Below are 72089 nucleotides of genomic sequence, written 5' to 3' on the forward strand. Positions count from 1 at the left end.
AAGGGAATTTATTTACAAGCACATTCCCTACAATAAACAGAAGATATTTCTATTCATGTTTTTTTTATTTTTATCTCAGAAAATACTGATTGGGAAACAAAGAAGTTAAGGAAAGAAAGGAATGAAAACAACCACACACCCTTTTGTGTACGTAACAGCGTGTTTCTATGAATTCTGTGTACGCACATTCGAGCAGCGAGACCCTACCTATTCCCTTTGTGAATCTGGAGGTAAGAAAGGGCTGGCGATTTGTAAATTTAAAAATCATTGTGGCTTTTTTGTTTGGTCACTTTTCCACATGAGAGAGGATTTCCGTTGATTACTCAGGAAAATCAAAATTTGCACTTTGATTACAACACTGAACCACCTGAGGTAGGGATGTATTGTTAGTTCAATGGAAGCATATGGTTGATGTTTTAGTTTATTTTACTTTGTGATGTGCTGATTTCTGTACATATATTTATGAATATGTACAGCTGTAGATTAAGTAGATTGAGTATGGAGTGAATTTATAGCCATGACTTGAACTGATGTCCTGGACACGTGGCTCACTATACACATTGTGCAGTCTCTCTTATTGTTATGTGCCTCTTTGCAAATAAATACATGAATAACGTAACTTCAGTATAGTACCAGATCTCTGGTAAAATCCATTATGGACACAATATAAACATTGCATAATTAAGTAGTACAAATACCATTATACTCCAGTGTACAAAAGCAAATTGTAGTGCCCAGCAGAATAAAGGAAGTGTGGGGTAGTGGTCAGAGCTCTGGACTCCAAAGTGAAAGGTCATGGGTTTAGTCCCAGGTAGAGGATGCTGTTGTTGTACCCTTGAGCAATGTATTGTACCTAGATTGCTCCAGTAAAACCCAGCTGCATGAATGGGTAATTGCATGTAAAACTAATGTAATATGTTGTAACAACTGTAAGTTGCCCTGGATAAGGGTGTCTCAAATAAATGTAATCATACAATAAAAATACTTCCTTCCCAGTGGTCCAACAGTTGCTGAGTCCATCTTTCATCAGTGAACAGCATACTGGTGCTAAAACAAAGGTGCCAAAGCAAAGTCCCATGTGTTGCCAGCTCTTTTGAAAAGCTGTAACTGAATAGCTGAATGGTGTTTAGATAAAAGTATAAATGGATATATGTTTGTTCCTGTAGGTTGTCAATACTTCAGATGTACAATGTTGATAAGTCATAGAGCAAATATATGAGATCATTTCTGTGATAAAACATAAGCGGTGGATTGTCATCCGGTGCCAGGTAAGGTGATTATTTCCCAGATGAGACCATGGAATTTACAATTTCAATTATTTAGAAAATGCAATGTAATTATAATTATTTAGGAGCTGGCTTCCACAAAACAGCTGTATTCATAATAAAGCAACTAGTGATATGAATCTTGTGCATTTTCTTAAGAAACATTTTTATGTTATATGTCCTTATGATCTCTATAAGGCTTATTAAAAATGCATTTAATTGATGTTTTTTTTCCCATAATGTCTTCTTGATTAGCATAACTCCATGTTCCATGTGCAAACACATAATTTCATCAAGATATTTATATTTCCTAAAACGTGTTATAAATTATGCCAGATTACATGACATTAATTAATTGTGACGTCCAAAAAATAGTACCATTTGATAGAGCCATGCCTTATTTGTGTTGCTTTAGTTACTACACACACATAATCTGTACTTCAAAAGAAATAGAATCTTATATTTAAAATCATCAACCCATATCGATCCACTGCTGGATGAAGACTCCACCCCTCCTCCACTTGCTTCGATCTATAGCTTCCATTTTCCATGTCACGCCTGCAAAGTTTAGTATTTCATCATCCATCTTTTATGTGGTTTTCTTTTTTTTTCATCCCTTGGTATCCCTTTCATTGATCTGTTCTTCTTGCAAATGTCTCCGACCCATTGCCATTTTAACATTTTCACTCTTTCAGTGATGTCACATATTTTTGTTTGTTCTTGGATCCATTCCTTTCTTTTTCTCTTCTTGTTATTCCAAGCATACATCTTCCCATGCTTCTTGGTGTTGTCTGCAATTTCTGTTACATTTCTGTGTAAAATTTTTGTTTTTACACACACACACATATATATATATATATATATATATATATATATGAATTAATGTAGCATAATATTCTTATGGTCTAGACTAATCACTGATTTATGTTACATAAAATCATTACTATCTGGTAGTAGTAAGTTCATCCAGTGTTTGTGGGAATTCTTTGGGAAATTCTTTGAGAAAAACTTTTGTTTGATTGAAAGGTCTCAGCCTCAAACAGTCCAAAATCCCCTGTGAGATGAGAACAATGTTGTACAGGAGCAATAGAGTTTACTGCTCCTCAGATAAAACCTTAAAGTAAAGCTTTCTTGCACAGAAAGTATGCCTTTAGGTGCTGTTAGAGAAGTGTGGGAGCTGGGGGTGCGGGGATTACTTTTAGAGAGTACAGGTCTGTAAGATTCAGGTTGCATAAATTCTCTCTTCCATGACATATTCTCAGATGAAAAGCTAATTGTCATTGTCAGACTACAGTGTGGAACATAGATGGATTCCCATATGTTACCCCAGACTGGCTGCACTGCAGGTTTGTCAACCCTGATAAATAACAATGCAATTTAAATGTTTTGGCATTTGACTAATTTAATTGCAGATGAGTTATGATTTGTATAGTGACTGCACAGGTACATTATTTTGTCATCTTTATATCTGGTATTTTTGGTTTGTTTTGGCTATCAGATGCAACCCATGTAACAGCTATAAATCAGTACAGTTAAACCTATGTTAACTGTTTACTATAGGACACAGAGAATATAATACATTTTTCCTATATGTTTTCAATAACATTTGAGAAATATATTTCGTTCTAAAACTCCCTCATCACATTGTCTATTGTCCTGCAATAGTTCTTAACAGGAAATACAGATTACAAACAATGTAACTGTTTTGTGTGTTTGTTTGTTTTGTATTTGCAACAGGGATTTTCATTTCTTATATAGATTCTATTTATTTGCACATACCCATTTTAAAATGGGATTTATTTCACCAATTTCACTTGGGAGTCCACAACTCAGTTTTCATAGTCAGGTCGTGATTATCACTCTCCATTGTTTCAGAATGCATCTTATCCAGGTGGACTCTGTCCAGCGTTGGATGGGGGACCTGCGTTACATGACGGAAGTGGAGTGCATGTGCATCCTCCAGTCGAAGCCCATCAGCGTGGATGAGGACATCCACAGTGAGCTGATCATCAACCCAGAGCACGTGGTGCGGGACAACCTGCAGACTCTCCTGAAGAGAGCCTCCATTGTCAGCACAGAGCTGGGCAAGATGTTCCAGAAGCTGGAGAAGAGCAGGTGGCAGAGGGTCCACAGCACGGCTGTCAGGGCCAACTGTCACGTCCGCTCGCTGGTCAATGAGTACAACACCTTCGCCAGGAACTCACCTGCAGAAATACAGAAGGTAACTTTGGATTTTCCTTGGAAGGCACTTGTCAACACTGAAACGCTCTTTCTGTTTTTTAAACTATGATCGTACTTTGGGTGTCTATCCGATTGTCAATTCAAACGTGAGGGAAATGGGTCCTTTTGCAACAATTAAGAATATAGCATATTCTTTACAGAAGACACATGTACTTTATATTTGAGGTATATTTATTTATATTTGTCAGACTGATCTGGTTCCTACAACACTTTGTAGATTGCAGAGAGAAACCTCATAATTATTACACATTTCATTTTTGTCTGTTGGTCACACTCTTAGTACTTAAAAATGATGTGGACGTCTTTATAAATTAAGATTTTAACTTGAATATTTATGAAAGTTACTTTTGAGTTTTAATAGATTTCATTTTCACAATATATGCCATTAGGTTCTTCTGGGAAATTGTGAAACTGTCTTGCACCCCTTTCATTTAATCATATTCTACGTAGCAGGTTATCTTCATTTGTATTACATACTATTTTGAAAATTCCCTTTATCATTCAGAGTTTGTATAAATTGCAAGACTGAAGTGATGTTAATATGTATGTGACTGATACATTAGAAAAATGTTGTTCCTGATGTCAAAACCTTACCATTACAAATAATTCGTTGAGGCAAATTATTAGGCGCATTTACCCTACCATTTCTGATCCGGATCAAATGCATTGGTAGCATTTGATCAGGATCAGAAATGGAAGTGTAAATGCTCGGCGATCAGATCAAATCTCAGGGAGATGGTACAGAGCCGGAGCAAATGCATCGGTAGCATTTGATCCTGGCAGTGTAAACGCTGGACCGGTTCAAGTCCCAGCATGCACTGCAGCGGCTTGTGTTTTAGAGGCAGGGGGCAGACAAACAGCCTTCACATCAGTGGAGCAGATAGGAGAACACTTCCCTACTGCCTGTATTATAAATAAAATATTTTTTAAACTAACACTAAATGGCTTGTTATTTTATGATAGCAAAATATATATAATTATATATTTATTTTCAATGCTTTGGTTGTGAAAAAATATGCAAGTGCGTTGGTTTTACTTGTTATAATAATTTGTAACAAGATAAATACAATTTTTGATATAGCCGTGTTATAAAGCACTAATTTAATATATGCATATAATGAAGTTTGGACTTGCGTGCTACTGCACATGTGAAGACACCTGTGGCGGCTGAAAATTGATCCCGTTCAAATGGCCGTGAAACGCAACACCGCTGATCCAGATCAAATGCATCGGAACATTTGATCAGGATCAGCGGTGTTGCGTTTACACTAAACCCATGACTCATAGTTTATCCATCATTCTTTAGTAAGTCATATATTAAATGTCAATAATCCATAGAATAGAAGAAAAAACTAGAAATAACAAGAACAAGAAAACGAGTATTTGTCATATGCTGCTTCTTGAGCAGTGTAATTACATTAATACATTTTGAACCTTTTTCTTTTCAAATTTCATAGTTTATGCTCATTTTCTGCTATTAATTTCATAATAAAGTAAGGTAGGTAATAACTTTGATTCATGGAAGATGCAACAAGATCAGAAATGCTGGCATCAATTCATATCTTGACAACACTTCTTATACATTATATAAATAACACACCTGGTCAGTCATCAACAAAATCGAAACTTATATAACACTTAAAAAGACAAGTTGCAACAGATGTCTCCAGCGTTTCATTTTAGTTTCCTGTACATTGATTATTTGTAGTTACTGGCGAGATGTCCTCTCCTGGTACTCAGCTGACTGTTGTAGTTGAACGGAAGGGAGGCTGCTATGGTTTGAAACATGATTTGTTAGAACAAAATATGATTTCATTTTTTTGACCAAAACAATTTATATTGTATCTTGCTGGTGAACTTTTTTTTTTCCTAGTTAAAGATTTTATTTAACTATTTTCTCAAATTCGCCTGAAGGTTTAAGTGTTTGAGGTATGCATACCAGAAACCATGGCTACATGGGTTACATTAGAAATGTCACTGTAAAAGAACTGTATAAAACATACAACATGCCATAGAACATAAAACATATCAGTGTGAACTAAATATTTAAATGAGTCACACAATTACTTAACCGCATTGAATATGTATGCATTTAAATTACTTGCAGCAGCATGACCTGGTGTTCCAGGGAGTTAGTGTGCTGACATCTATTTGAATGTTTTTAAATATTTTGACTGTTATTATATTTGTAAGTTGTTTTTAAATACGGGGGGGTCAATACTGACCTCAAGCAACCATTAAGATTAAAAATGTAAATGTATTTTCTCTGTGTATGTTTTATTTATAGTTTAGCTACTGGAAAGGACATGTACCCCTTTCAAACTGTATATACAACTCCAGCAGTTCTGTGAATTCTAAATGAAATAGACAATTTCTTATCACATATAATAGTAAACTGTTCAGCAGTTCTTAATAAACTGTACTTAAATTGTATCTGGTTGTTGGTATGCATTTTCTATTGCTAATTTAACTATAACTCTGCATCAATATTACATGTACTATTGAATCTGTTACATTAGTTTTCAATTCCTATAGTGTATGTGTTTCAGAATTGTCTCTTACGAATGAGGGATAGCACTTTACATTAAGAGGACCATTTTTGGGTATATGTAATTGGCTATTATTTTGAAACCTGCAGTATATTTACAGTATTACACACAGTTCCAAAGTAGGTAATGTGTAACTACTTATGTCATCAGCTTATGTAATCACAAATTACTGACATTGTAACACTGCATAACTACAATGTAAATTCACAAGTAATTACTCTGTACTTACACCCAATGATTGCTCTCTCAACTCTTGTAGACTATGACCAAGTGGCATCCATTGATTTAAGTGCTCTTGAATCTGTTGTATTTTTTACAGCCACATGACAAAAAAAAAGTATTAGGTGATGTAATTGATTATGTTTAAAGTCTTTATTTGCTTTTTATACAATATTAGTTTATTTTTTCTTCTCAGTATGAAAAATCCCTCTTGGAGAAATGCATGGAGCTGACCACCATAACCGAGAGGTATGAATTATTATATTTTATTCTTTATTTTCGTCAAACATCCACCAGTCAAATAGCGGTATGGTTTTCTATTATCAGATTCTAGAGAATGACAGACATTGTTCTGGGCATTATTTATGAAAATGAGGTGAAGGAGGGCTGTAACTTAAGGAACTGCTCAGCTGTAATAGCAAATATAACAAAATCAAAGGCAAATGAGAATTAAAGTTCAGTCCACTTTCCATTGACAATGGCAGTGATGCACTTAGCAGGTGTTTTAAGGTGTAACTACACTTGAGTCAAAACTTTATTTTTTAACTTTCCAGCTGGGCTACGTTTCCTTAAAAGAAGGACTTGTGATCTTGCATATTTGTTTGTCTCAGGTGCATACATACTGAAGACGAATATTTTCTAAAGTCTATGAAGGAAGCTGTCCATGAAATACTGACTGAAGTCAGTGAGTCCTTCAGCCAAATGATTGATTTGGCCCTAGCAAATGAAATACAGGTGAGTAAATTTTTTTAAATCACAGAGGAAGAAGATTTCAAAACGTTTTTTCTTATGCTACGCTTTTTCTGTATATCCTATTTAAAGCTCAAGACTGACTTACCAGAAACATTAAACATTAAACATTTGGCCAGTGGGTTTATTTTCCAGTACTTTATTCAAAAGAGGAAATTCCATTAAAAACAATCTGTCACAGTCTCCTGAACTAGAGCAATGTAAAAGTGTAAATGGTCAATGATGTAGTGCATTTAAAAACATTAGATTACGAACAACACTTTTTAAAAACTAAATAAAACAGATGACAAGACAAACACAACACCCAGAAAACAAATCTGGCATTAGAATTACAGCAACAGGATCATAGATGTTTTAGTAACTCAACCAGCATAACACATCATATCAGATGAAAGGTATACCTCCTGAATGTCATAAATATTTACGTGGCGACATGATATTTCTGTCCTCAGATATACAACATATATTTCACTATATATTAATGGTACAGCATGCATGGTCTTTACATGAGGGTGGCAGAGGGTAAAGAAGTTAATGAGATATTTTATATCTTTGGCATTATCATTTAAAAAAATTAAAACCTATCCACATGTCCGATTTTGTTATCTGTTTGTGTTTGATAAGACTGTAATGTTAACCGATATAGAAAATAAGCAGGATCCATACAGTTTGAAACTGTAAGTCATGTTAAAGTATGAAAGAAGTCTGAGTCTTTCCACTGTGTTACAGTCACCGTTAATGAATAACGAAACCACTCAGCTGGAGCTAAAATCAGTATCGTATGTCCTTTTTTACATGGTGGAAAACAATTAAAAGGATTCGCATTAGGTACTGTTCTTGCAGGTAGTGGCTAAGTATGTTATTTCTTTGTGAAACACCAAGCAAATTATTCTGAATTCCACGAAGCTCCAGTAGTTTTTGGGTGAATGCTTGCTCTACTGCAGGGAGACTTTAAACCCACTGCACTGAGACGGTAAAAGGTGTGCTTCATAAGAACTGTTTTAATTAGGTAGAGTAGGGGTAGGATTTTCACAATATCAAAGAATATGTAGTATACTTTTTTGTTGTTGATTGAAAAGAATAATAATTTAACACCAAAAAATTATAAGAGAAGAAAAATTCAGCTAACTGTAGTTGTGCATCTTAATGTGGGGGTGTTGACAGCACTGCATGGAAAAAATTGTATTTTGTATGTTGAAGATTAGTAAGGATATGTATGAATGCTTCCTTTTGAATTTGAAAGCTAATATGTCAGCTAATATGTCAGTCAAAGCTGTGTTTTTCGGACTGAAATCTGAGATATGCTGCATCCATAACTTCAAACTGGGTTTTCTTTCAATGTGTAGCCAAAAGCACAAGTGTAATTTTTGTAAGTCTTTGCAGTATGTCTTTAACATTTTTTTCCTTCTTTAATAATTGTGTATGCAGGTCTTTGAGAGTGAACTAAGATTTTTATAGAAACCAGCAGGTTTATGTTCGAAAAACACATCCCAACTTTTGATTTGTGTAAATTCGCTGAAAAAAGTATTTGTTAGAAATAAGTATTCTATAAGATTGATATTAAGACTTTTCTATTATGTTGTATATTTGTTTTGTTTATTTGAAACATATTTTGCTTCATAATCGTATTGATTTTCTGGAAATGAATGCATGCTTGTCAGTTTCTTTGCACAGTCTCTTTAGGAAATCCTGTGTGTTATGCTCACATGGCAACCTTTCAAGCTGTTCAGTGTTCTTACTTCTTAAGGTTCAGAGCCAACAATAGGATATTGATGCAAGACTATTTATCCCCTGACAGGAAGACCTACAATTTTTTGATCACATCTGTTCCCCTTAACAGGTCTTGGTCAGACAAATAGAATCGTCGGATAACATTTACACCATAGGAACTGCAATCAGCGGCCTACTCACTCTCACGCAAGATGGAGTCCAGTTGTGCAGTATCATAGCAAAGGTGGGTCTCTTCTGAATTCCACTGACTTTTTTATGGGCCCTGCTAATGAATTGTTGTTCATGTTGATAAAGTTATTTTCTAATAGCAAAACAATTAAGCACGGCAGGCAGGAATTACATCACTCCGCTACTCCGACCGAACTTTCAAGAAAGCTTCCATTTCACACAGATAAGGGGGTATAATGCAGTTCAAAAGCAGACTCCCTGTGGCCATTAGCAAACCGCCGCTTTCTCCACACAGTTGATAAGACTCTTCTTTGTTTGTCATTAGAGTCATGCACATTCATCACATAATCAATACCACTCAGTCCCATTAGGGATGCACAAACCAAAGCTATTCTGCCTGGGGGATACATTTATCTAAGGACAATGGCCAGTGATCCTCAGATCATGACAGCTATACCTAGTTGTCTCATAAGTTTTAATTTATTTGTATTTACATGTTTTTAAGGACGCAGGTAGCTTGTTTTCAGCAAAGGATTGAAGGGAATAAGAAACAAATCCCTAATTTCTAAATATACAAGGGACCAAACCAGGCATAGACTGATTTAGTCCTCTGACCTGGGTATACTGGTACAGATCTAGAAACTTCAATAATATCTTAAAACATAGCTTTGAATATCAATCAATTTCAGTTTTGGTAATGTATGAAGAGACTCTTGCTGTTTAACTTGATACATGTCCCTCATAGCTGCCTTTTCGGACTCCCTGTGAAACTTCTTGCCATTTCTGAATACTTTTTGGCGGCTCCCTTAGGTGATTACCTTATCCATATAGTGGTAAATATATCATAATGTTATTGGTAACATTTGCATTTCATTTATTGATTTTCTTGTTTTAGAAATTTACCATGAATCTTAGTGTCACAAGGGGTAATCATGTAGCCTTACCCGACACGTTTTTTGTACACCAGCATTTTTTTTGTAACATTTCGGATTCAGAATCTGTCTATAATATAGGAAATTATGTGGTTTTATGCTTGACTGCAACACGATATGTACATGTTTATACTCTTGTTGACAGCTTTGCTTTTAGCTCTTGATGTGCTGTATAAAAAGCCCCAGATAGTCCTGCAGCCACATAATACAATAAAATGAGGTCAGGTGAAAATAACCTTATCAACTACAAACATCACAACCTGCTTCCATGGGACATAATTGGGTCTCAAGGTTTTAAACCAGATTTATTTAGGGTTTCAATATGTTAATCATGTTCCACGTTTTTGAGTGCAGGAGGAAAAGTGAGAGGATGTAAGCAAAGTGTTGGACTAATCATCAAAAACTAAGCCATTGCACAACAAGAGTTATTGTTTTTTATAACTTATACACAAGAGGTAGCACTTTATTATTTGCATATTAGTATGACCAAGCAATACTACGTGATGCAGAATTGATCACATTGCTTTTTCCAGCAGTAATGAGGCCAGAGAGAGCCATACTGCTGCCGGTAAGTCTTTACTGACCAACTTTCTGTAAGATTAAAGGACTGTATTAAAGAACTGCTGAGGATATTTTGTGCTGTGAGTCATCATTTTATTTTATTATTATTATTATTTTGACACTGTGGAATCAAAAAGTTAAAACAACAATATATATATATATATATATATATATATATATATATAATGCAATACAGATGTCAAGGAGGTATTCAGATGATTAAATACAGCGCTGTATAACACTATAGAAAATCATGTGCATGGTTAAAGAAACGTTTGAATAGTCAGCATGTAATAGTAAGATTATAACTAAGGTGTTTATGATTCTGAATAAGAATAAGGAAAAGGTCAGTTAAATTAATCGCATAACCTAACAAAACAAAGCAAAAAGATGGATTGCAATGGCTCTACAAATAGCTGAAACGTGAATAGAACTGACATTAAATATTATAAATGTACCTTTTGCAGTCCATCAACTGGCAGGATTAAACAGCAAAAAGACTAAAGTTACAGTTGCTCTGAAGTAGAGGAGGAGCACAACAGTTCAACGTATTTATTTACATGAATTTCCTTCAGAACCTGTGTCAGTGACACATAGGTTTTGATTAAGGGATTTTGATAGGTATTGCATTAGACTTGAGTTTAATTCAGAGATACTCAGAGTGAATATTAGAAAATTAATAACATACATATTGCAGCAAGTTGTATTTCATTATTGTCTTGCTCTCTATCTATTTATTTTTTAATCCTATAATTTAAACTTTTATCGTGCAGAATATTTAAGCTGAAAAAGTTGTATTTCTTTCTTTCATGTTGAATGGACATTCATTCTCTGACTGGGAACTCGAAAATGTTCCTTTGAATTCTGAAATCTCTTCTTGGGGGGTTTACCAGTTCTTTTGTAACTTCATTTCCATTTGAAAAGAATAGTAAACTGTCTAAAAATCTTCATGACCTGTCAGTCAATATTGAAGCAGTGCACCAAACCATACTATTTATGTTTGAGATTATTACTTGGCTAAGAAATTCAGCTGCAGGCAAAAAAACTGCTTAAAAAAAAAAAAAAGAAATGTAGGTATGCTTCTCAGCCAGCTCTGTTGAACTGCCGATGACAATCTGATTCATTTTGAGGAAAATTTCATTCAGTCAAGCTAATAAGAGGAGACTTTTCTATAAATAATTTATTCATTGCTGTACAGAGAAAGAAAATGCCAATACACGAAAAAGGATGCTTTTCCCTTGGGAAGTTAAAATTGTCTGTACTGTTCATTTAATCAATGCGTTTCCTGAGTTTGTTAGACATATTCCTCCTATATATAAAATAAAGAAGTGCTTGGATTTCATCATGCAGATCTTAGTTTTTGATATTTTAATATGATAACACTGAGTTGGGTGTTGATAGTTTTGCATGGATTGTATATTGGCATATCACTTTGATTTATAGAAAAGTATATTCACACAAAGCAGCACTTCTGATTGTCTACTAACGATTTAAAAGCTACTGTTAAACATGCATCACATTCCATTCATTCCATAGTAATCATAGGACAGTCTGTAAAAAGTCAGATTCCAAAATATATCTATAAAACAATGTGAAATAAAACGAAAATGTTCAAAATGTGTTGATTTGCAAAGGAAATATCCTAATTTGTACACCTGAACTGAAATCAAATGTTAATTAATTGTTTATAATAATTTAAACTGGAAATAATGGTTCAGAAGAAAAAAAATTGCTTGATGTTTGTTTAGGATTTAATGGTGTGCTTGGCTCTACCTTCAATTTGAAACAGGCCAATTGCATACATAATTAACCTAAACACTGTTAAAAATACTACTGAAAACAATCTCAGCACTGTGTAAATCAATACCCACACCCTATTTCTGATGTTACAGCAACTATATGCCTGACATTAATGTGTTAGACTCCAGTATAGATCTATATTTTGTTGCTGCTTTATCAGGAATCACAACCCTGTTTCCTATAATGACAACCTTTCCCAAAGTCTGACATGGACCCACAGATGGAACCGATAGCTTAATTAATTTACAAGTGAGAGAGAGAAATGATAATTTCATACTGTCGAGGGGCAGTATTCTGTAGAAGTATTTCTTTAATTAGATTTTGTGTGGATATTTTCAAAATGTGAACAGGGACAGTCTAGTTCACAAAGCTGCTGAGCCAGGGTTTGCATTGTTTCCAGGGTCAGGTATTGAGTGGGCAGAGGAGAATTAACTCAAAAACACTACAAAGCAGAGTCTAACCATTAGCCATGGCATTCTTCTAGCCCATAATCCAGCTTTGTGTGGGCTCTGTCAGCTGAATAATGGGCCATATTAAGATAATGATAGTAGTTACCTCATGTTATGGATAATTCTCACAAAATCCATACTGAATTTTACCAGAAAATCCTTTGCTGTAGGGGAGTATCTCTTGATGTAGTTTTTACCTGTTGAACCCGTGACATAAACAGAATCAGATACCTTGATAAAATGAATCCCAATTACATTTTTTTAATACAAAAATAGGTACTAACAGCATGAGGCTGAAATATTGTGAACATTACAGGGAATTATATTTTTCAAAGACAATATAAAGAGAGGTTGTGGATGTGTTATGAAGCCATTTATTTTTAGTAGTCAGTGCATTCTGGAAAAGCTGACATTATAATTGACTTGGTTATAGATGTTTTAATTTACCAAAATATGGGGTTAGACAGTTGAGTAAACACAATGATGAAACTGATATATATATATATATATATATATATATATATATATAGGTATTGAAAAAAAAGACGTATTTTATCACTTTATCCTTTTATGTTACAAGTTAGTGACACACGGAACAAATGTAAACAACACCACTGTTGATTCTGCTTACAAAGGAAATGTTTTGAATGTTGCTTTCCACCTTTTTTCTTTTTAAAACTACAATATGAGATTTCATCCTTTCACTGTATTAACTCTCTATGAATATATTTTACTTTCCTTTTGTGTAAAATGTAATCAGGGATCTGGATGGTTAGTTTCTGTATGTTTCTGACAACACAGGTGTCCAGGGTTGAAACCCACTTCACTTAAATATACTCACCCACCCGTCTACACAGCAGGGTCTTCCCAGTGATGGGAAAATCTTCATACTGATAGTGGTGGGTAAAGATGCTTGGCTTGTCAGGGACAGTCTGCAGGGCCTTCAAGGCATTTTGTTTGACCAGAGTCACACATCAATTTAACGTAATGAAAATATGTGTTCCAATGCTTTGTATGTACACATCTAAAGTTGTATTTTAAAAGTTGGAGAAACCAGATGATGGGGGTATGTGGACAGAAGATTTATAGTTATGTGTAAATATGTATACATTCTCTGTCCTCTGCCTTCGTTGTCTCACTGTAGGAAGGAGCTGTGGTCGCCCTTTTCAAGATTTGCAGGCAGGACTGCTTCAGCTGTCTCTACGCACTTGCCCTACGAACTCTGGCCTCCATCTGCTGTGTGGAAGAAGGGATAAATCAGCTGGAAAAGGTACAGGAATAGCTGCCAAATCAAGCTGGTTACATATAAATGTATACATGATTTATCAAAATTAAACCTCAAAGTGGACTGAGCACTGAAGGAAAACACATTCAAAGATGTAATTTAATTGGAAGAGAGTAAATGCGACAACGTCTTTAATTTTGATAGTGGTCACATGTAGTAATATCGGCCAGCAGGACTGGCCGATATTACTGGGATTGAAGTAGATTTCCTGAGGTCAATTTTGCCTGCAGTGGACATTCAGAAAATTAATTTAGTCTCATTGTGGCATGGTGGCCAGGCTTATTTCCCACTCCAGGTCTTCAGGGTCAGGTGGCTCGAGACATGCGATTGTTAAATATCTTACAGCTGGCTCTTCAAAGAGGAAAATTCAATACTAATATCTTACATCTTCTCAGAGACTTGATACATTAGTGACAATATCTATAGTTTTTGCGAAAAGTGCCCATAAGACCAGCTGGCACCACAGTGGTCTGTGATTTGTATCATTCCAACATCATTGGAAATATCAGCACTTAACTCTTTATTGTTTTGAAGAGTTAATTTAATTTGTATATGTATTTATTTATATTGGTTATTCCTATTACAGTTTTACAATTAGTATATACAGTACTGTGCAAATTAACGTATATTAAAGTACTTATCAATTAACTGAATGCAAAGTGAATGAAAAGAAAAAAAATCTAAATCAAATCCATATTTGGTGTGACCACCCTTTGCCTTCAAAACAGCATCAATTCTTCTAGCTACACTTGCACAAAGTCAGGGATTTTGTAGGCATATAGTCAGGTGTATGATTAAACATCCATCCATCCATCCATTTTCGAAACTGCTTATCCTGATGAGGGTCGCGGGGAAGCCAGAGCCGATCCTGGGAGGTATAGGGCGCAAGGCAGGAATATACCCAGGACGGGATGCCAGTCCATCGCTGGGCAACACACACATGCACACACATACATACACATACCTACAGTGCAATTTAGCATGGCCAATTAACCTAACCCGCATGTCTTTGGACGGTGGGAGGAAACCGGAGTGGTATGATTAAACAATTTTACCAAACAGGTGCTAATGATCATCAATTCAAAATGTTGGTTGAAACACAATCATTAACTGAAACAGAAACAGCTGTGTAGGAGGAATAAAACTGGGTGAGGAACAGCCAAACTCTGCTAACAAGGTGAGGTTGCTGATGACAGTTTACTGTCAAAAGTCATACACCATGGCAAGACTAAGCACAGCAACAAGACACAAGGTAGTTATACTGCATCAGCAAGGTCTCTCCCAGGCAGAAATTTCAAGGCAGACAGGGGTTTCCAGATGTGCTGTCCAATTTCTTTTGAAGAAGCACAAAGAAACGGGCAACGTTGAGGACCATAGACGCAGTGGTCGGCCATGGAAACTTACTGCAGCAGATGAAAGACACATCATGCTGACTTCCCTTCACAATCAGAAGATGCCCAGCAGTGCCATCAGCTCAGAATTGGCAGAAAACAGTGGGACCCTGGTACACCCATCAACTGTCCGGAGAAGTCTGATCAGAAGTGGCTTTCATGGAAGACTTACGGCCAAAAAGCCATACCTCCGACGTGCAACAAGGCCAAGCAACTCAACTATGCATGAAAACGCAGGAACTGGGGTGGAGAAAAATGACAACAAGTGCTCTGGACTGATGAGTCAATATTTTGAAATATTTGGCTGTAGCAGAAGGCAGTTTGTTCGCCGAAGGGCTGGAGAGCGGTACACGAATGAGTGTCTGCAGGCAACAGTGAAGCATGGTGGAGGTTCCTTGCAAGTTTGGGGCTGCATTTCTGCAAATGGAGTTGGGAATTTGGTCAGAATGAATGGTCTCCTCAATGCTGAGAAGTACAGGCAGATACTTATCCATCATGCAATACCATCAGGGAGGCATCTGATTGGCCCCAAATTTATTCTGCAGCATGACAACGACCCCAAACATACAGCGACAGTCATTAAGAACTATCTTCAGCGTAAAGAAGAACAAGGAGTCCTGGAAGTGATGGTATGGCCCCCACAGAGCCCTGATCTCAACATCATCGAGTCTGTCTGGGATTACATGGAGAGAGAGAAGCAACTGAGGCTGCCTAAATCCATAGAATAACTGTGGTTAGTTCTCCAAAAGGTAGGTTTTTGTTAAACCACCTGCCGAGTTCCTTCACAAACTGTGTGCGAGTGTACCTAGAAGAATTGATGCTGTTTTGAAGGCAAAGGGTGGTCACAGCAAATATGGATTTGATGTAGATTTTTCTTCTGTTCACTCACTTGCATGTTGTTAATTGATAAATATAATCTATTAACATGTATATTTTTGAAAGCATGCTTACTTTAAAGCATTTTTTCACACCTGCCTAAAACTTTTGCACAGTATTGTATACCTACACATACAGTTAATTTGCATTGTTCCTGTTGGTATTTTACAAACATTTACAGTTTAATGTAAATAAATGTTTTCTCATTTTGTTCTTTTCTTGAAAGTACTGATTTTATTCTGAGGTAAGAACTTGCAAAAAGAATATTGGGGTATTCTTTGTCAAATCTTATTGTCTGAAAAATTACTCCATAACAGATGCATGCATTTGCTGAAGGCAGCTCCTTTGTTTTCGTGTGCTTTTCTGTATTCTCACGTGTAGCCATAATTGTAATGTTAATTTTGAGAAAGGAATCAAAAGCAAGAATGCTCTGTGGATTTGATTTCTAACAGTGTTCACCATGAAAGAGAATTCCCAAGATACATTATGCACACAAAATATGTTTTATTTAATGTTACAGTGTTCACAGCTCTGTTCTCTATAGCACTTTAGGGATCAACTTTACTGGCGAGAATACATGACATTGCATTATGGATATCTTCAGACAGCTGTATGCTTCACTGCAGTGAAAGTTTTAATGCCAAAGGAGAAATTTAAATGTTTTGCTTTAAAAAGATTTTTTTTGCAACCTTCTAAATATCTAGTAATGATCAATTTATATCAGTAAGTGCTCAGAGAATAATGTATGAAGCTGATTACTTTTTTTAACACAAAACTAAATTATTATTTTTAGAATCATAACATCTACATCTGTCTGCAAATGTTAACTTAGTTCTTCTAATTCCTTATGAAAATATGTAGGTAATGAAGTGCACAATGGTTCAATATAGCCCCTTTCACACTAAAATACCGTCTAGAAGCAGGCAGCATTTGAATGCCAGCAAAATCCTGGGATGTATCCTACCCTTTCACACACAAAACAGAGAAGAGCGGATATGCGTCACAAGATGTAACATGTTTCATGCTTCCTTTGTTTACACGGTGGCACATGAGATGGAACTTTGTTTGCTTTGTATCTTTTTCAAAGTGATAGAGATGCAATGGATTTTGTGTTTCAAGATGCAAACCAAAAATGTGGGCTGTGAAAACGAAAGTTACAATATGAAGCCAGACAGAGGATGCTCCAAAAATGTTATCTGCGCCTACAATCCATGGCAGTTTACAGATACAGTATGATGTTGTAGCCTATTCAAGGACGTGATGCGTTATATACTAGCATTCTTATTCCTGCTCCATTCACACAGCATTTTGACTAGGTCGCAAGGTGGAAAATTCCTGGTGTCGATGTACTCCCTTTCACACAGACCTTTCTGGCAACAGAATCCCCCGAAAAAGGCTGCGAAAGTATCTTTATTTTTTCATAAAAAATGTCTTATGATGGATTAATGAATCAAGTTACTGCATATCAATGTATGTATGTATATGTGTACATATGTATTGAAAGGATATTGAAATATTTGGCATTAAATAGGTCTACTAATGAATAAGCTGAAAACCAGTTATCTGGATTGGGTGGTGTTGGAAGATTCAGGACTGTATAAAATCAAAACTGAAGAACTTGTGGATTGCTTAAAGTAAAAGAAGGAATCCTGTTTTAAACAAAGCTGGCACCAGGTATTGGAGCTAGAAAAAAAGTGTTCATCCAGTATAGGCTGTCTGTGTATATACGTTTACTATCAATGATTTATACATATAGTAGTGACTATATATATTTGTCCAGTGAGAGTAAACATTCCCTGTGAATGGAGCTTTGCAATGAGATATTCAGAGTTCAAGAGGTCCTTATTTTTTTTCATTGTAAACCGGAAAAACTATATTTAGGGAAATATTTTTCAAATATATTATGCATGCAGAGCCCCAGTCATCATGCACATGTTTAACTGTTTTCTAACCTACATTTGAACATTATGTAAATAAAAGTATCAAATGCTGGAATTGCACAGACATTTCCACTTAATTTATTAAGGAGCAGTTTGGACACTCTCTGTGGGGTATTTTAAATATTAAAATGGGATGTAAACATCAGGTTTGGCTATTGAAAAAATAACAGGAGGGGGATGGTTGTATTCTGATGTTCTCCTAATTGTTTTCTCTGTTTTGTGTGTATTTACCATGACAAGGTAGTAAGGGATGTGGAATACATATCACTCACTGACCAAGATTACATGTTGTCTTTGGGACAAATGTTTTACAGAAATCTTTTTTATTTGTTGCAGGCTTGTTATGTAGTATTGTTTCTTGGGACATGTTTTAATAAGACATACTTCTGTGCTTGTATACCAATGACATTCCTTTACTGAATGCAAGAGCTACTGCAAGATCATGTAAAGCAGCTGTAATATACAATTTCGGAAGTCCAGAAAAGGGCTTTGAAGAGCTTTTGTCTTCTACGTTGTGCTTGAAGACACACGATACAGACAACACATAATATAGTGTAAAAGACAGACAGGGAAGGCTGGGTGCCTCTGCTGCTGTGTTCCACACAAGGGAAGAGTTGGCACAATCATTACAGTAAGAATTGGATTTACTGAGCATCCCTGTGCATTTGTTTGGCATGGAAGTCTTTCAGGAACATTACAGCTTTTTTATTTTTTATTTTTAGAATAGAAATAAACAAAGAAATACACACTGCTGTTTCTTTTGAGAACAGTGCACAAAAGCATCTCCGGAGAAATTGTAAGAGAATGCTGCAAGTAGAACATAAGAGATCAATGAGCCTTGATAAAGACACCTGTCTGAGACTGAAGATAATAGGTAGGGTGACAGATGAGGTAATGCATTTAAGAGGACTTTTTTTTTTTTTTTTCCAGTCCATTGAATTAAAATTCCCTGGCAATCACTATTAAAGTCTATTTTGTGTACACAAACAAAAACAGGGGGACTGTGTGTTGGGTATAAACCATGAATGGCCGTACAGTTCCAGGGTTACATCCCAATTCTGAATGGCAATGGAATTCCAGGTGAAGCCTTTATCCGCACCGTAAGTGGCCTGTGTCCCTGGACCAGCATGACAATTAAAAAGAACACTAAAACCAGTTACTGGTATTGTATCCACTGTGGTATGAAGTCATTGTTGCAAGTTTTTTATATTAATTTATATATATAAAAAATATATTTTTCTTAGAAGTGCAATCAAGTGCACAAGCATGCTTCCTCCTTCCACTAGTACACAGCTTCGTTAACGCCATCGCCGTCAGGTCGAATCCTTTTGAGTCTTCAGTACAGCTGATCTATTGACAGCAGTCTGGGGCTGCATGAATTAAATGTTAGCCTGAGCTGCACGCAAGCTGAATACATCTAGCCTGATTAAACTGACAAAACCAGAATAGTTTACAATTGAGTTTTGTCAATAAATTAAAAGAGCAACTGAAAGCATACACACATTCACATATCTATATACACTACCAGTCAAAAGTTTTAGAACACCCCCATTTTTCTGTAAACTGAGAGAGGTTAAAAAAAAGTTTAGGTTACCAAAAACTGAAAAATAATGTATATTTCAAACTTATATACTTTGTTACTACACCATCTTAAGCATTATTTGTCAGTGTTACACGCAGCTCCTGTGCATAGAGGTTACACTGTATTCCTACAATGTGCACATCGTTTGAAAGCTTATTTGCTCTTTGCTACCAGCGCATTTCCTTCTCAAACACATCCGATTTACAGTTTCCATGTCGCCCGCCGTCATTCAGAGCCCAGATCACTCAGTTTCGATCGGATTTATTTGCAAATAGGCTTGTTTTGTTCAGAATAAGCTAACAATGAATCCAGTATATTATTTGATTATTCCATTAAACACAGAGAATAATAATGTAAAATCGTTTTGTATTAGTACACTGTAAACAGAGTTTTCCATCTTGACATTCTGAGCTCTGTACGGGTGTGTGTTGCTTCTACCAAAACGTGGATGGTCTTGTTGTGATCAGTACACTGTGTGGTTCCAGAATATGTCATAATTGTCAATATTTTCAGAGATTTTGTATTCCTACTCAGACCCCTCATTTCAGAATGCGGAGGGGGGGGTCGTAAATGTGGGAGTGGTATAAAAAACACATTTTTCACATCAGAGAATGCTTCATATCTTTAAAAAGCTTAGTCTCAGCTTTCATGGGATACCAAACACTTGACAAGATGACAACCCCTCTGTTACCCGTAAAAGGGCACCAAATCTGTGTGCTTCTCTTTAATTCCATGTGTTCTCTTCACTGTTGTGTTGTTTAAGGGGTTAAATTTTGTTCAACAAAATGATTCCATGAATAATTTAGTTTACGTGCAGCAATTGTGATTTCATTTGATTTAATCACCTCTGCACAGTTTAAAAGGAGAGAGAAGTGACCCAGTCAGGAGTGGCCGTCTGTTGGCTGAGCTAGATGGATGCGCTTCACCTTCAGGACCGTGTGCTTAATCTTTTTGTGTATGTATTTGACCTCATGTCTCTAATCTTGAAAGACCTGGATTACGGTCAAGCTTCACTGTGAGCTGTTTACTTTGTCACTGTAAATAAACTGCACTTCTTACTATTTCACTGCAACTCCAAGTCTCCTGGTCATGCTTATGCCCAGGCAACGGCCAGCCTGCGACAGGCCCAACACCTTACTGAGACACTTTGTTGGTTCCTTTGTCACCCATCTGAATATATAATCTTTATCAGCCTTTGTTGATACACTGCTGAATGAGGGCCTCCACCAAGATCTTTCCACTTGTTTAAATCTCATATTCCCATCTTTTATTTGGTGGTCTTCTCAGGTTTTTGATATATAGGTAATTCTCCCAAAACATGTACCACTGAGGGTGGTATTGCCAAGTAGGCAATAGTTAAAAAAGAAACAAACAAAAAAAACATTAATACAAATATTAACATACATTGTTAGAATGCATACACAATTAAGAAATAAATATGATAGTTTCAGTAGTGAAATCCTTACTATTTTCATGCAATTAATAATTTGATAATTTCACGTTTATCAAAGTTGCTGTTTATTAGATGCCATTTTGTCACATGCTTTGTAGTCATCACAAGCACAAGTATAAATATATATGAACTAAAATGGCTTGGAATTATTGTCTGCCTTACTTATTCATTATAAAGAGAATTTAGACTGATAGTATAACCTTAATTGATAATAAAATAAGTCGTTTAGATATTTTCTTTTGCCCATCCTAGTATTGAATAGAAACTACAGTCGTGATATGTTATAAGATGCATATAACCACACAAATATAGGGTTGGTTTCATACAAATTTGGATGAGAATGTGTGCAGTGTTATGCAATAATTAAAAATAATTTGTTTTTTGACAGTTGCTATATTTAGACAAGTTACTATGTGTAAGGAGCGGAAAGAACAGTTTTGTCTGTGGCATCTCCTTTATGATTTAGGTTACCACAGAGACTTCAGTCAGCAACAAAGATTAGATTTTTGGTAATTTAAGATGGTTTTCAGTGGCCATGAGTCTTTTCATATGGAATCCAATCTAATTACAATTAAAAGGTTTGTGTGCTTATTTTATGTTTGTTGCAGGTTTGCATTCATGTTGAGCAGAATTCCAAGGTCCTGTGTAGAGCTGCACAATTCCACAGATTCCATTGGTAGAGCTGCGCAGAACTGCGGAAGTCTGCGCTACATGAATGCGAACACAGATCTCAAGATCCGTATTTAGTTAACTGTTCACTGTTTCACTGTGACACGTTTTTGTGTAAGTCTACAGCTGGAAAACATCAGAAAGAAATGATAAATAACCCACATGATAAACATGGCTGCAGCACCTTTTTAAAAATGTGACATTCACCCATTCAGACTCTCATGAACACCCAACAGATGCATGCAGACATTGTTGATTATGTTAAAATGAACATATCAGACAAACCAAGAGCACAAGATATTATTTGTGTATACACTTTGTGTACACCTGTTTGGTGTCTTTGTTCCAACCCATAGGGGCCACTAGCACACAATGTAGCTGTCTGATTCTCTTTTTTCAGACAGATGTCTTTAGAAAAGGCATTTAATAATTAAAAAACACAAGCATATAATAGATAATGATATGTTCCATTTTTGACTCGTGTAACACTGGTGGCACATGTTTGGGGAGAATGACCAATATATCAAGAGAGAAAACTAAAAACTTAAGAAAATACTGCAACCTAGTAAATGCCATTAAAACACATACTGGCACATAAAAAGCTATAATGGGAAGAACCATAAGACAGAGACTTCCAGGACTACGGAGCAAAAATACCACATTTAAATAATGCCAGTGGATAAATATATATAGGCTACTGTACAGAAGAAAGTATTTGTACAGCAAAGTTTGGAAAGGTACATATATACATGCATACTATAATGTTGTAAACTCAACTTTTAACCTACCCCCCGCAAAGCTGTAGGTGTCAGTGTGTCTATAAACTATAAGATGTGGTTATATAACAGCTTACAAAAACCCTGTTACACTGTTGTTTTCAGTAGTGGAGTAGCAGTGAATTGTTAATTTATGAATTGTTAAAATGTGTAATATGAACCTTAACTGTGACAAGAAAATGCAATAGGTTTTCATAACAAGTGAAGAGCTATGATTGTGAAATCATTTGAATTATAAATAATTAAGCCATTTATCTTGACCATGATATTTTCTGGTCTTCAAATTACAGATGTATCTTTAAACAAACCATCACTTTGTAACTCAACAAACAGACTGTAGTAGAAAGTGCAGTTTAGACAAACGAGAACACGTTTATTGAAGCTGCAGTGTGGTTTTTTGCAGCAGACAAATCTCTTGGTTATACAATTAAGATGTATAGAAAACATTAGTTGTTTATTCTTTAAATATAGTTTGAAAATGGCTGAGAAAAAGTGGCTTTGTACAAGTATACTTTGACAAAGTGATGCAGAGCTGACAGTTTTTCACTAACGCAAAGCAGAACAGATATTTTGTGCTAATGTTTTCAAACAGAACTCACTTGATAAAGCTACACCATGAAGATGCTGTTTCACTAATTAAAAGTGGTCCACCTCTGTAACAAAAAAGGAAAGTGTTGTGCTGTACAATGGCTCCACCATGTGGAAACAATAAGACATTTGTTTTAGTGCCAATATGTCAGTATGTTAAATATGTTAAATAAACAGTAGTGCATATATATATATATATATATATATATATATATATATATATATATATATATATTTCAAAGGTAAGGGTGTCCTGTTTGTATAGATGTTTATTTGTATCAATATTTTAGTGAACGTCTCGTTTTCATTGCTTTCTTAAAATTTGAACCCTCTACCAGTATATTCAGTCTCTATGAACTGAATGTTTATGGATTATAAACTATATCATGAGTTTTTTTATTAAACATGGGAAGGTATAGCCTGAACTGCAGGCAAGGTGCACTCTGTCTAAATTATCTGGTCTTAGGTGAAGTGTAAACTACATTTTTGCACAGCATCTAATGAGATACATTAGCATTTTAACAATCTGCTTTACTTTACATGTTAAATCATATGATTCAGACCAAATTTTAGCCTTATTTCCCATACTACACACAACAAATATATATATATATATATATAGATATAGATATATATATATAGATATAGATATAGATATATAATTTACTGTGAGGTAGAAATATGTTATCCTTATATTTTTCATTTAATCTCCTTGGCCAACTTTGTTGTATATTTAAAAGATATGGGATGCATTATATACATAGACCTACGTTTTATTTGCAGAAATAAACCATCCCATATGTTTCAAACATCTAAATATATAAATACAAACATGCATATATACACAATTAACTCATAAATAAAAGGCCACTGTTTTCTCGTTTTTTTTTTTTTATTGAATAAAATAGCTTGAATGAACACTCTGGCTAGATGAGTTTGTAAATGGAGAACCACAAAGAGAAGTTCAGGGAAATACGATGTACACCGTGAATGTGATGGAAAATAAAAAATTAAGATTAAAGGAAACCATAAAAGACGTCACGTCATGGTAGGCTAGAAGTATGTCAGCTTACTTGTCAGCTTACTTTTAAAAGTTCCTCAAAGCATTGCCCTCACACACGGTGTCTCAGAGGCCACAATTGACAGAAGTCCACTGCATTCATACGTTTAATTTTTTTAAGTTTCATATGAGCAACACAAAAAAGAAAAGGATAAAGCGTTTAAATGCTAAAATGCCAAAATGTTAACATTTCAGCAGCTATCACTTTTTCTATAACATTTCTAAACATGATTTAAGGTTTCTTGATTCATAGAAAGACATTCTTTAACATGAGTACCCCAGTTTAAAATAAATAAAAAATTGTAAATAATAATAAATACGTGTTACTTAAAAGCTAGATTACAAACACTATAAAGGTAATAAACAATTGGATGTGTCACAGCCATGTCATGGGAATTTTAGTAACTTCTTGGAAAACCATTTAGTCTTTCTTCCCCCGTATAGGAGCTGTATTGGATTAATGGCGACTGAATCCCGCTTGCTTTCTTGAATCTGCAATTAATCAAATGTGGCTTGTCAGTTCCAGTGAATCGGCTCACAGATGCTGATGCCAAGTATATCCCCTGCACTTCTGACATTTTAAATGATGTTCAATCAGAATTATAATAAAAGGTGGGCAAGCTTCCAGAGTTCCTTTCATTGAGTAACTAATTATAAAAATGCTTCTCACAGCAATTTCTCTAGAGCTATTAAACAGCTTTTATTAGATTACATTGCTGTCTTTCTTAAATATATTATGAGACAATTAAATATATTGGTCATAAGCCAAAGCATTGACAGAAAGCCCTTACTGAAAATTTCAGCAACCTGTGACTCGCAGCCATGAGAATAAGGAGGAAGCTATTCTTATTTGATCAATTGCATTGCATTGTATGATAGTTAAAAAAAAAAAAAACATAGTGGGAGCAGTTTTAATCCATGATAAACTTAATTACTGATGTCACATTTTTTGTAATTTTGTAGAAAATAATGAACCCCGATATGCCAAAGCAATAAATTATATAAATGTTTAGTCGATCATTTTAAACAGCACATTAGTAAACAAATACATAATCTGAATGAGATTTTCACTGAAAGATTTACAAAGAAAACTTTCTGTTGTTTTTTCTTTTGCATGAAAGTGATATCTTTTTTGTATTATATTTTGCCTCAAGAACTATAACAGAAATTAATGCAATTGTACATGTATTAAAATACAAGCTTTGAAATGTGCTATAAAATAATACTTTCACACTGCATTTTCAACCGTTTGTGTGCCTCCAAGACTGGCTCAATTTTAACTGGCTTATTTTTTTGTAACTCTGTGAAATGTGCACTAACAGCATAATTGAAGTATTTTGATGTTGTTTTGGGATTATGACAGAAAAACACAATGTTCTGCAGATTGCCTATCAGCCCTGGGATGCACTTTGTGTGGATAAACCTGTAGTCTGATGAAGTTTTCTTGTGGAAACAACTGAAGCCACATGTTTCACTTCTCATTACACTAACTGTCAATTTGGAAACAGTCTTGAGGGGGATGTATCTGGACTAAAATAAGAAAGCTTAATTTAGAAAAACACAGATAACACAGACAATTCTTTTGAGGTTTAATGGGCACATGCTGAAAGGAAAACCATTGTGGTGAACACATATTGGAGTTGTTAAAGATACTGATCTCAGTTTCAGTAACTTATATTACCTTATAATATACAATATCCTGTCAATAATTAATTTAGAATAGTTATAATAATGATGCCAACTAACTAATTATATATGTGTGTGTGTATATATATATATATATACACCGATCAGCCATAACATTATGACCACTGACAGGTGAAGTGAATAACACTGATAATCTCGTTATCATGGCACCTGTCAGTGGGTGGGATATATTAGGCAGCAAGTGAACATTTTGTTATCAAAGTTGATGTGTTAGAAGCAGGAAAAATGGGCAGCGTAAGGATCTGAGCGACTTTGACAAGTGCCAAATTATGTTGGCTAGATGACTGGGTCAGAGCATCTCCAAAACTGCAGCTCTTGTGGGGTGTTCCCGGTCTGCAGTGGTCAGTAGCTCAAATTGATGAAAAAGTTAATGATGGTTCTGATAGAAAGATGTCAGAACACACAGTGCATCACAGTTTGTTGTGTATGGGGCTGCGTAGCCGCAGACCAGTCAGGGTGCCCATGCTGACCCCTGTCCAATGCCGAAAGCATCAGAACTGGACCACGGAGCAATGGAAGAAGGTGGCCTGGTCTGATGAATCACGAGTTCAAGGTGTTGACCTGGCCTCCAAATTCCCCAGATCTCAATCCAATCGAGCATCTGTGGGATGTGCTGGACAAACAAGTACGATCCATGGAGGCCCCACCTCGCAACTTACAGGACTTAAAAGATCTGCTGCTAATGTCTTGGTGCCAGATACCACAGCACACCTTCAGAGGTCTAGTGGAGTCCATGCCTTGACAGGTCAGGGCTGTTTTGGTGGCAAAAGGGGGACCTACACAATATTAGGCAGGTGGTCATAAAAGGATAATAAAAGGATTATTAGGAACACCTGTTCAATTTCTCATTAATGCAATTATCTAACCAACCAATCACATGGCAGTTGCTTCAATGCATTTAGGGGTGTGGTTCTGGTCAAGACAATCTCCTGAACTCCAAACTGAATGTCTGAATGGGAAAGAAAGGTGATTTAAGCAATTTTGAGCGTGGCATGGTTGTTGGTGCCAGACGGGCCGGTCTGAGTATTTCACAATCTGCTCAGTTACTGGGATTTTCACGCACAACCATTTCTAGGGTTTACAAAGAATGGTGTGAAAAGGGAAAAACATCCAGTATGCAGCAGTCCTGTGGGCGAAAATGCCTTGTTGATGCTAGAGGTCAGAGGAGAATGGGCCGACTGATTCAAGCTGATAGAAGAGCAACTTTGACTGAAATAACCACTCGTTACAACCGAGGTATGCAGCAAAGCATTTGTGAAGCCACAACACATACAACCTTGAGGCGGATGGGCTACAACAGCAGAAGACCCCACCGGGTACCACTCATCTCCACTACAAATAGGAAAAAGAGGCTACAATTTGCACAAGCTTACCAAAATTGGACAGTTGAAGACTGGAAAAATGTTGCCTGGTCTGATGAGTCTCGATTTCTGTTGAGACATTCAGATGGTAGAGTCAGAATTTGGCGTAAACAGAATGAGAACATGGATCCATCATGCCTTGTTACCACTGTGCAGGCTGGTGGTGGTGGTGTAATGGTGTGGGGGATGTTTTCTTGGCACACTTTAGGCCCCTTAGTGCCAATTGGGCATCGTTTAAATGCCACGGCCTACCTGAGCATTGTTTCTGACCATGTCCATCCCTTTATGACCACCATGTACCCATCCTCTGATGGCTACTTCCAGCAGGATAATGCACCATGTCACAAAGGTCCAATCATTTCAAATTGGTTTCTTGAACATGACAATGAGTGCACTGTACTAAACTGGCCCCCACAGTCACCAGATCTCAACCCAATAGAGCATCTTTGGGATGTGGTGGAACGGGAGCTTCGTGCCCTGGATGTGCATCCCACAAATCTCCATCAACTGCAAGATGCTATCCTATCAATATGGGCCAACATTTCTAAAGAATGCTTTCAGCACCTTGTTGAATCAATGCCACGTAGAATTAAGGCAGTTCTGAAGGCGAAAGGGGGTCAAACACAGTATTAGTATGGTGTTCCTAATAATCCTTTAGGTGAGTGTATATATATATATATATATATACACACACACAGTACTGTGCACAAGTTTTAGGCAGGTGTGAAAAAATGCTGTAAAGTAAGAATGCTTTCAAAAATAGACACGTTAATAGATTATATTTATCAATTAACTAAATGCAAAGTGAGTGAACAGAAGAAAAATCTACATTAAATTCATATTTGGTGTGACCACCCTTTGCCTTCAAAACAGCATCAGTTCTTCTAGGTACACTTGCACACAGTTTTTGAAGGAACTTGGCAGGTAGGTTGGCCCAAACATCTTGGAGAACTAACCATAGGTCTTCTGTGGATTTAGGCAGCCTCAGTTGCTTCTCTCTCTTCATGTAATCCCAGACAGACTTGATGATGTTGAGATCAGGGCTCTGTGGGGGCCATACCATCACTTCCAGGACTCCTTGTTCTTCTTTACGCTGAAGATAGTTCTAAATGGTCCTCAACGTTGCCCGTTTCTTTGTGCTTCTTCAAAAGAGCTTGGACAGCACATCTGGAAACCCCTGTCTGCCTTGAAATTTCTGCCTGGGAGATGCCTTGCTGATGCAGTATAACTACCTTGTGTCTTGTTGCTGTGCTCAGTCTTGCCATGGTGTTTGACTTTTGACAGTAAACTGTCTTCAGCAACCTCACCTTGTTAGCTGAGTTTGGTTGTTCCTCACCCAGTTTTATTCCTCCTACACAGCTGTTTCTGTTTCAATTAATGATTGTGTTTCAACCAACATATTGAATTGATGATCATTAGCACCTGTTTGGTATAATTGTTTAATCATACACCTGACTATATGCCTACACAATCCCTGACTTTGTGCAAGTGTACCTAGAAGAATTGAAGCTGTTTTGAAGGCAAAGGGTGGTCACACCAAATATTGATTTGATTTAGATTTTTCTTCTGTTCACTCACTTTGCATTTAGTTAATTGATACATATAATCTATTAACATGTTCTATTTTTAAAAAACACTTTAATTATCAGTTTCTCTGGTTTTACTATTTATAGGTATGTGTTTGGGTAAAATGAACATTTTTGTTTTATTGTATAAACTACTGACAACATTTCTACCAAATTCCAAATAAAAATGTGAATGGAATGGAATTGCTGCCATACATGTAGAGATGCTGATTTCAGAAAAATGTGCAGTGGTCTCTTAATTTTTTGCAGAGCTTTAAATATATATGTATGTATATATATATATATATATATATACATATATATATATATACAGTATATATAAAATTGTAAATGTGCTAAATCATGTTGCACTGATGCTCCAAAGAAATTTCAAAAGAAAAGCATATGTTGAAGCGCTTTAGGTTTCACCTGAGAAATCATGTCTTATACCTGTATGTTGCCCAGGTGGATGGTATTCTGTGTCTGGCTGATATCCTCACTGACGAGAGCAGCACTGAAGCAGCACGTGCAGAAGCTGCAGCTGTGGTGGCTCAGATTACATCTCCTCATCACACCTTCACCCAGCATCTCAGCAGCTTCCTGGAGAACATGGAAGACATTGTGACAGCACTCATCAGTGAGTCTTACCCTCCGGACAGAGACGTTGTTGTTGTTCTTTCCTTTTTAATTTCCTTACTGCTACTGAATATTACAAGATTGGATCAGTTAGTTATGGCAGTGTTCTGAATGACTCTTGCCTTCATTGAGATCCAGTGCTGTGTCTCCAGAAAAGGGGAGGGTCATTCATTGTATTTATTTTCTGAATCACACAAAAAGTATGAAGCTTTTCTGTATGTTAATCCTCATCCTTTATACTGTGTTCACGATAGAGATAATATAACGATAGGTTGCAAGTGTAACCCTGGTTATCTGAAAAAGAGAACGCTACCCAAAGGGGGAAGGGCTTGATAGAGCGTGATACCATGTAAACTCAGCGTCTGGATGCATCCGGACGTGTCCGTGTTTTGAGGACGGTTAACTTGCTGGTGCTGTAAGCGTCCGTCCCTCCCACTGAGGACATGATTCACTATCAGAATTGGAGGTGTGTGTTTGACTTGCAGACACAGGGACGAGATCAGATACATTGTGTCGGAAGATATAATCTCAAGTGCCGTGTGCGATCACGAAGAAATTGCAGTTTATTAGCAGCATGGAGTGAAATCCACCTACAGAAACAATGACTGCTTACAGTTAATATCCGAGTGCATTAAACACTTGGATTTCACAGGACCGGTGCAGTGCCGTGACTAGTTAAAATAAACTGAAGGATAATAATTGCATCGTTGCAGCCGCTGCTATATTGTAGCTGGATGATTAATCGTGAAACGTGTGTATTTTGTTTCAACTATAACTTGCCCTGGTTAAGGACGTCTGATAAGTAAATTATAAATAATACGGCAAATAGTATAATTTGCATTTACAAATCTGTAGTAAAAGTAAAACATTAAAGGAGTCACGCTGTGCCGTTTAAAATACATATATACTACCACAAATGATGACGATAATAATAACAATACATATTCGCTATTTAGTATTATTGTTGCACATGGAAACATATTCTTATGGGGACGTGCTTGTCTGAATATAATGTTGTCTATACACGTTCAGCTCTTCCTGATATCTCTTAACAGAAACGTGTATTTATTACGCTATTTAAAATCATGTAAAGCACAAAGAATAAAACAGACACAAAAGTCCTCTCCACGTCAGGCTGTGTCGCTCGTACTGTTGTTCTCTGTCTCTGTTTTTAAAACGAAACACAAACCAAACCCACAGTCGCTGCTCCTCCCATCAGAGGGACGGACTTCACAGCGTCCTGGTTTTGCTAAAAAAGCTCTGGGACACGTCTGAGGTCTAAGCCAGTGGAACCGAGGCAATATTGTCTAACAAAGTTACCTATTTTACAGATATTCACTCCACACATCATACAAGCAGCCACCTTCCTTTTTCCTGGTTGTATAAACTCTAGACTCATGCACAACCTTTGTCAAGTATTCTCTTTTTCAGATAACTGGTTATCTTTCATGTTGAGAATGCTACCTATAGGGCAGTGATTCCCAAACTGTGGGATGCACAAGACCCTCTGTGGGGGGGCGTAGGTAAAGAGCCGAACAGGTAAAAAGTCAAGACGAGATGCACGAAATCCACGAGGATTTAATTTAGTTTAATTACGGGGGCTGCTTGTATAATGTGTGGATTGGCCAATAGGCAGCTTTGTTAGACAATATGCTTGTTGAGGTTCCATGGTATCAGGAACCCCCCCACTTTTGGTAGCAGTCTTGACTTGAAAGATTACTGGTGTGTGAAACTTTTGTCAGACAAAAAAAGTCAAAATAAAGTATGCAGTAGATGTAATACGAATGAACTGATTTCTTTACATGTTTATTTTTTTATCACAGAACTGTGCCAGGATGCCTCCTCTGGAGAAGTGTTTTTACTGGCTTCTGCAGCTCTGGCTAACATCACATTCTTCGACAGCATGGCATGTGACATTCTCCTGCAGCTGAATGCTGTCCGAATTCTTTTTGAGGCCTGTCGTGATCGCAAGAGAGTAGACACACCATACTCAAAAGATCAGGTAAGAAGAGATGCTTGTAGAAGTCCATTACACCATTCTCTATAGTGTACACTCATTTGATGGGATACATTACAGCACACAGATTTGAATATGTGGAGGTACTGAATATATCATTAAGGAACTGAAGGTCCTGCACCGGATGCTTGTATTAAACATTTTTAAAACTGACCTTTAAGAGAACATTATGCTTTGAAAGAATTGTAGGTTTTTATTATGTAACCTAACATGCATGGAAAATGTTAAACTGAAATTGCATTGGATCACAATGCTATCTATTATTAAAAAAAAAAAAATATATATATATATATATATATATATATATATATATATATATATATATAATGAGTAAAATGCACTAATAATATACAGCTTTAGTGCATAAATACAGCTAATATACAAAATTGAAATCCTCTCGTTTGAAACATTTGTCTTTAAATAATATAAGCAAGTAGTAATACAAGATGGCAGTTCTATATTAAATGCAAAAAAAAAAAGCATCAAGTCAGTATAAAACTTTGAAATTGACATGCATTGTACTTAACTTGTATTGCTCTGTTGAGGAGAACCTACTCCACTACTAGCAGTTTGTTTTTAAGCAGGTAGTGAGACTACAAGAGAGCAATTCAATACTGCTTGTGGGTTTTCACACTTGGCACTGCAAGACATTATAGTTGACTTGAAACACACTTTGAGGCTGTGCGTTTTCTTATTTCAGTTTGACCTTTCTGTTTAAGGCTTTTGCATTTTTATCAAATGTTATTTTTCTTTGAGAATACTAAATCATTTATGAAGCCCTATGTGTTATGTATACTCTCTTGTTCTTTCACACTCGTTCATTATTTAGGGCACAAAATCACATCAGTCAGAATCAACATTAATATATGATTCAAGCACAAAACAAAACAAAAAGGCTAAACTATTTTGTATTTCTAATGGTGACATTTTAGGCAATTGTGTTATTATACAGAATTCATGAAGAATTACTTGTACATGGACCATAAATACTGAAACGATCTTCCATATGTTTTTGTAATAGTGGAAGTTTTTTTAAAGCCCTATTGCAGTTGTTTTGTTTTTTAAATAGTACCTGTAGGTGTTTCTTTGTGTGTGTACAAACTGCCACAACTCCTAACCGAGCAGAGGAAGGCAATTGTAAGGAGAGCGCAGGGAGAATTGTCTAAACTCTGTAAAACACTGGTGCTGCAGGAAAATGTGATAGAAACTGACATGGACTGTTCATATTTTACCATTCCTTTAGATAGTGTCAGAATCAATGGAGGCATGTACCCTGACTAGAGGTGCCCTCGTCAGCAGCTGTCAGCAGGCAGAGGTGACGAGTAATTCCTCCAGCGCTGGCCTCCCGTAGTGCATGCTGGGGATATCAGACACAGCCCGCTCTCCTGGAGTCCAGGGCTTTTCACAGCTGTGTGGACCCAGAGCTCAGAGTGTGGTCTGGCTAACCTGTCAGTTACTTACATGAACCCTTAACCAGACGTTACCATCTGCTTAATTAGACCATTTTATTTGCTTTCATGTCAAGCAGCGGGATAATTCCAGTTAGGTTAGGTTATAGGTTACCTGAAATGTGAAGCTGTTTAGGTTTTTGTTTGTCAGTTTAGTTTTATTTCTTTTCTGTTAAATCCAACTTGTCATTAAGTACATTTTACTTCAGTTAAAGGTTCAATTAAGTAACTGAGATCTCAGTTGGACGAAACCAGAAGCCAACCTGGGTTCGAGAAACACAAGCCGATGACTGGCTGGGTCTCAGTGTTGCCCTCGGCACGTGTCCTGGTCCCCTGGAAGAAGGCAGCTGGAATAGACAGAGTCCGGTAGCCATTACTGAAAGAGTAATTCAGCGCATATGGAGTATCATGCCCAGGGACAGCTCTGTGCTTCTGTCCAGCGATCGGGAGAGAACACCATGGGTTCACTGATGTTTGGAGGGGGGCAAATGTCAGCGCCTAATGGAATGGCATCACATTTGTACATAGATATTTTTAAGAGTTTGTTGTGCGCTCTCATAGACACAATTACAGTGCCCAAGGTCATGCTATTTTTAATTGCGCAAAAATGCAATTACTGATGAAGTTAATGGAACAATATGCCATAGTGGAGCCAAACCAAATACTGTGGGAGAGTATCAGCACAATTATAAGATAAGATGTATAATTGGCTTTCCATGGGCTTGACCGTAAAGGACAGAAAATTAAAGGCAATTAGTATAGTACTCTAATTAATTGTATCTATTTATTTATATACACACAACTCTATTGCGAGGGACTGCTTAAACACACCAGAGGACCACAAAAAAATGGATAACTGCAAATACAGCATCCATTTATCAGAATGCAAATTCATGACACCTGAATGCTAGTACTTTAGTCCAAAGTGGTAAGATTTTGCTACACTCGTGACTGTAAAGTACTTTGGCTCCAACCACTAAGCCTTTTTTGTTTTATCTGTCTTTTGTTGTTTTGTGAAGGTGGTGACAATTCTGGCCAATATATCTGTACTTGAGCAAGCGTCCTTGGAGGTCCTGCAGGAGAAGGGTGTGTATAATTATATTCGTTTTAGTGCTTTCTGCAGGGGATACAATATAATGGAAAGGAAACTGTTTCTCTTGGATGCAGTCTGACCATGTACCTCTAGGTGCTGCCAAAGAGCCATGTACAGTATTTAATCACTGCGCAGTACATTCAAAAACACATTTTAGCAAGCTGGTATGCCTAGTGTACATAGTATTGCTATTATTGTTATAGCAAAGGGAAGGACTTTGTCACAGCACAGTTGTAAAATATATATTTTGTGGAATAAATTAATATATCTGAATACACTTGAGCACACTACCACAAAAGATTAAAATGTAATTTAATGTTCTTGTATATGATTGTATGTATGAAGGATTAATGCGGATTCTTATAATCATTTCATTTGACACATTACTTAAATTACATTATTTGAATTATCACTTAATGTAAGTTAAAGTAATATCAAATTAAATGTTATTCGGCATATTTAGCTGTAGTGGTGTGGAACAAGTATATAAGTTTCAGAATGTCTTTAGTTACTCGGGTTTCAAAATGATCATCGCTGTTGTGCATGAAAGCTTCGGCCCAGAATTTGGAGCGAGTATTAAGACTGTTGTTGTTTATTTAAATATCGGTCTGCTGTGTGTAGGGATCGACCACCTGCTGCTGTTGCTCTCAGAGAAGCCGTCCTCCGGCAGCCCAGCAGAGGTCTCTGCGTGTGAGCGGGTCCAGCAGAAAGCGGCCGTTACTCTGGCCAGACTGAGCCGAGACACTGATGTTGCCCACACTGCCATACAACTCAACTGTAAGGACTTACAGGCATAGTTCGGCTTTCACAGTGTAGACTTGGCGAATGAGCATGACTGGATTTTTAATTGTGACACAAAAAAAATATTCTAGGAAAATATTTTTTCCTATTGGCGGCTAAAACAGACGATCCATTCTGACAGTTATTAGGACCACCAGGGAAAATATGTATGTGTACACACTGTGTATATATTAAACAAGGGCTTTTTTATATATTCGTATTTGATTGTTATTATGTACAAATAATGCCTTTTCGGTACTGCAATCTATCAAATGAAATTACTTTCTTTTATTTTAAGGTATTCCTCGTCTTATTGAGCTCTGCCGTTCACCTGCCGAGAGGAACAACAGTGATTCAGTGTTGGTCGCCTGTCTCGTGAGTTTGTAACAGACTGCTGATAAAATGGGGTGATAAAATAGGCTTACATTATATGAGACTGATTTACACTACATCTGTAAAATAAATGCTAAGTCTGTACCATCTTCCAGTTTCTGATGTTTCCCCCAATAGCTTACACGGCAGTATTTAGATCTTTATGTACATTTCACAGGCATTTTCATTAGCTCAGACCCTGATTCATGGTGAGAATAAGAACCAGTCTTAGGCCTTTTGTTGAATTGTTTTTGTTTGAATGTGTATTAGCTAAAGTATTGCTTTACTGCATATATGCTAAAGGTATTGCTATTGAAACATCTTATAGCCTTTGTTCCAAGGTGAGAGGCAGCTGTTCGTTCATTACAATACCTGGATCAGTATTTAAACAGTGCTGTAATTAAACCACTATTCATACTCCGTTAATGACAACGTTGTTCTGTCCGCTGATCCTGATGAATGTCAATTAAACGTGTTCTTCCTTCTTTTCAAGACTTTGCATCATTATACAATTGTAGTTTATACTGACAGCTGAACACTGAAGCCTAAACTAAATATGTGTTTTATAGCCTTGCTTTTGAGGGGAATGATCAGCTTTCGTGCCAATGCTAATAACTTCTTTATATATAACTTTTAAATAATTTGTAAGCATATATAATTTGTGTATTAACAATGATCAGTCTATACCCATCAGTTTGTGCTTTTATCCCAAAGGCTGCCTTGAGAAGACTAGCAGCTGGGTGTCCTGACAGCATTGAAGACACAGACTACCAGCAACTCATAAAGCCAAGACTTGTCGATTCATTTCTGCTGTGCTCAAACATGGAGGAGAGTTTTGTGTAGTACTGGGGCTCGAACACATTTAGTGTGAAAAGAAAGTAATTCAAAGGATTTAGTTGAAAGGTAGAAAAAAAGGGCATTGGATGGCACTGTACAGTTTATAAAAATGTGTAAGAATGTCAAAAGGAGAAAAATAAGATATTGTGGTATCTTTCATTGAGAATTTCTATGGATTTTTATTCTACCTTGTGTCAGATTTATATTTTTCAAATAAGAAAAATGGCTCTATCTTGTTTGAACTACTTTCTTGCCAAAAATCATGCTGCTTGGTTGCTTTAATTGGAATAAATCCAGTGAGAAACATTTCCCCCTGAAGTAAGTTATTGGCACAGTAGTCACCTTGGGCATTTTATTTTATATAGATAATGCAGCTTAATTTAAATGTTACAAATAAACTTGATTTATAACAGGTTTCTCATTATGGCCATACAAATATGAAAGAACTTTCAACCAGTTTGAAACCTTGTTTGATACTTATGTCACTCAGTGAGGCTATTCTTCCTAGCAGCACACTCACAAATATAGTTACATATATACATTTAATGCTAGATGTGAAACAGCAGTGATATAGATTTGTTTTACCATTTTAAATACAATGAATTTATATTTTACTCTGATTAGTTTCAACTTTTTGTTTTATTCATGGATCATTAGCAACTTTCCTTTGAGAACTGTTAAAAAAATAAATCCTTACAAATAAGTTTACTTTATGGTTCAGTTATAGATTTAAATATGACAAAGCTGGGACCAATTCAAGCTTGAGTCTTTCCCCTTTCAAATGTAAAGTCGACTTCTTTCAGACATATTTAAAAAAAATAGACTCTTGACCAATTCTTGTAATGCTGAATTCTGGGAGAAAGCTTCATCTGTGTTGTATTCAATAAGAACACTATTAGCATTCTCTCAGTCCTACCTTGTGTTGCACAAAGCACTCCAGAGAATATGTGAATCGCACTCTCCCTGTATTGTCTTCCAGCCACACTTTTAACTTCAAAGGTTACCCAGCCCCTCTGTCCCCTGCGATACGTGAGTACCACTAGCCCTGCTGCAGAAGCTCGGCCTCCCTTCTCCTCTCTTTGACATGTCTAACTATTACCTTAGGCTAACCCCCTCACAGTCCAGATGGCTCGGGTTCGTGTTCTGTACATAAATAATGCCATCTTTTCCTCTTTGTACCTTATTGGGTTAACCATCACTGCAAGAACTGGTTGAATGTTCTACTAAAAAAATAAAAACTTCAAGTTTTACACTACACTGAGTTCGCTCTGCCTACACAATACAATTTTGGATAATGAGGTTCTTAAGACCTCTCTGCACAGTAGGCCATCATTTATTTGTTTTTTTTTTACTAGAGGAAGAGTATTCAACTTTGGAAGCCAATTCCACGATTCAAAGAGAGAGCGAAATTAAACTAATTTCTTATTCAACTTTTACTCCTGTGGACAGAACCTCAATTCTATGGTCAACATGTACAGTATTGCCATTTAAAAGTAGGGTTTTATTTATATATAAACATATTTCAAAATAAGATATTTAACTTAATGGAAGAAAAAGATAAATATATATATATCTTTACAGATTACAGACACTAGGCAATCAATCCTGAGCCTTTGAATCATTCATTGGTGTAACTCTCTATGTACTGAGCATGTGACGTATATACATTTAAAAATATTTTGATTTAATTTTACCAATCAACATGTATGTTTGGACTGCAACTTGCAATTAATAATTATACAGTATTCCATTTGTAATTTGAAAGCTTTTTGAATGTGTGTTACACAAATAAACCATTTTTCTTTTTGTATCAGTACATTTGAAATGGACCTGTCTTTCATACGTGCTTTGATGTTATAACTGATTCAATGGTTATTCATATTGTGAGCTGTGATTTGAGAAAATCTAAGCCATGTTTCTATATTTAGACTCGGTACAATTGTAAGCAATATATGGAATATATACTGTTTTCCGGTCTCTGTATCAGAATTATAAAATAGGTTTCCTTTTGAAGAGGAAATGCAAATAATTATTTTGGGTCTCATAATTAGATTTTTTTTTTTTTTTTTCAAATGCAACCACTGTAAATGTGCACAGACGGGAACTGAAGGCTTACTTTTAATACTGCCCTGCAAATTTATTGAGATGGGTTTTTAACAGCATATGAGCAATGACTAAAGAACACATTATCATCAGTTACAACTTGCAAAGAGTATTTGTAATTTCTTGTTTGCAATATTTATTGCTGCCATAAAAAAGCTGTCATGAAAGGGATACCTGACTAGCATTCACTCAAGTATTGATATCATAGAAAATACAGGAAGAATGGGCTGGAAACCAGCAGTCGTAAGCATTTTCACACTTGGCTAATACCTTAACTCTTGTCAAGTGGTTCTTTCCTTTCCTTTTCTTTTTTTCACTATTAAATGCATCATGCAGAGGACCTGTGCGCCACTTGTGTCTTTCTATGGGGTCAGACGGTGATCTCTAACCCAATGCTTAACAGGCTGCGGTGAACTACCAATTAAAGACAGATGATCAAGATAGGACTGAGCTTTACCATACAATAAAGGATTTAAAGACGTTCAAGAATACTTTTCTAAAAATGAAGCGGAATTAAGGAAAAATAATTATTAATATATTTTATATATATACACATATACACATGTATCTCTTTAATATAAATATATACATCTATATTAAAACTTTTTGTATATAATTAGGAGTGTTTTTTTAAATACATTTAGACAGAGTACAACATATTACTACTGATTCTAAAATAAATAATTAGTAAAATGTTTAACAAATAAGCACTAACTATGAATAAAATCTAAATATCAAAATGCTTTGGCAGCACTATAAAACAAGAATCTGTATCATATAATTATCTGTGGAGGAAAAAAGGAAACCTCAAATCTTCAAAATGTAGCTTGACTTTAATATATCCCATTAAATGAGTACAAACAATACTAATATTGGGACTGGCATTGTTTTGAAGTTTAGAATCACATCTGGAGGGAGAAATGCTTTGTTATTTATTCCATGCAGGTTTTATTTTGTGCTGTTGTTCAGGCACTGTATATCTCTGAGGAACAATGTTGGAGTTTTATTTTATTATGAACAAAGAGCACACGAACAAAGCTTTTGTCAGAGGCATGTACAGTGAAGTCCAGAGGTCCATGGAAAGCTTTGAACTATCAGGTCACAGACATCAGAAGGCTATCTGCTCTGTTGTGTGTTTAACATCCATGCAAAAGCTTTCACAATTTCGATATCATGTTTATCTTTTGTTTTGTCATCCCTTTAATTAAAGTTCTTATGGAAAGCCCGTAGTAATTTTGTAAAGCCAAGCAGTCTTTGTTTCACCTGAGGGTATTTACTCCATTATAAAATGATGAGCCCACTTGTTAACATGGTATCCCACTAGTTTCAGACAATTGAAATTCTGCAGACTTTTCCAAACAGAAGCAAGAAAACTTTAAATTCTTTTTAGTTCACTGGGCTATGTAACCAGGTCTCTGCTCATATTAATGGTGATCTGTACCCAATTCCATAAAATATGCAAAGCGTACGCACCATACAGAATAGCTGAAAACACAGGTCTTTTGATGTTAAGTCCTTTGGTTGTGCATGTCTTCATCGAAGTAGCCTGTGGATGTTTTAACCTTCTCTAAAACTCTCTCCAATGCTTTTCTCTCTCTCTCCACTTCACAGCAGCTGAGTGCAGCAGCTCTCTGAATGATTTTTATTTTATGAGCACCCTGCTTGTCTTCTCTGCGGTTCACAACCCTGGCCCATCGCAGTGATACGGTGTCTTCCACCTTTTTGACGGGGATCATTTGCAGCCTTTGTTTTTCCATGTTTCAAGGTTAAATATATATATTTATATATCTGTATATATACTTGAAAAAGGACGTCCTCGTGATAGTTGAAGGTACATTCAGTGCCACTGAAACACTATCCTCTGGAGTCCTGGAGTTAATAATTTACCAATATCTCTCTCTCAGATGACTGCCCACTTTGTTTTCTTAAGGCATCTCTCAGGGGGCTATCAAATAATGGTTCATGGTTAACACAGTGCTCCTTTAATTGTTAATCGAAGGAATTTTGACCTCCCCCTCCTTAATTTATTATAAATTATTCCTGGTAGATTTGATGGTGTCTAATTTAACCAGTGCAGTTTTTGCCTTCTGATCATTAACTACTGCTAGTTTGATTTGTGTAGAAAGTAACCTTTGTAAACATTGCCCTTAGCCTTGTGGGTTGTGGCTCAGGAATAATAGGATAATGCTGTGGCCCCTAGAAAGTTTTTTCTACAGCTTCTGATAAATCTCTTCTGTGACGAATACAAAAAAATGATCTAAAATTTAAACTAAGGGATAGTTAAGGTTTTTTACCGTCATAGAGGCAGTGATCCAGGAGACCTGTTATTCTACCAACCCCTTGATTGACTGGTATTGGAATGAGTTATGGTTACCTGGTTACCATTTCAACTACTGATGCATAATGCATGATGCATATTGTACAATGTCTCAATCTGTGGCTTGCGACATAGTACAATATGCATCATTATAGTTTTCATTAATATTAACTCCCTAGTCTTTCATGAGCTGTAGTCTAGGTCATTTATTTGAATATTTCTCATGGTGTGGATTAAGAGTGCAATTTAAAAAGACATCATTATTGTAGGTGCTACTGTACATTTAACCTAAATACTGGAGGTTACATTATCAGATAAGCTCACAAAGGCTTTTGAGAATCAGAGTTTCAAGAATCTTTCAAGAATCAGATAATGTGTTTGCCCACTGACAAAGAAATGATCAGTCTATAATTTTAATGGTAGGTGTATTTTAACAGTGAGAGACAGAATAACAACAAAAAAATCCAGAAAAACGCAGAAAAATGTCGGAGCACTGAGGCTGAGGAGGGGGAGGCGTGAGGAGGAGCAATGACGATTGACTGAGGGAGGGATGAGTAATGATCCTGATACCAGAGACTTGAGTGGGTGATGATTAATACTTGACTTGAGGATGACTGGTGCGTGAGGATGTCCTAAAATGGACACCATAGTACTGCAGCTGTCTTTAGTTCCTGCTTGTTCTTGGGGTGTTTTGCCTTCAGTTTTGCCTTGGATTCAGGTCAGCTGATTGACTTGGCCATTGCAGAACACTCTACTTCTTCACCTTAAAAAAGTCTTTTGGGTTGCTTTCGCAGTATGCTTTGGGTCATCGTCCATCTGCACTGTGAAGCGCCGTCCAATGAGTTTTGAAGCATTTGGCAGAATCTGAGCAGATAATATAGCCCTAAACACTTCAGAATTCATCCTGCTGCTTTTGTCAGCAGTCACATCAATAAATACAAGGTTTAATAAGGTTTCTGATACAACTTTAATTTGGGAAAAAAATTGCATAATGTATTATTTATTATATGATATAATAGTTTTATCATTTAAATTATATCTACCAACCCTTGAAAGGTATTTTCTTTTGAAGCACTAATTACAGTACACAGTAGTTTTTTTGGCTGACACAGCAACAATTTCTCTCTTCTAAACTGTTTGGTAATTCTAGAAATTTGTATCAAGTCCCAGTTGTACTCATTTAGAGATAACTGTAAATGAATTAATAATCTCAGCAATGATTTATGGATCTCTCAATAAGTGGTTTCAGGATATTTCAACTATTTTACAACATCTTATTTTTCCCCCCTCAAAATGTTGACATACATTTTTAGTTCAGTATTTAAGTTAATTAAAGATTTCATTAAAACAAAAAAAACAAAAATCTGAATACCACTAGAGATATGTACCTACTGTATCCAAACAATTGGGGGCGGACAGCATCCAGAGTGTAGCCAAGTCCTATCACCTGTCCACAAACAACGTGCTGCTCCTGCATTGATCTAAGCATTGATCTGATCATCGGGCCTGCTCAGCACTCACTCCTCCTCTTATGCACATCCTTATTAAAGTTTGTTAGCTCTGATTTTAGTGTAACTTCCCCTATGCCTCCCCATTCCTATAGCACATACCTGAGACTTACCTGTATTATGTCTGCACTTGTTAGCTGTTGTGCTAGGATGTGATTGTAATTGCACGTTATAATACTTTGAAATGTCTCTTGTGTAAACTGTACGTCACCCTGGTTAAAGCATCTGCTAATTAATAAATAATAATAATAATTGATCTGCACAACGTGTGTTGGAGAAGATTCATGCATGCTGTGGATTAACTGAGCTCCTGAGATCTATAAAAAAGTATGGTTTATATTTTCATTGCTCTCTTTAATGTTCCCCTTTTCCCTGCTACTGCCCAACCAGATATAGTAGGGTTTCGAACAGAATATCTAGGCTGTTTCATTTTCATACTGTTTTCGAGCAGACTGAATGCAGGCCATGCTGTAGGTTTGCATTTATGTTTTATTCACAGCTCCATTGTTATTGTTACAAAATGTGCATTGATTGGTTAGAGACAGGGGACAAAATAATAGTAACAGAGAGAAACCTTTGAGAAAGTAAACAAAGATAATAAAGATGTGCTGTTTTTTGGTTACACAAATTATGCTATATATATATAATGTGATACCAATGTATTTTACAATTTACAGTTTTAAGTTTATTCTTTCCCTTCTTGCCATCTTAAAAAATCACACCAGCAATGGCTAAATCTTTGCATTACTTTCCTGATTTTATTTTTTCCTGATCTTATTTTTGGAACTAATTATAACTTATTTCAGTAGTTCAGGTGTTTAAAAAGTATAACAAGACTAAGTGAAATAATTGAATTACAAAATGTAATGAAACTAAAACAATATAACAATTAAGATTTTCAAACAACTGATTTGATATCTAATGCCTATAGTATCCTATTTTATATTCTTTCACTTGCTAGTGTGATAATGAAAAGTACTAAATTGTTAATCAATTATCTTCCCATCACATGAATTATGAACATTTTTTGCAAATAAACGGCACAAATTGGTCATTGCAGTGCAAACCTATAACAAAACACATCTCTAGGAAAGTAAATAATAGCAAACTACAAGAAAGTGGCATCTTACTAAAAATGAAGCCACGACTGAGGACAGTTATGTAGTTTTCTATTAGTGGGTGGGTCAAAGTTTTGATTTAATCCGGCCCCCAATTTCAATAAGTAATCCACTTGTTATTTGCATATGTATTATGATCTTGGTCTACCCATTCTGTGAACTAAGCATTTACTGTTCATTTACAAAAATGTGTTTAGATTGACCAGTTGAGACAGGTATAATAAAAACTGATAAAGAAAACTGGACATCCGCTGATGACAGCTGTATGTGTGGTTGTACAACACTTTATACCTTTATTTTTTTCTCAGATTTTATATCTAGGTATGTATGTATGTATGTATAGACACTTAGTAATTTCCTATCAATTAGATTTGTTTAATTAAGTTGAACTTTGATGTAAAGTATAAAATTACTGTTCAAATGCTTTCATACATATTAGAATTTGAAATTCAAAATCTGGAAAAAACATGCACAATATTTTTGCAGAGAACATTAAATGTAATCAACTATACTAATCACCAGCCCACTGGTAATTGACAAAGAGGTGTGCCCGTTTCATTAACTAGGTCTAACTTGGCTAATGGAGTACATGTGTGCAGCAAAGGTGAAGATTGTGTCTTGATAGATATTAAATTTTTAATCACAGCACTGTAGAATACAACCTCTGCAGCAAAATTACTTTCTAAATCAATGATTCTATTGTTTATTCACCAGAAACTTGGGCATTACTTACAAAGTTAACACTGTATATGCATATATTCATATTTATATACTCTGGATTCAAAATGTTTATGTTTCTGGCACAAACACTTTGTTGTACTGTATTATATTACCTCTGAGATGTATTGGTTGTCTTAGGTATTGAACACATATTTGAATATTTGATTTCTCAATGTTTGGTTTAATATGTAATTATCACCCCTGTTCACCCCTATTGAACAAATTCCATGTTTCCAATTTCTGATGAACAATTAATATTTTTATTTAGATGTTTATCTTGATTAAACATAAACATTGTATAGCAATGCTCACTTCAAATCACTGTGTTTCCACCTGTAAAAAAATAATGTAATATTTTTTCAGATCAACTGATGTTTGTTGTACATTTTGAGTTTCAGGTTGCACTGTGTGCTGTTTGTGGAGGACAAAGCCAAGAAGAGCCCTTTCTCATGAAGGAATGTCTCCCAGCTCCCTCACAGCTGACTGTACATCTGTCTCCATCAAATGTGTGGCTGTGTGGCTGAAATCAAATGTCCCATAGTTTACCGACTATCTCGATCAGGGGCAGTCAATGTCAGTCCTCAAGGGCCCAGTGAGTTTCTGGTTTTCATTCCACCTCAGGTTTTAATTAGTAAATTGAAGTACTGGGCCAAAAAAAAACTTCAATTCACCTGTTTGATAATGGAAAAGTACTCCTGGAATTGCCTTCCCCTGACCTACATATAATACTATATAATTCTAACACTCAAGAGCGGGGTCAAGTCTCTTCCTTGTTATGAGCTCAAACCGGGAAGCATCCACTGTAGCGGGTTTGTTTTCCACAGGATTTGCAACAAGGGGGAACACTAGTGGAGACAATGCACACTCCAAACTGACAACAGAGGTCATATCTGCCTTCTCTCTCATTACCATCCATCCATCCATCTTCGAAACCGCTGGTGAGGGTCGCGGGGAAGCCAGAGCCAATCCCGGCTGGCATAGGGCACAAGGCAGGAATACACCCAGAACGGGATGTTAGTCATCTCTCATTACTACTCTTAGTTAATTACCATTGCATTTGAGGTACAGGGACTTTTCTGGGCTAACACTAGAGGTCACTGCTTACTTCATGTGGACTTGAGAAGCCTAGCAAAACCATCACTGACCAGCTGCCAATGTACACAGGTTAAAACAGGCTTTGAGAGTCCACATGAAGTCCGCTGGCAGAGAAGGCACCAACCTGAGGGGAGAGGTCCGTTCAGACCCAGAAATGGAAGACAATGCCAAACAAAGACGTCACTTCAATAGTTAGTAAGAGTACAAACGAGTGCAGACAACAACCAGATGGCCTTTAGCATGTTCTCCATTCAAACAGGAGGAAAAGCATCTTGAATCTTTGGCAAAGGACAAAATATAATGATTCTGTACAGTGCCATATACAAAATATAATCACTGCTGTTTTTTAAGTGAATTATATTAATTTCAAATAGATATACATTAGTTTCTCTCCACCCCATATATATCTAATTTGTGTCTCAGTTTAAACTACGTGACTTTCAAAGGTTATAATTTGTTATTTTTACACACTGCTGTCCTATAATGATATCTGCAGTAGTTTATTTTTAAAGAGAGTGTTATTAGTTCGCCCCCAGGCTCACACCCTTTACTAGTTTTTCTAGGAAGGCATTGTGCGTATGGAAGGTTGTCGAAAAACTAAACATAATGCAAACTCTCTAATAAGAACCAGCTTAATATTCAGAAGAGGGAAGATATGTTCTTCACTGAGACACCTGGAACAAACCTGCACCACGTCCTGCACCCCACACTAGCTGTACAAAAGACATCGTCGAAACAGAAACAGTTGTATTGCTGAAGATTATGACAGGAATGCTGAAGGAAAATTCAAAAGAGAGGAATAGTTACAAGAACTCTGCTGTCCACAGAATCAAGTCAATTAAGATAACGGAAAATCTTCATGGTATTTTAGGAGGAGAACAGGAAAGGAGAATGTTAAAACAATGTACCCTACAGATATACAGCCGATAGAAGGGTAAAACTGAACACACATCCTACCTGACATGGTCCAGTGCAACGAGATTAGCAAGAGATGCAACAAATTGGAAATCAATTAACAATGTAATCTGAGAGGTACCAGGTTCGCTGTATTAAAAAGAAAAAAAAAAGCTAACCAATTACCAGCAGAACTGAGCCAAACAGTCCACAAGGGAAAAATAAGGCATTTGCTGGAAAGAAGTTAAACTGAACAGGAAGAAAGTGCATTTCTGGAGGGGAATTCTACCCACTGAATTTGGCGAATACCACTTGACAGTGGAGTGTGCGAAGTATAGCACTGCTGTTTGAGAATATAATGCAACGCTAGGAGAAGGACATGCACGAGGCAGTGTGTGCATTAGTATGCATTGGACATAACAAGCCTTTGATGTTGTCAGTGTTCAACTCACCCACTAGGTGCATCAAGATTTAATGAGATGTGATATGTACGTTTTTAAAAATCTTGAATATTTAAAACAAAAGCAAGTTACATTTATGATGCAAACAGGCCATTTTCCATTCTAAATCACTGAAGTGCTTTCTGTGTCGTAGAAAGTATGTGTTTGGGTCTCATGCGTAGATGAGGCCATATTCTGATTATGTCACTTCATCAAGATGCTTTTTGTCGTCTGTAGATACAGCTTAAAGCAACACACTAATCTATAATTCAAAGCTCTGGGTAGTGCTTGCGATCTGTTTGCATTTCCTGTTGTATCTTATAGTAAAATCCTTGAAGATACATCATCACTTGGCATAAATAATTGCTGAAATTATTTCCACCTCAGTCTATAAACAACAAATCTATAGCCTCGACTCTACTTCACACACACACACACAACTTTTTGGAACTACCGCAAAAAAAAGTGCTAATGTATTATTATTCTTTAATTTAAGTATGTCGCTGATGTGTCCAATTTCTAGAAAGTGCCATGCAGACGTGAGTTAGGTGTTCAAGCTGTGATAATGTAATTGGCCACAAGGGGGAGAACAGACAGGAGCCCTTCAGTCACTGATTTGATCCCATGGTTATTGATTTCTCAGCCTTGCTGTAACTAAAATAATTGCCACATGTAATGTATTATTAAGTTACAAGACACAGTTCTCAAGTTTGGGTTTGAAAGTCCTTTTTGAATCACACAGACCTATAGATAATTAAACACCAATCCCCATTGAAGAGCACTGTGATTAAATGGCCTGTGTTAGATTTCCATATTTCTTTACTAAGCGTATCTATTTCTGCTTGGATTTTTACAATAAAGTATACAGCCCTTAAATAAAAGTTTGGGTTCATTAAAACTCTGATACATTTCCTACTAATAAAAAAATATATGCTAATGCCATTCAAATAGGGTGCTTTTTTTGTTATATATTGTGAACCTGAAAAATATAACACAGTAACTAAATACTGTACAGCGACCTTGTTCCAGAGATGCCTAGGTTCAGGTGTCACATACCTATAATTTAATCAATTATATGAATTACAATACAGTGTCTATAGTCCACAGGCATTCTACTCCTGGTCTAAATTAGAAGACTAGACTAGACTTTCTGCAAGTCTGCAACATATATTCAGCACTGGGGCATCTCAGTGAACCCATCAATCAATCAAGCAAGCAAGCTTGGCTATCCTGAAACTGCAATCACTGAGAATATATAATACATAGACTGATGTTCTTAGACTTGAATAATTTACTAACAATAACACGCAACAGTTCCAGTACAGCTTTAGAAAAAACTAAGTTCTGTAACCTCGGTGGTGCATCACATCATAAGCATAAAAGGTAAAGTAAACAGGTATGGGACATCCTGTGTCTCCAAATAGGACAATGTAAGGGCACAGATATTTTATTTTCCTTCTGCTGACAGTTACCATTTAGTTACTTTCACAGAAGAAAATATATTGCATACATAAGTCCATAAAGATGTCCTGAAACACCAACTTTCAAAGTTCCTGATTAATATCATAGTGCAGAGGGATTAAACTATATAAAATATGTATTGGGCTTCTGCTGCTACAATGTAGGAGGACCCTATCCCAGTTAAACTATACAGTCACTGCTGAGAGTATCAGGGTGAATGGAGGCTGGAGTCTGGACAGCAGGGTCTGCATTCAGTGATATTCAGTAGCACTATTTGTAGAATATTAGTGTAAGGCACTAAAATAGATCAAAATAATGAATATATATACAGTATATAAGCAATAGCATTATGCACTATAGGTAATTTACAGTACACAGTTTACTAAACTCAATTCTAACACTGGGCCTAATTGTGCAAAATTGGATGAAGGATTTACTAATGGGTGAAGGCAGTATATGTTTATTTTATTTACTGTAAAATACTCACAGCTTATCTACGCACATAAATTGGATGCAAAAAGCCCAGTCTTAAGTTAAACCAAAGAACCAAACAAAAGAAACAACAAACAATAAAATGTAATATATTTTATTAAATTCATGAGAAAGTATTTGAGGAAATTGGGAAAATCAAGCCCTGTGTGTACAGTAATACAATACTCAAGTCCTAAATATTTCAACATGCACCTTCTTCAGGGGTCATATAAAAGCATGTAAATTGCATGAAACATGTATGTAGAAAAGGATTGACTAGTTGTGTTAATTTAATGAGTTTGAAGAAAAATAAACTAAACTGCAATACGTATAGATAGAAACTGTCTGATTATGCTTGAAGAATATACTTTGTGCACTCAAAGCTATTCTGAAAAGCAGAGGGAGGAGAAAGGCTAGAGAAATATCAAAATCAGAGAACAGAATTATAAGGAAGACACCACATCTGCAAGTTAGATTGGTGACTTTTGTGACAAATTACAATTACTGAAGACTGCTTCTTAAACTCTGCCTGTAGCTGTCAGGACATTTTGCAGAAATCGTTTAACTAGTATAATTAAACTGAAAATTAAATCAGTATTTATAGGTGATATGACATACCTTGGGCAAATAGGCTTGCTTCATTTCACTCATGTGTTAGGAAAGCTGACCAGCCTCTTGATTTCTTTACTGTACAGTACTGTAGATAACAGCATCTGAAATCTTTAATTGAACAGGGAAAAAAAATACTATAGATACTATAGATAGGAAAAATACAATATAAAATGATGTGTTCAATTATGTCATATGATATGATAGCTTTTTCAATTATAAATCTATCTATATATGTATATATATATATATATATATATATATATAAATATATCTGTGTTACAAAGGATCACTATTGATACAGCAAAGCATCCTTATAAACCTCATATGATTGAATTGGGTGTGAAAAAAAAGTAAGATAATGTAATGGACATACATAAATATTCATGGCATAGCACCAGTTTTAAGTACTTACATGTTTGGAAGGGAATCTGTTTCTGGTCAAAGTTACTGCTCAAATAGCAAAGGTGCCATAGCTGCCATAGAGGCATATTCTATACTGGAAGAGAGAAACACCTAATGTAATATAACAGCTCCTGCCGCACAGACTGATTAGATAACTAAAGTCACAGTTGTGTCATTGTCTACGTTCACACAGCTGTGATATTACATCTAGTAATCATAGTATATCTGATACATGGAGTCCTGGAAAGTTAATAATAAAAGGAAGTGTGAAATCTCTGCAAAAAGATGCTAAAGGTTAATGTATTGCCTGCCATGACAGAAACTTAAAGGTCACAAGAGGTCCGATCTAGGACCGAACTTTTCAATGTTTATTTTTCTTATAATGAAAGTAGTTTTAAACTAAAGTTTGTGAGGAGGACAACCCCTATCACATGCTTGACTACTGCCACTCGAGCATAAGAATCCAGCAGAAAGAAAACAACCTTCCCAATGTCAGCTGCTTGACATCCCAACTCTACCCAAAACACCATGTTTCAGTCCTTGGCTCTTTTCACCTGGTGGGAGAGATCTGATGACCTCATCCTCATTGTTCTCTCAGTAAACTGAATCTGGGCCATATTATATATTCTTTTTACCTTCTATTAAATACATCTATTGAGTTCGTACAAAGTGATCCACTTGCCTTGAAATCGTATTCATTCGTTGTTTAGTTGCATCCACAACCCACAACTCACTGCCAGAAACCTGATACACTGGAAGGTTAACTGTTGTGTTTGAAGAAGGTGAAATGCAATCAGAGGTTCAACCAAGACATGGAGATAAAAACAAACCTCTTCCTTTGGTCAGAAACAACTTGGTTTTAATTAAGACATGAAATCAGTTCAAAATACCATTAAAGGAACTTCACTTGATTTAAAAAAAATGAATACATTTACACATTCCATTTTGTTTAGTGCAGTAAAATTGTAGTTATTGTGTCTAGTGTTTACGGGATTTGTTTCAACATGTGCAATGTGGTGTTATACTGTAGTTAAAATATGACCAAGGTGCAAAAAATCAGAATCATGTAGAACTTATTAATCATTTATTGGACATTAATATCAATTGGGATTTATTTAATAGTTCTGAGATCATTTCTGTGTCCATGAAGTGTATCAAATTCTTTGATTCCCCTGTTAAAATTAATATTTGATCCATCTCTGACATTGCTTTCAACTTAAAGAATTTTCCTTTTTTTCTCCTTGATGCCTTGGAAATATCCATTTCAAAAAGTAAAAACTCTGCCTTCTTTTACTACATAAGGACTTCTGCTGCAAAATGTGCCACCAAAAACACATATAAATTGAACAAGCTGCTTGCTCATATTCATATAATTGTTCTTTATTTAAATTAGCATCACAATTTAATTTGTGATAGACAATATAATGTTGTCACGGAATATCATGTCAAGAGCAACAAAGACAAAGAATGAGAGTCAATGTACAGGAGTTAAGGTGGAATTCTGCACTTAATTTCAGTGGAACAAATTAAAAGCAGGAACCTTTTCAGATGTGAAAGTCTTTTTAAAATACGGTATATTCAGAAAGGATGGTTGAGCTGCTTGAACGTTTTTCTTTATTTGATTAAATAATTGAATGCAATTGTTCAGGGAATAGTGAGATTAGAAGAGAAAGGATTAGCTTTGGCCAAGGCTAGGTGATCAAACCTGTCCATTCATTGTGTCAAGGTGGTGTGTTTCTGAGATGTCCATGGAAGACCAACAATTTTCACTTTTAAAATACTGTGAGTTACGCAGTTGCAGGCGCTGGAGGACAATGGTGGTACTGTTAGAGTATTATAAAATTTCAGCAGGCCATGCCACACCTCATTATTAGACTGAGCTAACTGTCAGTAGATCCTCAAAACTCCCCTGGTCAATCAGGGCTCTCTCTCTGGTACAGAACACAAGTTAGTAATGTTGCAAGCTACAGTGATAATGTCTACAGGAAATATGATATTCTATTCGGTCTAATTTTCCAAGCAAGATTTAACACACTGTTACCATAATGAAGATGAAAATATGTAAATAAGCATGACAGACCAAATTTGGACTGTTCTTAATATTTAATTTTTGTACTTTTCAGTTTCTAGTGTCACAGGTTTCTAAAAATGGGTGGACACAGTCAGCTGAGAAGAGAGAGGTGGAATAGAAAAAATACAAAAATGAAAGAAAAACAAAACACAAAATCTTTAAAACACAAATGGATTTACAGACATTTGAACATCCATAACAAGCCTAAATTCTTTATTCTTATTCTTTTAAAACAAAAAAAGACAAGAATGATTTACTGTAATATACATATATAAAGAGTTCCAGGTATCACAATAAATGAACTTTAAAACAGTGAAAAAACTTTGATGTGCACCATTACAACTGGAACTTTGAGAGATGTTCAATACGACAACAAAACAAAGAGAATAAACTGAAGGTGTCTAAATTCCTGCATTGGGATTCACATCCAGACAAGCACTTGTACCTTAGCTGACTTTCTATCACTGGACTCAGACCTGTCCTATCACTTGAATGTTTCTAACAAGGACAGCTCGTTATCAATAAATCACACCAGGAAACAATTATCTTTCTTGATAATCCAGCAATAAAACACCTTGATGTGCTGGTGTGAATCTGTTCTCTCTCTTTAGCTGTAAATCACTGAATCTATTTTATTCCCTGTAGCTTGTCGAACAAATTACACCTTTGGATAAAGAGCAAATTAAAGCAGACAGGGATATTTTATCTCCCCCCGTCATTACTGTTTAAATCTGGAGATGGTCCAAAAACATAGAAGGATATTAAACTGTGTCAACAAGACCCGACAGGAGGTAAGAAAGCTCAGTCTGTCATGTCCACTTCAGTATTTCATGAATAACAACTTTCTTTAAGCTGGTGTCAAAACTTCGGTAGAGGATCACTCATCCTTTGCTGTTCATTGTTATGTATTTGGATTGTCCCTTGATGCGGCTTTATTTCTACTTCAGCTTTCCTCTGTACATGATTTTAAAATGATGGTCATATTGTATTGTACATATACAACAGTAGATGTGTGAAATGATCTTCACACTGATTCTATGTCTACTATTCTATTAATTTATTTGCACCTTTGATGTTATTAATAATGTAGCAGACATCTATACTCAAGGTAACTTTTGTGGTTAAACAATCACAAATGTACAATGTTTTAGAGATACACAATATGACAAGGGTAATATCACCACTATAAAAATAGAGTGTATACAATGAAAGTGTAAGATAATGCTATGAAAATGTGATCTAAACAGAAGTGTCTTAGGAGACGTGGAAAGATGGTAAGTCACTTTGGCAGTTCTAATGCTCCTTTTGAAAGGCACAGGTAAAACTTCATTAATGACTACATTTTTTCAGATACAAATTTACTAATGTACAGAGTAATAATTCAGAGGATTCATTTAGTTATTTTCTAAAATAAACCTTGATATATATCCAGTATTTGGCAAATGAACAAAAGAAAGTCTGATATAGGATCTGAGATATGTATCAGTACTGTTGAATAATACAATGTGCTGCATGCCTTGTTTGAAAACAAATATCCTAGAGGTGCTCCAAACCTTCTTAAGAATTTCACTGTGGGATACAATTACCAATACCATTTCTCCACAGTACATCCATAAAAGAGAATTGTAAAAGCTTAAAGTCTCCTAAGGTTTTAAATGCAGTGAGTCCACAAATAAGCGAGTTAAAGAACAATGCATTTAAATTAAACACTGGCTTATGTTTGTGTTTTTCACCTCGAATTTGTGAATAGTCTGTGAATCATTTGCAATGCAATGATCTACTGGATGTTGCAGGTTAAGATATCAAAACCACTAGTTTTATATAGAGTAAGCATTGGGGGAATAACAGTTATTTTACAGCAATATATTATAGCTGATATATATATATATATATATATATATATATATATATATCAGAAAGAATCTGCAGACTACAATGAATCACCCCATTCACTGATTTCAAAGGGCAATCTAGTTTGCTGATGTTCTGTTAGCTAACTTTTATTGGAGCTGACAAGTTATTTCAGATATGCAGTTTGAAGGGGATTTTTTCTCCTCTCTCTATTTTTATTTTTTGTAGAACTTGTACGTTCAGATCCCTACGCCGATTGATCTGTTTTAGCGGATCGTTACGTTTAAACCCTTACGGAAAAAGAATTTCACACGCTCTCCCTCCCAGATCCTCCCAGTAGATCTTTGAATTAAAACCTAAACTATGAAACAGGCCTGCTGTTCCTTTTATCAGAGAGTAGTAAAATAAACAGTTAATCTCCTAAAGGAGAAAGATGCTTTTCTCCGATCCTGCCTGACTTACTTTGCCCTTTTGGATCAAGACTGGAGCTAACATGTTAGACAGCCTTCAAAGTCCTCAAGGGATCTTTAGGATATTTGTTTATGCACTGGATCTTAAAATCTCCCTGTCTGTCATCCAGCTCTCGTAGTGTTTCTGAAGCACCACTGGGATGTACAATATTTTTTGAAAACACTCTGGTACCTCGGGGAAGCAAACTCTACATGTTCTTGTGTAAATGACGTTTCGAATCAGATAATCTCGGCATAGTTTTAGCGGTTTCTTTGAAAAACACTGGCATTTCTTTTAGAAATTACTCAAGATGCAGGAAAATTATCTTTCTCTGGTGTCCCTGAGGATTATCGAGTGATTTCTCAGAGGATGTGGAATTGTTTTTGTTTGCTGCAGGCCTGAAAACTAAAGCCACAAAAATAGAATTTGAACAAATACCTTCCAGAGCTGCTCAAACACGGGGTTCACAGAAAGATTCTCTCCATTGTTTTTGTCTGCCATAAGCAATGTAACAAGACAGTACTCAAAGGAGACAAACAAAACAAATCCAAAGAAAAATGTTGATATCTTTTACAAATTACCTTATTTAAGTGTATTTCAAAGACAATAACTATACATAGATTCATCATATAAACTATAGAATGGGAATATCATTATTATATAAAAATACATAATACAAAAATGGCATTTATTTGTCAATTGGAAAGCAGTTGGACTACATTCATTCTTTCTTTCTCTGTCCTGCATTGCAAAATAAATTATGCCCATTAATGTGCTGTATTCCTGCTTTATTTTATGTTGCACTAATACTATGATATAATGGCCTATGAGAAGCAATGCCACTCAGGGAAGTAATGTATCCAACTAGGCTTCTGCTATCACTTCAATAGCTGGCAAAAGCACATGTTTTATGTATAGCCTAGTATAGTTTCTTTATGATAAGGAGCTAGGTATCTAGGTGTTAACCCTCTCATTTATATAAAATATTAATAGTAAACTATTCTTCAGATTTTTTAAATCTTTTATTTTTATTAAGACCAATGATTTGCACCACAATGAACACATTTATAATAATGATCTATTCAGAAACACTTGTTTACAGTTATGATTTTTTAAGTTGTGTTCTTTGAATACCCACTTGTGTAAATATTCATCATCAGGCTTAATTGGTTTGATGTCGCTACATGAGTTTAGTCAGATGCTTGTTGAGCGGGCCTTGGTGTTGTTTCAAAGTCTTTATTATTATGACAGTAAAGTCTTGTTCATTAAAGTTTCACAATCCATTTTCATTAGAGGATGAAACTGATTCTGTAAATGAACCGTTGCTCTGAAAAAAATCAAACCCTTGCAGCTATCACAGGGGAGGTACAAAGTCTGTATTAATTATCAGGAATATGGTCTCGATCGAAGATGTTAATTGCCCTGATGGTTAGTTATTTGGGGAATTGCCATGCATTTCATGCAGGGATAATAAAAATGAATTTTTAAACAAAGGGATCTTAAAATAATATCTAATCTGTAGAGAATACCAAGATCAAAGGCTTATCTCCAAGCTTTGAAATTTATCTTTGTGGTCCGAAATGTTAAAGACGAGCTGAGCAATATTTCAGTCAGTTCAAGTTTGTAGGGGGAAAAACACAAAACAAGAGTTAATTAACAGTTATTACAAGCCTTTTCAACTTTAATTTGACTTTCAAATATTAGCATTTATATATGAACTATGCTTCTGGGCTTGGCAAATTAGCTTTCACATAACTAGTTTAATTAGGCTTCATTGTGCTTTTATGTCATCAGAACATCTTCAGACAATGACATAAATAATTTATTGAAATCAGATGTGTTTAAGAACATATATATTTGCATTGCCCATGATCATTTATTTAAAGTACTTTTACTCTACCATAACCATACTTAACTCAATTTCTTCATTTCAGCCACGAGACCAAAATGATATCAAAATGCATCTTAAAACTACATCCAATTACACACTTTTGGAAAAATATACTATACATTCATCTTCCATTTCCAGTGTTAACAATAAATGTTATAATTGTTATATAATAATTAAAAAATAATTATTTTTTAATTGTTATATTATATAATAATTACTACATAACAAAAAGGTCAACTCTTTACCCAATTGATTGAGAACTGATTTTATTATTTTATTTGGCAGATTGTGGTAATATATTCTCAAAAAAAAAAAAAAAACCACTAAATACAAACACACAACAGTCATAATAGTAATTATGATAGGAATACAAATAATAATAAACATATTGCAGAGACAGTTATGATTTTTTTTTACTTGTGGTAAAAATGCTAAAATGACACAGTTATTAGATGAGTCAATACCTAACCCCCCCATCCCTCCCCTCTTCTCAAGGCCTGTCAACAGAAATTTTGCATAATGTCACTGATCAAGCATACCTGAGAAATGAAAGAAACATTCAGGGATATGTTCACTAATTATCTTCAAAGCTAAAAATACTTGAATGGGTCAGTGTAAATTGTATTTAACAGTGGGGCAGGGTTACCATACATTACAATGGTATTTATTTACTCACTTGAGAAAAACCTCAAGAGAAATTTCTGGCATGAATTATTAAACACAAATCGAAAAACTTCCAACTTCAAGGTTGGGGCCAATATACAGCCCCTCTTTTACAAGCATGTGTTTATAATATTCACAGCCTATTCTCCTCTATTATGATAAAATATCTGAAACAGATAATGGGTGGTATTGTCAATTTCACTGTTAACCAAGAAACTAAAACCTTCTGATTTGCATTAAATTTAATGGCACTTTATTCTATGAATGCATTTACATCAATGTGCTGAACAACAAAGGCAATTCATGATTATCATTTTTATGTTACAATGTAATTGGACAAAAGCATTTAAATTATGTACTTATGGGAAAACTGGAGACATTAAGCACTTCACAAGTTGGCAATTAATTATGAAGTTAAAAAAAGAAAAAAAGAAAAAAGAAGCTTTGTAATATGAATAATAGCACTCGGCACACTGACTGTAATCCTAAGTATAAGTAAAATTAATTGAGCACCAAGGACATTATACTTTACAATTTTACTGGAAAAAAAAATAGTTACATTGGAAATACATTGGATTAAACTGGAATTCAATCAGCATGGCAACACAGGGATTAACAATTGTCAGAACGCCCTCAGCAGTTTCTGTTTCATCCAAAAATATGTACAGGATTTAGGAGACCAAAACAATGACATATGGCTAATGATGCAGTATTTGAATGACTGATGACTGTGACCATGGCCTTACATTTGTTTTCTGTTTTAAAGTGTACTGTTTGCAAAGCTGGTGCATTACACACAGCAAACACAAATGGTTTGAACATGTAATAATACCACCATGCATTTTTAATGAATATTGATGTGTCAAGATCCAAGGGACAAGTCTCTGTGAAAAGTGGTATATCTTACAATAATGAATAATTAAGGCCTGTCATATTTCTTGCTCACATGATTCAATGAAAACAGAATGCAAAAAGAAAGTTATCCTCTAACTGAAATGACTTAAACAATTAAGCGTAAAATAATGTACCGATACATGTATAGGCCTGGCTTTTATTTGCCACACATTTAAAATTACATAAAATTGACTGACATCTTTTTTAATATAGGTATTTTCAATAGCTCACTATTGCTATAGATTTGCAATTTAGTGACACTACAATAGAGGACAAAAAGTTTGCAGAGGGTAAACTGTACTTGCCCACATGGTTGACACATGACGTGACAGAGTTTTTCCCTAAAACAGTAACAATAGTTTGTGAAAGAGAAAAACTAATTATAAAATGTCCAAAGTTATAAGGGCATAAATGTTTGCCCTCTGCACAGCCAAATGTTTGAATTTATAACTTCACATCATGCTAGCAGGATCTTAATTATTTCTTTCATTACACAAAATGTCAAATATCACGAAACCAAAAATCATCATCTTGTGTGCTTCTGCACATTGCAGCTAAGTTTATATGAAAATATACAGCCCCGAAATAGGAGCAAGGCTGTGGTACCCCATTTTACTCCACTTTGTAGAGCTTAGACATCTCAATTGTAGACAGACTACAAACATAAAAACCATAACATTTTTAACAGGATATTCTCTAATTTGACATGCTGAAGTGGGCTTCAATATGGTTGTCAGTTCAGGTACCCTGCATATATATGTATGTATATTTATCCTATATATAACACCGTTTAAAATCATTGGGAAAAAATATACATTATGCTTGGAAATATTCCCCAAACGTTATGACTGACTGGTTTTCACTTATGGGAGGACGGGCTGATTCATCTAATTATTATTACCCCCCCCCCCCCCCCCCCGCCCCTTATTATGTGAATTGTCCTTAACACATTTTTTCTGAAGATACCTTCTGCTTCTCTTTCTTTCTTATGTATGGTATCTTTTAGTGATGAGAAAGAGTCCTCACTTTTAAGGACAGCTTTTCTTACCTAAAGAGAAAAAGTCACTGGTGATGCTTTATGCATATTAAAGCCAAGACAGCAGGAGGTGACAGTTTCATTCCTCCCTCTTCACGCAAATCTTGTTGTATGGCTATAATTATTTAATCTGTCTGTCTCCCAGCTTTCTTCACTTGCTTTTCTCATAGCAAAGCTTGGCTTTTATGAGAAGCCCTGCAAGTCTTTACTGCTTTAATGCCATTCTCCTTCATCCTCATCTGAGGTTTTTTTTTTGTCCTCTAATAATCTTCGTATCCAACTTTAATTCTCTCTATGTAATGGACAAAATCCCCAAAACAGCTAGTGTGGTTTGTTCATGTTTGCCTTGCCTTTACAGGTGGGATGTCCTGAAAAGGATCCCCTACAGCATGTTCAAACAGTTTAATTAGGTGATCAATTTCATTGCAGATCAGCCCACATATTTTTAGTAATGCTTTGCTTTTTATGCAGACCAAGAAAAATTGTGTTGCCATTTTCTTTACACCTCTATCATTTAATGTTTTATTCCTTACTTTCTCTGAAGACTAAACCATTTTTTGGTTACTTGAACTCGGAAGAAAAAAGTGGAAAAAAACAAAACAAAACATTTGCATGGAATTACTGCCTGAATGAATCACCTAGCAAAACATGACACTCTCTTCAAAGCGGAGTGTAAATTAACTGTGCAGATAACAAAACAATAGAAGCTCACAAACAAAACTGAATGTAATTACTGTCATTGTTTTTCAAAGTTGTCTCTGCGTTGTGTTTTGAGAGACAATGAAATTGACTACATTACACCGTAGATAAAAAGGGATCATTAGGGTCTGTGTTGATACAAAATCATGCATTGATACACTGCATTATTATTGTACTGTATTACAGATTAGTGGGAAATAGCCATATCATTCATTTGAAACAATGTTATTCCATGATTGGTTTTATAAATATTGTTTGTTTAACTATATAGTTATTTATCATTGAAATGTACTTGATATCATATTGATTTCAGTGTAGTGGCAGTCAACATTTAACACAGACCCTGTTTTCACTCAGTTCAGTCAACAGGAGTCTGTTTTCTGTAGGCTAATGCCGTATTCAGCAAATTATGAAAATTAGAAAACGCTGATTAATAAGTATAGTTTAATAAACAACATTTAATAAACTAAGTGATTCACTTAATGGTTTTAAAGTAAGGGTGTTAATTATTTTAAGTACAACTGTATAAACTGTATATAGTGTATTGCTTTTGTTCAGAAAGGCTGCAAAAATAATTTTATAGAAGTCTGATTTTAATTTAAATAAGCTCTGTACTAAGACTAATTGTGGGATCTGTTTCTTATAACTATCTACAGATGTCTATATATCTATCTACCCAATGACTTCGAAAGGTATCATTTAAAAAATAAAACTTTTTTTTGAGGTTTACCACGTATGTGCTTGCTTAGAATGAATAGGCCTGCTAAACTCTAATTTGTCTAAACATAAAATATCATTCTGTAACCCCTATGAAAAAATAAAAAGTTTATGATCTTTATGACCCACTTAAAATAATCTGTTATGTGTGGTAAACAACAAGGAATGAAAACACAAGCCATGACCCTACACTCCCCTCTGATGGAAACAGCCAAGGAGAATGTCACTCTTGTAGCCCCATTTTCTGCATTACAATTACTGTACACCTTTTGTATTAGAAAATACAGAAATTAGAGAATTAGAAAGTCTTCAGCACAGCAGTGTGACTAGTTGATTTAGCACTTTAAAGAAAGCCATGCATCTACAAAATAAATCCTTCTACCTCAAATATCTTCAGATATACTGAATACTACATCACTTACCGTTAGAATTTCAAATACAAAGGGACAATGTCAGCTGACACTCATTTACACAATGAGAACCACTGTCTATTATGGTTCAGTAGAAAGGTAGAATTTGAGCAATTAACATTGAACTGAAACAAGCAAATATTAATATCCACAAATTAACAGCATCAAAATGAGTTTTCTACTAAATGACCCAAATCTGACCTCTAACCCCTCAACTCCCCGCAGCAAACAATCACTCTATACTTCAGAATTCTACAATCGGTTGCATTTCATAGGCCTTTGTTATCTCTGTGGTCCTCACTGAAATAAAGACAAATTTCTACTCTCTTTTAACTCACAAGAATCTCAGGGAGAGGTATGAATCTCTATATGTCCCTCAGTCATGATCTCTTCACATTAAAAACAATGACATTCTCATGAAACACTACAGACACGCAGTTTATGGCTTCAATAAAGAACACATCTAATGTAAAACAATGGAGGCAGTGTTGTTCTTTAAAGAAATATATTGCATTTCAATAATTCAAAGACCATAATTTAAAATCTGAAAATCAAACAGAATATCGTACATCAAAGAACGTTTCCAATAAGGAGATTTTAGTTTTTAAAGACAAGGTCCTAAGATGATATTTTTCTAACAAAAATGAGAGCATATTTATTTATTACTGAGAAAAAATCTAAAACTTGGCAAGGAGTCGAGCGTTTAGGGTTTCATCTTTGCTAGTTAGTTTACATAACCATCGAGAGTAATTTAAGTCATGAGCAAGCAATTACAAAAAAAAGTGTTCAATGTTCATCCATTTAAAAAGAACAACTCTTTCTTTGAGCTTTGTGCTTTCTGCATGACTAATTCTTGAATGATACTTTTATAGAAAATAGAGTACTTTAATGTCAGAATGAGGTGGTAGCATGTGGTCTAGGAAATACCATTATGTTCTTCAAAACAAACAACGGTTATTTACAGTTGAACAAACAAAACGACTGCAGTACTTGAGATGATAACTAGGACAAGCCCACTTTTAAGTCAATTTCCCATTTCATGCATCGCAAACATCACATTTTCTGTTTCTCTTATATTTCATCCACAAAGCCTGTTCAAAAAAACCTCATTCCATAGCACATTACTCGCATTCCTGCAGTACCGTGAACTTCAAAACCTACTTATACGCTAAACACATACTACAAACACATGGCATCTTTATGAAATAAGAAATTCAGATGTTACTTTTCCAATTGAGTGATGTCAAATGGGATTTTGCAAAAACAGGTCACCTATTGCATGATGAAGAGGAGACTGAATGAATTTGGTCTTTTGTTTGTTTAAAACACCTTGTTTCCTTGGGTTTAAGGTGGAAACAAAGGGTTACATTTGTGAACTGTGGGTGTTATTACTTAATTGCATCTTGTACTTTTGCTTATTCAAAATTATTCAAAATGTGATGATGATGCAAAAGATCTGAGGAGCACCAAGAGACACCGTTCGCTTCTTATTTGAAATAACCTCAGTAAGACAGATCAGATCTCTTACGCATTAAACAAGGTGATAAAGTGTACAATCTGCTGGCATGGCAGAAATAATTAAATACCTGTACCATAAGGGTTCTTCTTTTGTGAAACACAATAACATCACAGAACCTTACATTCAAATTACAATTCTACTTTGAAATGTTAGAACTACTAATATTGTTTCACCTATAAGGAAACAACAATTGTTTCTAAAATATAGGGACACAGCTGGTCAAATTGCCTAACTAATATTCTATAGAGCATTTGCCCATAACTGGCACATAATGGAAAATGAAAACTGGAGTTTAAAAATGAAAGACTGGTGCTTTGTGCACACAAGAGTCAATCAAATCACAGATGCTTAATGTTATATGTTAAAATATACTGACTTTTGACTTTTGTTGAATGTACTGTAGCAGACGACAAGCTACTGTTCAAAAACATCCAGGGGATGAGACAGGGAGAAGGGACACTTTTCGCAGCAAGAGTAACAGCTGATATTGAATGTACAGGACTGTTGGGAACAGGCCAGGGAAGCCTTTTGATGAGGTAGCCTTGCTTTGTGTGCAGCAGGGTTCCTTCTTTCTCCCCATTCAAGGTGGTGTCAGTAGTGAGTCCAACCTGAAATCTGTGACACACACAGATATATTTTCGTTAACCTTTGAATGTCTTAGAGAAAGTGCCCGGCAGGAGGTAGCTTCTATGGCCTGCTGAGACGTGGGACTTGATTGTGTCTGGAAGAAGCCGAGACTCTATACAGGTAGAGCTCAGTCCTTGAAATACTGAATGCCAAGAGGAGCATACTGGAATTGAATACACCACTCACCCAACAAGATTTAGAAATGTCCAGGATACATTCTATGCAAACTGCCACAACATTCAATTTATCTCCATTTTGGACCTACCTGTAATGATATGAATGATATGCCTTTGGTGCAGTAAATGTCACAAATTTGTTCAAGATGGAGAAATATTAGAAATAAGGAACATGGGTCATGTAACTTGTTAGTTCAACACCGATAAAGATTTAAAACATATATTTTATTGTTATATGTGATAGATATAACTTTGTACTAAATGTACATCTGTGTTAAGTGGCTGAAGGGGGTAAGGGTAAGTTCAGCTGGAGTTAGCTGTTTATTCTTCTGTCTAACAACGCAAACAACTGTGCAGGACAGTAAAAATGGTGGGACTGTTGTTGCTTCAATTCAGGTTTTTGTAAAAGGTGTGTCAGAGAAGGTGGGGAAAAAATAAGCTTGAATTCTGTGCATTCAGTATTTGAAAAATATACATACAGTACTGTGCAAAACTTTTAGACAGGTGTGAGAAAATGCTGTAAAGTAAGAATGCTTTCAAAAATAGACATGTTAATAGATTATATTTATCAATTAACTAAATGCAAAATGAGTGAACAGAAGAAAAATCTACATTAAATCATATTTGGTGTGACCACTCTTTGCCTTCAAAACAGCATCAGTTCTTCTAGTTACACTTGCACACAGTTTTTGAAGGAACTGGACAGGTAGGTTGGCCCAAACATCTTGGATTTGGGCAGCCTCAGTTGCTTCTCTCTTCATGTAATCCCAGACAGACTCGATGATGTTGAGATCAGGGCTCTGTGGGGGCCATACCATCACTTCCAGGACTCCTTGTTGTTCTTTATGCTGAAGAAATGACTGTCTTGACTTAATGACTTAATGACTGTCGCTGTGTGTTTGGGGTCGTTGTCATGCTGCAGAATAAATTTGGGGCAAATCAGATGTGTCCCTGATGGTATTGCATGATGCATAAGTATCTGCCTGTACTTCTCAGCATTGAGGAGACCATTCATTCTGACCAAATCCCCAACTCCATTTGCAGAAATGCAGCCCCAAACTTGCAAGGAACCTCCACCATGCTCCACTGTTGCCTGCAGACACTCATTTGTGTACCGCTCTCCAGCCCTTCAGCGAACAAACTGCCTTCTGCTACAGCCAAATATTTCAGATTTTGACTCATCAGTTCAGAGCACGTGCTGCCATTTTTCTGCACCCCAGCTCCTGTGTTTTCATGCATAGTTGAGTCTTTTGGCCTTGTTGCCACGTCAGAGGTATGACTTTTTGGCCGCAAGTCTTCCATGAAGGCCACTTCTGACCAGACTTCTCCAGACAGTAGATGGGTGTACCAGGGTCCCACTGTTTTCTGCCAAAACTGAGCTGATGGCACTGCTGGACATCTTCCGATTGCGAAGGGAAGTAAGCATGATGTGTCTTTCATCTGCTGCAGTAAGTTTCCTTGGCTGATCACTCTGTCTACGGTCCTCAACGTTGCCCGTTTCTTTGTGCTTGTTCAAAAGAGCTTGGACAGCACATCTGGAAACCCCTGTCTGCCTTGAAATTTCTGCCTGAGACCTTGCTGATGCAGTATAACTACCTTGTGTCTTGTTGCTGTGCTCAGTCTTGCCATGGTGTATGACTTTTGTAAGTAAAACTGGCTGTTCCTCACCCAGTTTTATTCCTCCTACACAGCTGTTTCTGTTTCAGTTAATGATTGTGTTTCAACCAACATATTGAATTGATGATCATTAGTACCTGTTTGGTATAATTGTTTAATCATACACCTACAAAATCCCTGACTTTGTGCAAGTGTACCTAGAAGAATTGATGCTGTTTTGAAGGCAAAGGGTGGTCAAACCAAATATTGATCTGATTTAGATTTTTCTTCTGTTCACTCACTTTGCATTTAGTTAATTGATAAATATAATCTATTAACGTGTCTATTTTTCAAAGCATTCTTACTTCACAGCATTTTTTCATACCTGCCTAAAACTTTTGCACAGTACTGTATATTTTTGTTTTGTACCAATTTCCTAAAAAACTACAATATCAATTTTTAAAAAGCCTAATAATAATAATCATCACAGTGTCTCTAAGAAGTAAATTCTAGGATAAGGATTCTCAAAAACAGACATGCTCTAAGCACTATTAAAATCTTCAAATACCTTTCAACTGTTTCTCATTATTTAGCATGTGCTTCTTGTTAAGACAAAATTCTCTCTGCCCTGGATAGACCTACTGTTATCCTCTTTTTCATTACAGTAATTCATAAATGTTTAATGTGCCCCTCCAGATGTACTGACTTATCTTAGCCTCAATGAAAGCCCACATAGTCAGAGCAGACATGCGAGAACAGAGTAACCCAGCACAGCCCACTCCAACTGACCTTTCAGGCCCAGGACCAAAACAGAACCATGTACCGGGTTTCTTTAAACAGGATGGTCTCTGGCAATGACCTACAAAGTCCTGCAATATCTGTAAGAAAATGTTTGACTTTTCTGCTTCACTTAGAAGCACAACCAACTCTTAATTGTACATTTAAATTTACTTATCAAAATTAGTTTCACAACAAACAAATAGCTAAATAAATTATAATTATGACAAAATATTAAAAATGCAATTCAAAATATACATATATACTATTAAATTATATTACCTTATGAGTTCATAAGTCTGTGTATCTTGCTTCCCAAAAAAAAAAAAAAAAAAAAGAAAATCACAGAACTCATCTGAAACCAGCAGGTTCACAAAGTATGAAGACACCTCCTAGCTTTAACAATGTACAGTATAAAGATTAGAAGATCAAATAAAGATTGTTTCTAAATTCACACAACAAAGATTAAAAAATGTTCTATCACAAATGTCAAATTTTACTTTGGAGTCACAAAAGCATACATGAATGGAAGAAATCTACTGCCAAAAAAAAAGATTCATGACGTACTTGAATACGCCTGGTACTGAAACCTATATTATTGAATCCTTTCATAATTTTAATATTCTACCGGGGTACGTAAAAAGCATTTGAGTGTGTTTTCACATTTGTAAAAGATTGAAATAAAGGTGTTTAGATACGTTTTTGAATGCAATTCCCTTTCTTGTTTGTACACCTCTTATCTGACCAGAAATCTATTTGTTGTGTCTATTGACAGAAGGATTGACACCGAGTTCAGAGATTACACAGCTTTTGTTCAGAGGTCACCGTGCTGCAGGAACCTGGGAATTTACACATGACAGAAGTCTTTTAAAAGAACAGCTTTAATTTTTTTTCTCCTTTGAGTCCAGAGAACCCCCAACTTCAAAATGCATTTTGTTGTTATATACCGTCTACTTAGAAAACATACAAATATACAGATAAATATGTTTTAAATGCCATAAACGTCAGCGATACATACTTGTAGGCACTGATATTTTGATAATCTCTACAATTTTAACATTTAATTCAACTACATATTCTGGTGATACTGAAACATTAGATTCATATTTCTGAGCTAAGCAATAAGCTGAAAGTCTCTAAGTTGAAAAAAATGTATTGTAGAGTGAGATATTAACGTTCAATTAAAATGTTATAAATCTAGCTGTTCCTTTACACAGGAGATGATTATCAAAAGGCGATCTTTAATTCTCGAGTAGATAGAGACTTTTCATTAGACAGGATTACCATAGAGATTTACCAAATGTCAGATTCAACAAACAGTATTTGGTTTTAATCTACTTTGACTAAACACTGCAAGTATTTTTTTTTTCTCTTAATAAACAGTAACTGAATACTTCATAATCAAGGCCTTCAGAATCAGGATGAATTGGTCAGGTTTTAGCTGAGAGCCTGTCATCCTAATGCCCGGCCCCTGATGGGAAATACACTTATATTCAGCAGTCTAATTTCCACAAATCAATGTTTTTTCCTTCCATAGAACCCCAACCATATTGTATCCTTAGATTAGTTTTCTTTTTCCCTTATTGGATGTATTTTGTATTTAACAAATACTACTGCCAAAGCTAAAAAATCTCCAAAGAAATCAAGGGGCTTTACTGAAGAATCGATAAACTTAACAATTGACATTTCCGTGGCATTTTTGTACGTGGAGAATCAATACCCACGTTGAGCCAATTACTCAGGACTTTGTGAACAGCTGGCTGGGACACAATGCATGCTGAAACCGAGCTAGAATACCTCTGAGTGCACATTGTTTAGAAACGGTTAGACACAAAAAGGTCAGGTTTAGGTCTTTGGCTTATACTGATAAAAAATATAATTAAGTACAAATTGGTTTAGCTTTCCTGGTTAAGGAGAGTCTGTGCATTAATTCAGTTTTCTTGAAAAGTTGTTCACTGTTTGAGAAATTCAGTGAACGTGACTTATAAATGTTACAGTGCCACCGGCTAAGGTTGGCCCTAGTCTGTTAGCCAACACATGCAAGGGATTCCAGCTGCCTCTATCACACAGTCCTTACCTCAACTGAGGATCGCAATGAAGTGAAGTCAGTTGTTAAGTAGCTTTCTGTGAGTTTACACTGGCCATTGAGAGTTCAATATAACCACATTAATTTAGAGACCTGAGCAGACGTGTCTTCCCGAATCTATACAAAGGATGGTACAGTTGAATTCAGATTCTTTAGATATAAACCAGACTGATGTCCTATTTTGAAAAATGTAAGTGAAGTATTCATTTGAAAATGTTTAGATATCCCTCGAACATTTCTACAGTTTAAAGCAATGCCACTAATTTAAGCAGAAAAAGCAGTTTTGAAGTTAATGCTATTTTTTGGAGATATTCATTTCTTGAGTTCAAGGACTTGTACATCACAGTCTTGCAGTAATTTTTTTTGTAGTTGTTTTTACAAAGCTGTAATCTCATTCAGTCAGAGGAAGTCCACATAGAAAAGTACATTAAACATAGTCTATATTATGGTCACTGGCCTTTTTTTTTTTTTTTTTCTTCTCAAGATACCCCTGCTTATAGATTAACTTGTTAATAACTGGTGTTCCTGCCTCACCTCGGTTTCAGATCAAGAAACAGGTGGAGACCGGGGAGCAGGGAAGGTGAACTGGGGCACAGAGTGGGAAGGTAGGGGTTCGAAGTCAAAGACAAATCCCTTTATTGTTCACCGGATGATGTGGCTTGTGTCAGTTATCAAACAGTTGTCATCTGGTTTGATGTGCTCATGAAAATGGACTTGCATATGCTTTGAAATGTTTCTTTATTGCATCTAATGGGTTAAAGTGCATTATCTTCCTTATCCACCACTTCACTACATAGAAAAGTTGCTGCTAGAACATTAAATAGTCCTGACATAAAGCCACAGAGGGAATCACTATTTTAATCACTTTTATACTTTCTGGATATTACTACTTAACTGATAGCAATGGTACATTTAACAGTGCTTCCTCTCAGTGTTGTGCTACACTCAGACAGTTATAACCAAATTATTATTGGTGCTAAATTCAGACATAATATATTCTTGCAATAAAAATTTTGCAGATACCCATTCTAAACTCCTGTTTTAGTGAGAAATGTACATGGGGAAAAGTATCAATTTTGGTGTATGTGATCACAATACCCTGGTTATAGCCTAGCTCTTTTTCTTTAAAAATGGAAACTGAATTAATTAATTCCTAGTCACATAAACATAAATTGTAAGCATATGTTAATCAGAAGACATGTAGAAATGTGTTCATACTGCACCAAATTGTTTTGTGAATACAGGCCTTGATGTTAAACCATGCAGTAAATGGAGACTTCCTAGGAATACATAATGTATTCCCTACTCATTTAAAAAAATTAAAATTAAAATCCACACTTTACTCTTCCACAATAATAGAGCCCTTAATGTAAATTGATTCTTAGTCCCATCACTACCAGTCTGATGAAAATATTATTGCCTTTTATATGTATGGGTGTGTGTCATATATATATATATATATATATATATATATATATATATATATATATATATATATATATAGACACTCACACTTTATAAAATCCCATATTGTTCTATAAAATACTTACAAAAAGATAAACCTGAAGTTTATGCTAGATTAATAGTATAGTATTATATAGAACAATATAGGATTTTCTAATTCGTGTGAAATTATTTATGCACATATACAGATATTTAAAAATCACATTTTTTGTGATACAATTGCTGGACAGATTTCACAAAACAGTGAGGGAAGATAGGATATTAATAGGTGCAGAACTATTAACTTTAATGATTAGTATTTCTTCTAAAATAAGCATGTCCTTCCACACATGAACAGATGGTGGCACCAAAAAATCAGCTGAAAACTTGAGGTATATTGCAGAAAGTAAGAAAAAAAAAGGAAAAAAAAGGAAAAAGAAAATGCACACACAAATATTTTTTGGCCTTTCGTAGATTAATCTATCTATCTATATGTTTTATACAAACTGTAAAACACTTACTTTTGAAGCAGAACTGCAGTCAAGCGCAACATGTCATTTTCCAGATCCTCCACCTCTAAGGTCCTGAAAAACAAATGAATAATGTCTGAGTTAAACTGTGCAGAAAATGGATAAAATACACATTCAACAACCTGGAGCAACACACATATCCCGCATGATAACATTACAACATTTAAAACCAAGCAATATTTTCTTTAAGCATTAAGTTCAGGCACATGACACCTTGAAAAAGAGATGAATGACTATCGAATCTGAGATCTGAGATCCACACTGCTGTAATTAAGCAAAACTAAGCTTGCATTGCTAATAAAAAAATATAAATAAAAAACACTAGACAAATTATGTGATAAACAAACAAATATTTTGGGTTCAAAGCACTCATAGAAATAAAAAAAAAATCCCTTTATTCCAGTAGGTTGAATTAATACAGTATTTTATGCTCTATTTAGAATACTTATTTTAAAAAGTAAGTAATCTTCTGTATCTCATACAACCACTGTTCAATTAATTCCTCTGTTTAATTATGTAGAGTTCATGTGTGTGTGTGTGTGTGTGTGTGTGTGTGTATATATATATATATATATATATATATATATATATATTATTGGCAGATTAAAATGGATTTATGCACATTTTCAAGAGTACGTTAAATATTGGTTAAGCTATTACATTCTATACGAAATGTACTGATAAAAACCAGTACTGGGTACCAGCTCTTACCATTACCCAGTCCTCTGTGATGCAGTGACCTACACAGCTGTGAGACCAGATCTCTCAGCATCAGGGGTCAGGTGACATGTGCATTTCTGCAGGTACCAGGATTATATTAGCACATTTGTGAAACTTATGTTGGCTTTTAGTTATTAGACATATTTAGCTGGATATGCTTAATAGTTTTTTTTTATAGAAATAGACTTGTCTGCTTATTTAAGCTATACACAATTAGTAATATGCAGTGAAAAAAAGGCAAAATCACATGCATAGATTATAAAAAAAATAAAGCAAAATCACTGTATGACAAACACGAAATCTATAGAGATTGATAGATAGATACAGTAGGAAACAGTACATTTTCTACTGAACACAAAAGGTTTAGGCTACAGAACAGTCGGGCCATTAAGAAATACCAAAAAAAATGTTTTTTTACATAAAAAATAAACAAAAATACATCATACAAAATCAAAATCACACAGCCTAAGTGACTACTTTGTGTGTCATAGTCAATGCACCTTTGCAAGGACATCTGTCCTGAGATGACCATCTGAACCTTTTAAGATCTGCTGTTCTTTGAGACGAACAGTGAGGGCTACCTCCTTGTCATCGACACAGCATTGTAACTGGACTCGGGCCAGGTGATTGCAATGGCCGATCTAGCACTTTGAGACGCTCTCAAATGCAGTTGCTCTTCTGGCTGAGCACTACAGGTTGTTGGTGTTCTCAAAGGCAAAGATGTCCATTCAGTCATGTGAACACTTCAATTCCCAGAAAAGCAGATGCTGGCCAATATTATGATACAATCGTTAACATTGCTGACAATCGGTAACATGAAACTTGCATAGTAGGCTTCACCTTTCACCTCCATATGGACTTCAGACTATGCTAAGGAAACAATTACATTTAGGAGCAAATGCTGGTATTTAAGAATGCATTAGGTGCTCCTGCGTATTCACTACATTCACTGATGCCCAGGTTATCCAGATATCATTGTACTGCTCTTTTTCACACGTGTATGAGGGTTTGTACAGAGAGTAACTAATTCTTCCATCCTTTGCACATTTGCCCTTTTCCAGTAAAATTTTCACTAGATATGTCTAATATCAAACTCCTTTAAGCAAGCCTGCTGTGAAAATAATTAACCTGTTGTTCACAGAAAATTAGTGGCTTGCAAATAAACTCCATAACAGTTCACCACTGTTGAACTGAAATTCAGATAAACGGTGCTTTGTACAAATTATATGACCAATGTCTGCATAAAATAATTATATACATGTCTGGATAGCTTTGTATTTTTAATATACATCAAAGTTCATGTTTATGGTTTTAATTAGTATATAATGTATGCTATATTTACTTAAATTGAAATAATGTATTATTTATTCCATTGCCTATTTCTTTTTTACACATTAGCAGCGCACAAGGGTAAATAATGTTGATGAGATCTTTTTGTCTATCAGGATTTTTCATTTTTAATTAAAAAGGGCATTTCTATTTTACCAAAGCAAAGAGGATAGTCAGCTGTAAATGCTGTGCTCTAATTCAGCTGTGAACTATAGAAATACTATGGTAATGGCAGAATATTTTATTTTAATTTAATAGATATATTTGACATTTATATAATGCAGAGCTGGCTAGGAATACATAACATAATATATGTAATGTGAAATCTTTGTACAGTTCAATGTGTATGCATTAAAATGCACTACATACAGGCGAGCTACAAAGATTTCCAGTGCATTTACTCAGAGAATTACAAACAATCCTCTTTGTAAAGAGGCTAACATCTTTAAAAGCACATCTGTGAAATAATTCACCCTCACCCGCAAAGATTGCTATGGCTATCACCACTGCTAATGGTTTTACCTGGTACCGCTTCATTCATGTAACTGACATTTTATATAGTTCGATTTGGCAGGCATTTATTCTGGGAAGCATCAGTAGCTGACTCTGGTATTTTATCAGTACGGTTAAGGCTAGCCAGAAAATAATTTTGCAGCAATTACCATATGTTATGATTGTGGTTTTGGAACAACGCTCTGACATCTGTGTTATATTGGCATCGAGGGCACGCTGAAGTAACTTCTTGTGCCTGCATCCCATATCCATATTTACTGTACAGGTGTTGTAAAATTCTCAGCACTCTGCTGCATTAGAATCCATATAAAACACACAAGAGTTGTCTGCTCATAACATTTATAAATGTAACAGTTTGATCCTGCACACAAGTTCAGGAAAAACATTGCCATGAAAAAGCATATGCATAGTGGAAATGGTAATTTAAAAATGCAAAAGTTCAGATAGTTTAATTAAACATGATATTTTACTTAGAAGCACAAATACAGTTTTTTTTTTGTGTGTATGTAAATTATCAATTACTTCCCCTCATAGGCAAACATATTACAATTAAAATTGCAGGAGAAATAGTGCAATGTTGTATTACCATTATTTTCGAAAGAGTCTAGTTTAATTTTTCAATAGGACTTGGAAAAAACAAATATAGGGGACTTACCTTCCCCAGGCCATTATGTCTTTCAGCCCAACAGATGTTTCTACATGCCTTTCTGTCTCATGTCTTCCTCTGTTCAATATCAATAATATCCCCGCAGACAACGTCTATTCCATCTTATAAATGAAAGAATCTAAAATCTTTTCCTTTAGTGCATTTCAGAAGACAACTACAAACATAATACGGTGCACAGTTTC

General features: G+C 35.5%; 1 protein-coding gene across 1 annotated transcript; it reads left to right on the forward strand.

Moving 5' to 3' along the window:
* Window positions 1-3145: 3145 nt before the first annotated feature.
* Window positions 3146-37898, forward strand: insc (INSC spindle orientation adaptor protein). Its single transcript, XM_066700899.1, has 11 exons — window positions 3146-3486; window positions 6471-6523; window positions 6886-7009; window positions 8865-8978; window positions 13810-13935; window positions 29384-29555; window positions 31378-31556; window positions 34039-34105; window positions 34734-34889; window positions 35191-35267; window positions 35979-37898. Exons 1-11 carry the CDS (start codon window positions 3178-3180, stop codon window positions 36105-36107), a joined length of 1506 nt encoding a protein of 501 aa, XP_066556996.1. The 5' UTR covers window positions 3146-3177; the 3' UTR covers window positions 36108-37898.
* Window positions 37899-72089: the final 34191 nt, after the last annotated feature.

The sequence above is a fragment of the Amia ocellicauda genome, chromosome 4, assembly GCF_036373705.1.
Source record: "Amia ocellicauda isolate fAmiCal2 chromosome 4, fAmiCal2.hap1, whole genome shotgun sequence".
Taxonomy (NCBI): domain Eukaryota; kingdom Metazoa; phylum Chordata; class Actinopteri; order Amiiformes; family Amiidae; genus Amia; species Amia ocellicauda.

What these genes read in the sequence shown, in the direction of transcription:
- insc (XM_066700899.1), top strand. Translation starts at nt 3,178, where the DNA reads ATGGGGGACCTGCGTTACATGACGGAAGTGGAGTGCATGTGCATCCTC. An exon ending in GGATAAATCAGCTGGAAAAG is followed by an intron (nt 13,936 to 29,383) that starts GTACAGGAATAG and finishes TATGTTGCCCAG; the next exon opens with GTGGATGGTATTCTGTGTCT. An exon ending in CAGTGTTGGTCGCCTGTCTC is followed by an intron (nt 35,268 to 35,978) that starts GTGAGTTTGTAA and finishes TTTATCCCAAAG; the next exon opens with GCTGCCTTGAGAAGACTAGC.